A 72,089-nucleotide genomic window follows, 5' to 3' on the forward strand; every position below is an offset into this window, starting at 1 on the left:
AGAGGGAGAGAGAATGAAAAAAAACCCCCCAGAATGTCTGAAAAGAAGACAAGCGAGAACAGGCAAATGAATAAGTCATATGAAAGGTGTGATACTGGAACACCAGGGTTAGAAGAAGGACACAGAATAATAATGAGTACAAATAGAGAGCCAAATAGTTACTTGATTTAACTTCAGAACCTATCTACATTGTGTAAAAAGTAAATATTTTTTTAACTGATGACCACAAGTTCATCACACCCAACCCTGCAGGACTCGCTGGTTCGCTAAGCAAGCGGTCATGAAGGAAATATTCTGCTAACCTAGCGTGCTAGACCTAGCATTTGTCTCTCTGCTTAGCTAACCTTTAATAACCTTTTCAGAGCGAAGGCGAAGGCACAGGAGCAGACTTAACTATCCAGCTAGTTTAGCAGCGTATCTTACAAAATGTAGCTATATATACGGGTACATGGTGGCTTAGCGGTTAGCATGCTCGCCTCACACCTCCAGGGTCGGGGGTTTGATTCCCACCTGTTCTCCTGTTCTCCCCGTGCTGCGGGGGTTTCCTCCGGGTACTCCGGTTTCCTCCCCCAGTCCAAAGACATGCATGGTAGGCTGATTGGCGTGTCTAAAGTGTCCGTAGTGTATGAATGGGTGTGTGATTGTGCCCTGCGATGGATTGTCCCTGATGGATTGTACCTTGTACCCCGCCTTGTCCCTGATGCTCCCTGAGATAGGCTCCAGGTTCCCCGTGACCCTGAAAAGGATAAAGCGGTATAGAAGATGGATGGATGGATATATATAATTTGCCCTCACTAATCTCTGTAGTGTGAGTTTGACACTCCTGCTTTATTTTGCTGATGGACAAGTGATGCTCTCGCTTGGCCAAGATAAAGTTACGCGAGCACCTGCAGAGCGAGAGCCAGAGAGAGAGAGACAGTTACTCATCCTGGGCCAAGCACCTGGACCAAAGTCACTCATTTCAGGGGGAAATGACTCCAGGCTTGGTTTGAAACCAGGTTTTTGGGCTACTTATCGTCAGATTCGCAGCTGGAAAGCACTTCAAAACCCTATTTGTGCTGATGATGGATTTCTGTAATTTCAGCTGCAGGTTTATACGAGGTGATGTTTTGATAGCGAGCACTGACGGCACACAAACCCTCAGAAAGACAGAGAGAGAGAGAGAGAGAGAGAGAGAGAGAGTGGAAAATCCACCCTCAGGCTCGCTCTTAATGAGTAATCCAGGAACTAGATTAGACGAGATCTGATCAAATACAGAGCTGTGTCAAGAGGAGAGCTGAGAGGAACAGCAGGAGAATAGAGACAGTGTTTGTCTGTCTGTTTATCCGTCCGTGAATCCTGCTATGTATTCGTTCTTTCTTCCATCCATCAGGTGAAGTTTGGAGAAACGTTCTGCAGCAGATGATTTACATTCACTCCGGTGTTACGTGTGTGTAGAAATGAACAAAAGATACAAGTTGTCTCTTTAATGGATGGATGGATGGATGGATGAATAAGTAGATGGATGGATGGATGGATGGATGGGTGGATAGATGGAAAATGGATGGATGGTAGTTGGGTGGAGGGATGGATGGATGGATGGATGACTGGTTGGATAGGTAAATAAGCAGATAAATAGATTGTTAGAGGTTTGGATGGATGGATGGATGGATGGTTAGAAGAAAGAACAGATGCATGGTGTTTGGTTGGATGGACTGATGGATAAATAGATAGATGCATGGATGGAAGTTTGGTTGGATGGTTTGTGTTCTCCATCCATGCATTCATTCATTCATTCATTCATTCATTTGTTCATTCATCCAACTATCTTCCATCTAACTGTTAATACTCTATGAGTCCAACCATTCAACCATTAATATTTTCATTCATCTGTCCTTCCATCCATTCATTTATCCCTCCATCCGATCAACCATACATCCATTCATACATCTAACCATCCATCTGGCTATCATCCATCCATTCTTCCATCAACTAATTGGTTCTTTCTTCCAGCCATTTCTATATTTATCCATCTATCCATCCATCTGTCCATCCATCTATCCATCCATCCATCCATCTGTCCATCCATCCATCTGTCCATCCATCCATCTGTCCATCCATCCATCCATCCATCCATCTGTCCATCCCTGCAAGCATCTATCCGTCTATGTATTGTATGGACAGCATGACTGGAAAATGGAGACAGTGTTTAAATGGTTTGTATCAATTCCACCAATCTATCCATCTCTTTATCCATCCATTCCTCCATCTATCCATCCACCTATCCACTCATCCATCCATCCTTCCATCAAATGCAGTGTGGATAAATTTTCTAGGCTATAAATCATGTTCATTCACTTTTGTGTTGTTTGGATGAATATACACAAACGTGTAACAGAATGTGCAAAGGTTAGTACAGTGTGTGTGTGTGTGTGTGTGTGTGTGTGTGTATTCCTTCCAGGGGCAAAAATTTCCTCTGTGTGTGTGTGTGTGTGTGTTTGTGTGCGTGTGTAACCATTGCCCAGGGGCAGAAATTTCCTCTGTGTGTGTGTGCAGTGTGTGTGTGTGTGTGTGTGTGTGTGTGTGTGTGTGTGTGTGTGTGTATCCATTGCCTAGGGGCAGAAATTTCCTCTGTGTGTGCGTGTGGTTGTGTGTGTGGTTGTGTGTGTGCGTGTGGTTGTGTGTGTGGTTGTGTGTGTGCGTGTGGTTGTGTGTGTGTGTGCGTGTGTGTGGCATTAACGCAACACTTAACACCCTGAAGCCAGTGTATATCTGTGTCCTTCTGTTTATCTCTCTCACTTTATCTTCTGTCTCTGTGCTTCTGTTTCACACACACACACACACACACACACACACACACACACACACACACACACACACACATGCTTGCAGCACTAGAGTACAAAGGCTATGAAGGACACACAGGAAGAATAATTTGTCTTCAGCCAGAAAAGAATTAACTCCACTGGATGTCAATCATTCATAACCCCAAACTAGACACAAACACACACACACACACACACACACACACACACATATTAATCGAGTCTGTCGTATCATAAGGTCAACTGTCGTCAATGTGTAAGGTGTGCTTTCTCAGTCTTGTGTGTGTGTATGTGTGTGTGTGTGTGTGTGTGTGTGTGTGTGTGTGTGTGTGTATGTGTGTGTGTTTGTGTGTGTGCGTTTGTGTGTGTGTATCCACTCACCTTTCTCTCTAGTTCATTACAAAATTCACGGATCACAGGTTTGGACTAAAAGTCTGCACTTGTCTGGAATTGTTCAGATGAATAATAATGATCCTTTACCACATGCTGACCTGAGATCAGCTTCAATATCATTAGCTATTAAGCTCTATACTCCACTATGAACACCAACGCTGATGTGAGATCAGTTATTAAGCTCTATACACCACTACGAACACCAACGCTGATGTGAGATCAGTTATTAAGCTCTATACACCACTACGAACACCAACGCTGATGTGAGATCAGTTATTAAGCTCTATACACCACTACGAACACCAACGCTGATGTGAGATCAGTTATTAAGCTCTATACACCACTACGAACACCAACGCTGATGTGAGATCAGTTATTAAGCTCTATACACCACTACGAACACCAACGCTGATGTGAGATCAGTTATTAAGCTCTATACACCACTACGAACACCAACGCTGATGTAAGATCAGTTATTAAGCTCTATACACCACTACGAACACCACAGAAGACCAACGCTGATGTGAGATCAGTTATTAAGCTCTATACACCACTACGAACACCTCAGAAGACCAACGCTGATGTGAGATCAGTTATTAACACTGTCGTTTATGACCAAAAAATGTCCTGTAAACTCCTCTGAAGATGTTAAACGTGAAGTCAGCTTTACCTCTGACTCTTACAGGGCACTGACACTGGAGACTCCTTCCATGAATGTTAAATAAGCTCCACCCATAGCCTCGATCACAAACAGTTTTTCAATCCGTTTAAAACGTGGTGCGTCCGCTATACTGTCACGAGCTGTTGCTATAGAAACGGTAAGGCATTAGCACTTTAAACAGCGCCGCGGTGTAGAGAAGATATGCGGTAGCGTAGGTGACGCCGCACAGCTCACAGCTTCTCTCTCTGACAGGCACTAGAACGGCACTAGAAATGAGTCTCCATCGCTGCGCTGTGAGACGTTTAACACGTTTTGGATGTTTCACGCGTCTGTACTCGGTTCCGAAGGGCGTCCTTTTCTCCGACAATTTGAAATCCATCACGCTGAAATAGGAACGATTGTTATGCGATGAAGTCTTATTATTGCTTTGGGTGCTGATTTTGTGTGTGTGTGTGTGTGTGTGTGTGTGAAGTGATGATGATGATAATGATGATGATGATGAGACTGTGTGATGGTAATTGTGCCTGGTGGGTGTTCAGTTTGGTACAGAGAGTCTGGAGACACATTTCACAGTGTGCTTGTGATGCATTTGCTCCCATGAACATGAAAACACACACACACACACACACACACACAGGAAGAAGTTGTAATCCTGTGTGTTGCAGACAATGACTGTATATATGAGTGGGCAACATGGCACCATTGACTCCCTCTGTGTGATATGAAAGACGTTTCCAGTTGAATTTAAGGTCGCCATCTTGACTGAGTTTGCGTAGCCAGAGCATGTGCAGTAGATGCGGTTGGTCGGACAGTGGTACCACCTCTGGAAACTAGTATTGTACTGTAAGTATTGTAAGTATACACCATTCAGCCATAACATTAAAGCCACTGACAGGTTACATGCATAACATTGATTATCTCGCTACGGTGGCACCTGTCAAGGAGCAGGATATATTTATTAGGCAGCAAGTGAACAGTCAGTTCTCAAAGTTGACGTGTTGGAAGCGGGAAAAATGGGCAAGCGTAAGAGACTTTAACAAGGGCCAAATTGTGATGGTTAGACGACTGGGTCAGAGCATCTCCAAAACGGCAGGTCTGGTGAGGTGTTCCCGGTATGCAGTGGTTAATACCTACGAAAAGTGGCCCGGCGACAGGGTCAAGGGCTCGCAAGGCCCACAGAAGAGCTACTGTAGCACAAATTGCTGAAAAGGTTCATGCTGGCTCTGATAGAAAGGTGTCTTGCTTGCTGTGTATGGAGCTGCGTAGCTGCAGACCGGTCAGAGCGCTCATGCTGACCCCCTGTACACCACCGAAAGCTCCTATAATGTGCACGTGAGCATCAGAACTAGACCATGGAGCGATGGAAGAAGGTGGCCTGGTCTGATGAATCACGTTTTCTTTTACATCACGTGGAGGCCGAGTGTGTGTGTGCGTCGATTATCTGGAGAAGAGATGGCATCAGGATGCACTATGGGAAGAAGGCGAGCTGGCGGAGGTAGCGTGATGCTCTGGGGAAGGTTCTGCTGGGAAACCTCGGGTCCTGGCGTTCATGTGGATGTTACTTTGACACGTACCACCTACCTAAACACTGCTGCAGACCGAGTACACGCCTTCATGGTGACGGTATTCCCTAACGTCAGCGTCCTCTTTCAGCAGGATAATGCGTCCTGAGACACTGCAAAAATTATTCAGGAACGGTTCGAGGAACATGACAAAGAGTTCAAGGTGTTGACTCGGCATCCAAGTTCCCCAGATCTCAATCCGATCGAGCATTTTTGCATCTTTGCATTCTAGGCCGAACGAGTCCGATCCACGGAGGCCTCACCTCACAACCCGCAGGACTTTTAGGTGCTGTTAACGTCTTGGTGCCAGATACAACAGCACACCTTCAGAGGTCTTTTGGCGGCACAAGTGGAGGAGGACCTGCACGATATCAGGCAGGCGGTTTTAATGTTATGGCTGATCAGTGTGTGTGTAGCTGATGTAATGTACCAAATGAGAATCGATGGTAAACCGCAGTCAACATTTAAACTCAACACCACCTCTGTTGGTGTTCAGGTTGTGGAAATAAGACACACCCCTGATACCTACTTCCCTGATTCCTGTTTCAGCGTACTATTTCAAACGAAACAATACGCAGAGTTACCTCGTCGCCCTCAAGCTAATTCACGACCCTGTATGCCGTGCGAGTGTCTGCAGTGAACGATGATGTGGGTGTGTTTGGTTCTTTCTAGATGACTGAGCGTATAATTAGTGCGTCGTCTGAGCTGAGAGCTTTCGTATGCGCGTGAATTTCCAGCACGGAGTTTTCTCCTCCTCCTCCTCCTCCTCCTCCTCCTCTGATGATGATGATAATTGCTCTCGCTTTCCGCCTCTCTGTCTCACTCTCACACTAATGAGGATGCAAGTGTGTTGTTAGGAGTGAATTAACCTGGCAGTGAAATGAATTACACTGACGCTGAATCCTCCAGAGGGGCAACACACACACACACATACACACACACACACACACACACACACACACACACACACACACACACACACACATATTCGTCATCCTTGTGAGGACCTGACACTGACACAATTATTAATGCCACTAATTAATGTTATTCTATATTTAACTCTAACCTCACTAACTAAAAGGAAACATTTAGGCTCTTTTAGTTATTTACCTTCTTTTTTAAAAAAAAAAAATGAAATAAAAGCTGCAGTTTTTGTAAAACAACGACGACGACGACAACAACAACAACAACAACAAACTAGCTTGTGAGGACTTGCCAAATGTCCCCATAAGGCTAAACTGTGAGATATTCCTAGCCTTGTGGGCACATTTGGTCCCTGTTAAGATATAAAAACACACCCCCCCCCACCCACCACACACAAACGCTTTCATATTGAAGGTCACTGTTCAGTCTGACACATTTCTGAAACATGCAAGGTTTTTCATCTTGTACATTTTCTTCTCTCAAATGCTTTCTTTCTTTTTCTTTCTTTCTTTCTTTTTTTACATCCAGCTACATCCAACTCATGATTTAAATCTCTATGCATGTCCAGACACAAATATTTCCTAAAGCTGAGAAAACGTGTCTCTCTTAGACCCGCAGTCCTCAAAGCTGTGTGTGTGTGTGATTTTTTTGTTTATTTGATGTCTAATAACGGTGCTGTAAATCACGAGCCGAACACTTATTATAGATGTATTTACTGAGGTGTTGGAATTATTAACCTGTCCGTCCGAACGCTTGAACTGAATGAGTTTAACCGGACCTGAGTCGCTCAGAAACAAGCAGAGCTTTAAATAGAACATTACCCAGGATTCATCGCACACCGCTTGATATCGTGTAGGTCCTCCTCCGCTTGTGCCGCCAAAACAACTCTGACCCGCCAAGGCACGGACTCCACAAGACCTCTGAAGGTGTGCTGTGGTGTCTGGCACCGACTGTAGGTGTTTTTGGCGGTGGACAGGGGGTCAGTATGGACACTCTGGCCCGTCTGCAGCTACGCAGCCCAATACCAGAACCTTTTCGGCAGTTTGTGCTACAGTACAATGCTCTGTGAGATCGGACCAGACGGGCTAGCCTTCGCACCCGGTCCGTCCTTGGACCACTTTTCTTATGTACTAACCACTGCATACCGGGAACACCCCGACCTTCTGTTTTGGAGATGCACAACCGTCACAATTTAGCCCTTGTTAAAGTCGCTTACGCTTGCCCATTTTTCCTGCGTCCAACACGTCAACTTCGAGAACTGACTGAACTTCACTTGCTGCCTGATGCAGTATATCCCACCTCTCGACAGGTGCCGCTGTAACGAGATAAATCAGTGTTATTCACGTCACCTGTCGGTGGCTTTAATGTTATGGCTGAACGTGCAGTTCTTCTATGTAAGAAATAAACAATAATAACAGTCCATAATAACAAGATGCTCATTGGGATGTTCTCCTTTGTCGTAGGGATGTGTTTCTGTACTACTGAGCTCCATACGTTGAACAGGTTGAGGATTTTATTTATTCATTTATTTATGTTTACCCCTGTAATTGCCTGTAATGTTTCCAGTCAGTTCAGTTCTGGGTTTGTCCAGCAGGGGGAGCCTGTAGCTGGTGCAGTGTTCCCTCACTGCATCACATGTCGCGTTGCGTTGCGTTGCGTGTTCTGCATGAGAGAGGTCCATGAGGGTGTTAGCGATTAGCATTCATTAGACTTCTCAATGAACTTGTATAATTAGAATGATTAGACTGCTCAATTAGGGTTTTTTTTTGTTTTGTTTTTTAAAGATGTCACTGACACAAAGGGTTTCTGCTTCATCAGTCACCATAGCAATTATCTTTCCTCACACATGTGGATTCATTCATCTATTCATGCTATTTCTCTCTCTAAGTGGAACAGGCAGTGGATTGATGATCGTGATTTTACGTGTGTGTGTGTGTGTGTGTGTGTGTGTGGGATAAATGCCAGCAGTTTGCTGCATAAAGAAAGACACCATCTACTGTATAGTGATTGTGTGCATGTGTATGCGTGTGTGTGTGTGTTCTAAACCAACCCACTACCGGTCCCCACACTCGTTCGCGGCCTCTCTCTCTCTCTCTCTCTCTGCACTCTTCCAGTGATGCTCCTTGCAGTTCCAGTTCCAGCTGTAAATCCCTCCACAGGAACAGGTACGAAAATTCCCGCCTGCTCGCTCACGTCATGCCTGCCAGGCTCCTCCGAGCGTCCTGAAGCGGTTATCACGGCTGCCAGAAAAACAAAGAAGGAAAGAAATGACACTGATAGAGATTAATGTCTTCCTGCCCGCCAGGTTCCACTCCCGTGTGTGTTCAGATGCACTCCATTTACTCGGGGCCTGTTGCGCTGACAGAAAAACAACAAGATGTCTATGGCTAGGGAATGAGTTTCAGACATGACGTGGTGATGGTTTTTGCAATATCGACCTTTTATTCCCTTTATTAGGAAGAGAAAGAAAAACAACCAGAGCGCAAGAGGAGGGGAAAATGAGTCACACTTAATCTGTCAACCCTCACTTACCACTTTTATCTGGCCAACATAGCACTTTCAAACGACGCTGATGCTTTCATCTGAATCTGGCTTCCAGAACACACACACACACACACACACACACACACACACACACAGGAGTGACTGGAGTGTCAGGACTAGAACTCAACGCCGGAGTTATCTGCTAGCTGGCAGAAGAACTGGAGCTCTTCTCCAAATGCTGCTACGCACACACGCAGAAGGTTTAACTCCTCGAAGTTTCCGGAAATCTCCAAGACAGAGAAGTTTATGCTTTTAAATTTTTTTTTTAACTTTAAAAGATTCTTTTTGTCTTATTAGCTTCAAGAGAGGAGGAAAAAAAACAGAGGCTGGTGAGCGCACGGCTGTTTATAGCCGCTAAGTGAGAACGTTATAAACCGATGCTACGCGGACGCTAATCCGGATCGATCCCGTCCACGCCTGGACGCCGTTCTCGTCCGGCGACAAAACGCGCTCCCGTGCGGACCGTTTCGAAAAGGTTGTAGCGCGGACCGAGAAGACATTCTGAAAACTCCGACGTATTTTTCTGTCACGTGACCCACTCGAATTCAAAACAAACAAGATGGCGGATGATACTGGAGTTGTTGCGCCTGCTGTCCGGTTCTGATCCGGTACGACCTTTCCGACGGAAACGGCGCGGGCCGAAGCTTCGTACGTTGTCCGCACTACGACATCGTCCGCCATCTCGTGTGTTCGGACTCGAACGGGTCACGTGACTAAAAACACGTCGTCAGATCGACCCGCTTCGAAAAGCCAGGACCCAAACGGCGTCTCGGCGTGGACGGAAGGCCAAAGACGCGTTTTTTTAAATCGATCGGGATGAACGCGGACGTAGCCTCAGCAGGAGTGACACGTTATCATTCACTTATTCATCCCAAGACACGTTATTCAGTAACCACCATGAAGCCACGATAAAAGACCGAGATCGAGAACGATCACGGTGAGTCCGCGGCCCAAAAAAAACGTGTATACGCGGTTAAAAACTGAAAACACGGTCAAAACATTCCGCTCGAAGCGTCTAATCAATGGTTTAATAAACAATAGATTACGCTCCTACGTTTCCTAGCGAGCGTCTCAGGCGTCTCAGATTTCCTTCTGAACCCGATTACAAATGTCTTTTTTTTAAATGGACGACACAAACGTCACGCGTTTGTTCTGTCCATACTTTAAACATTAAACGTTGGTTAAAAACAAGTTGGTTCCTGTCATCATGTCCTTTATGGCGTGTATAAACAGTCGTACCCTCACCAGCCTCTCTTCATCTCTCAGCTTGTCACGTTACTACAAAAAAAAAAACCCCACCAAACTTCTCTGACCTGAAAATATCTGAACAATCCCGCCATCACGTTTGGATTCATGAATTCAATTCAGCAGCTGCAGATTATTCTGAAGGCATGACGTGACAGCCAGAGGCAGGAGGTGTAACAGGGTCCAGATGTTTCCACAAGAAAGCACCGGTAAAGCCGTGTAACACGTTTCTGGGAATCCCCGAGGTGTCTCCGTCGTGCGTTCCGCCGAGCCATGTCGGGGACGCGGTGAAAGTCCGTGGAACGATGAACGCTGAGAAATGAAAACAGGTTCGGTTTCATCGCCGTGCGCCTTCGGGAAAAACCACTGAGAGATTAATAGACAGAACAAAAACATGAGGAACACCCCCGACATGACGGAGACCCGGTTACCGGACACTTGGAGCAATAAATCAGACGTTAAGTCACTTGGATGCAGACAAGCGGCCGAAAGAAAATCTAAATGTTACAGAGAAACTTTCCATATAAGTGGAAAATGTGCATTAATTGCTACTTCAGGAAGGAAATCCGTGCCTTTTCCCTGCAGTAACTCAAGTTTATGATTCAGTAATTATAATAAATGATTCAGTAATTATAATAAATGATTCAGTAGGTGCAGTGAATGTAAGAGGACGTGTATGTAGGGGGTATTAACATAGCGTTAACATAGCAGTCCCTTCTTTAATAACGGCTTTAATGCTCAAAAGTTTGGGATTTTTAATTTTTTTTACATAACCAAACTCTGACTTTTCCAGAACCGTGTCCCTCGGACTTGTTTCAAATGCTCAAACTCCCCCCCCAGTGACAGGCGTATTTATACAACCTCAATTCCTCCCCAAAAAAGTTGGCATGCTGTGTACAAAGACAATAAGTGTACATAAAAGCAGAACGCAGTGATCTGCGAATCTCACGGAGCCGTCCCAACTTTTTTGAGACGCCCCCAACTTCGAAACGGACTCTTTTAACTTAAAACACTACATTTTCTCAGTTAAGACAGCCGATATGTTTTCCATGTTGTATTGTGAATAACGTTCGGGTTTTTGAGATTTGCGAATTCTGTTTGTATTTACACTTTACACAGCGTCCCAACTTGTTTCGGAATCAGGGGGTGTATTATAGTTTATAATAACGCTCGAGTCCAATCAGCTGATTACGGCACTTCGGATGGCGACGGTACACACCAGGACTAATTGAGCGATTTCACAGCAGCAGCGGGTGTGAATACTAATGGAACACTAAATGTCGTATATACGGGGTGTCGCAAAATACTCCGGACATACCGTACTATAGGGGACTGTGTTTCCCATCTCAGTTTTCACACACACACACACACACACTCACACACACACACACACTCACACAGCTTAGCACCGTCAGTTCATTTCATGACCAATTTGTACTACAGCAACACAAACAGCACCGGCGTGTCCCAGAATAACTCTTCTATCAGAACACCGAGTGCTATTTTCCTTCACACAAGAAGAACACACCGACCCAAAACCCAAAAGCCCAACAGCAGACGCTACAGTAGTAGCGTGACGCGGTCCGTTCTTTCTTTCGCTTGTTTTGTACGTATGATAATGGCTGATTTTCCGTGGGTTGACAGTGTACACAGTTTCACTGTTTCCCTTAACTACTTACGTAGACGCAGTTCTCATAACGTTACTCACAATAAATACATAAATAAATAAATAAATAAATCCTGCCTTCGAGCCCAGGCGATCCGGCCGCAGCGCTATTTCGGTCCTCGCCGTTCCCAAACAAATAAACGTCCCGCGGAACAACTAACCGGAGGCCGCTTGTTAAACTCGATATTCCCACAACATACAGTATAACTCAAATTACAGCGTTTACGACCGCGGAGTAAGCGTCTGATTATTATGATGTGATGCTGCTATGTTGTGGCCACAAGTTACCGGAGTCACGGCCGCTAATCGTGTAACTCGAGGCCTTGAATGAACGCGTCGTGGTATTTAATAAGCAGGCTCTGGTCAGGTATTTGTTCGGTAAATATCCGTCGTTATATCCGTGTGACGCCAGCGATGTACTAGTCTTTAGTTCTCTTTCTAAAGCCGACGGAAACGGCGTAACTACCCGGGGTAGGTCTGATCTCGTGTATCGATTGTGGTCGCACGGTTGTTCGTCGCGTCAGTCGCGGCTTGAAAAACAGCGTACGCTGTGGAACGTCGTGTTTGTGTTAGAGAGCGTGACTGTGTGGCGTGCTGTCGCAGGACAATAATCCACCGTGGGCTGGCGATGAGGCGCAGTCAGTGTTACCGCCTCGGAGCTGATTCTTTTTGGTACGACAGCACGTCCCGAAGGGTTTTATTCCTCTTACGCCACAGCAGTGTGCTATTTATTTATTTACACGTCAAACTATATGTAGTTTACGACATGTAATAATAGAACGACCACAAAACAACTTACTTCCTGTTCTCACGTACGTTATAGCGGATATTTACCGAGCCGTTTGCCTGTGATTAAGGTTATTTTTGGATTATCGGCTGTTTCTGGTTTCAGGCGTTTGCTTGGCCTGGTCCGTGCTGGTCGTCATCACTGTATCTCGTCACGCCTGTGTTTTGACTTTGCTCGTGCGTGACGTTTTGGATACCTCTGCCGTTATCTTTGTTAAAGCTTTGAACTGCATTTGCACCCGTGCGTACGCGGCATTCTGCGACAGCTTGACGCAAAACATGGATGCAGCGGATGTTTTAGGTTTCCAGGAAGCCCTCCTAGAGAGGAGAGGAACCGCCTGCTGGGGGAGCAACAAGGGGAAAGGAAGTTGGGTGAGAGCCACGTGGGAGTGGCTTGATGCTCGCTCAAGAAAGTTTTTGAGGAGGGGGATCCTGACCCAACTAAAACCATCTCCAACCCTCCCTGCCCCACTTTGGACATCTCCCTGGGTCTTTGCTCTGCTGAGGATGTCAGCTCCGCAGAAGATGCCATTACGGTTCACAGACTCGCCTTGGGCATCACTCTATATCCCTGGGCTGCCTTGGACGTCACTCCGCCACCCGGCTCCACTTCGGACTTCGCTCCACCTCCTTGCTCCGTTGAGGACATCGCTCCGCCTCCTTGCTCCGTTGAGGACATCGCTCCGCCTCCTTGCTCCGCTTCGGACATCGCTCCGCCTCCTTGCTCCGCTTCGGACTTCGCTCCGCCTCCTTGCTCCGCTTCGGACTTCGCTCCGTCTCCTTGCTCCTCTTCGGACTTCGCTCCGTCTCCTTGCTCCACTTCGGACTTCGCTCCGCCTCCTTGCTCCTCTTCGGACTTCGCTCCGCCTCCTTGCTCCTCTTCGGACTTCGCTCCGCCTCCTTGCTCCACTTCGGACTTCGCTCCGCCTCCTTGCTCCACTTCGGACTTCGTTCCGCCTCCTTGCTCCACTTCGGACTTCACTCCACCTCCTTGCTCCGTTGAGGACATCGCTCCACCTCCTTGCTCCTCTTCGGACTTCGCTCCGCCTCCTTGCTCCTCTTCGGACTTCGTTCCGCCTCCTTGCTCCACTTCGGACTTCGTTCCACCTCCTTGCTCCACTTCGGACTTCGCTCCGCCTCCTTGCTCCTCTTCGGACTTCGTTCCGCCTCCTTGCTCCACTTCAGACTTCGTTCCACCTCCTTGCTCCTCTTCGGACTTCGCTCCACCTCCTTGCTCCACTTCGGACTTCGCTCCGCCTCCTTGCTCCACTTCGGACTTCGTTCCACCTCCTTGCTCCACTTCGGACTTCGTTCCACCTCCTTGCTCCTCTTCGGACTTCGCTCCACCTCCTTGCTCCATTGAGGACTTCGCTCCACCTCCCTACTCCACTAAGGACGTCTCCCCTCCACCTGTGCGGAGCAGATCGCTCTAACTTGTTGACTGGTGCGGGATGTCACATCTCCTGCCAGCTCCACAGCGGGTTGCACTCCTAAGCACCCTGATCAGCTTGGGGACGTTGTGTCTGTCAGTCCAGGACTCCCTCTTGAACGTGTTTTGCACGTCTGGAGCTGCACGTTAAACAAGGTTTCTGTCATAGTTTTGCCGAAATCGGCCCCATCGGCCCCGGCGCATCACATGACCATGTCACATGTCCCACTTATCACTCGTACTTGTTCTGTGTTACTCCTAATGCACACCCCTATACAAGTTCCAGTTTTTTCAGCACCTCATTTCAAGCTTTCGCCGTTGTCATGTTCACATGTCGTCGCGTGAGCCACAGCGTGTTTTTGCCTCGTGTTATTTTTATTATTACATTCACGCTTCTCATTTTCACCGTTTCGGTTGTTTGTTTTGCATTTTATTCAATAAAAAACACTCGCAGATCATTTTTAATATAAAAAAAAAATCAAATAAAACACGACCAACCCAAACAACAAAAAAAAAGTAGATATTGGGGTCTATTTGATAAATAATACTCTAACACTCCTACATCCACATCCACCCCACACACACACACTCACTCACACACACCCCTTTTTTTCATGGTCTTTAATGCAGTGCAATTTCGAAAATGACTAGGACACTAAAAACGTCAGGTGGTAATTGTGGACTATTTTCAGCGTAAAATGGTGATGTTAATGGCACTTAGGAAACGGGAACATGTCTATGATGACCCTGCTAGGAAAAAAATGAAGTAAAATATATTAAAAAAAAACAAAACAGGACATTGACAGTGGCGCGTCTATTCGGATTGACAAGAAGTAACCAGCATAAACCAGTTTACTCCAACAGGTTCGAGATGTTTCCCCAGTGCGGAGAGGAAACATGTCAAACAATATATGGCAGTCAGTTAAAGTGCTCACACACAGTGTTTATGTATCAAAGGGCTAATAATAACTCTTGGATGTCAGCCTTTAGTGTATAATCACATGACAGTGGTGTGAGCAGTGTGTGTGTGTGTGTGTGTGTGTGTGTGTGTGTGTGTGTGTGTGTAATCTCAAACACCATATGAGGAATGAATCAGCAGCACTGGTGTCTTTTTATGTGCCACAGGAAACCAAGCTGCTCCGCGAGCTTTGGGGCAGGACTGCAATATCCTGAACACGACCTGGACTGTTTCCACATGTCTTCTGTGTATTTCTCTAGCCCGAGGTGAAACTCCGAGCTTCCTCGGTACTCTTGGCTACCAAACACACACACACACACACACACACACACACACGGAGTCAATCCAGGTCCAGCCAGGCATCCTGTGTGCAATTTCTCCATTTGTTTTTGCTTCCACCTTGTTTGCTGATCAAGAAGCTTTTCTTCTTCATCTCCTTTTCATGTCGATGTGTTTATAATCGTGTGCAGTTGCGTTGAAGGACGTAGTTCTCGTGCTTTCGACGTTTTCGGTGCACCATACACCAGGTGCCTGATTGGTAGCTGCTGTGTGATAGGGGTGAGTTAGCTAGTGGGTGGAAACTGGCCAAGATTAAATGATGGAGAAAATGGTGGAAATGGAAACACATTTATGTACGTGTGTATACATTTAAAAGTATGTGCACCCCTGACCATCACACCCACATGCGGTTCTTCCTCAAACTGTTCCCACAAAGTTCGAACCATACGATTGTATAGAATGTCTCTGTACGCTGTAGCGTTATCATTTCCCTTCACTGGATCTAAGAGACTCGAACACTGCTCCACGAACCGAGCTCCGTGAAGACGTGGTGTGTTCAGGTTAGAAGAAGGTAGAAGAACTCGAGTGTCCTGCACAGAGCCCTGACCTCATCCCTACTGAACACCTTTTAGGATGAACTGGAGCCTCCTCACATCCCGACATCAGCACCTGACCTCAACCTCACTGAACGCTCTTGTAGAATGATCAGGAAGCCCAAAATCTAGTGGAAAGCCTTCCCAGAAGAGCGGAGTTTATTAGAACAGCAAAAGGGGGAACGGGGCATTCACACAAGAACATATGTGACGTGAAGGTCAGGGGTGCACAAACTTTTGGCCAGATTGCATACTTATACTCACTCCGAGATTTTAGAATGATGGATTATGCACACTTCACTTCAGACAGTAATGAGTTTATAATTACACATCCGGGTACTTTTCCTCTCTCTTAACGACTCCACTTCGCACACTACGCAAGGGTAGAATTGTGCGATTTGGGACGCGACCTTCTCATTATCTTTAATAATCCCACAGCGGTCTGTAAAAGAACAGGAAAAAAACAGAAAGATAAAAAGCACGTGCTCGATGCGGGCTCGGTTAATACGGGCGGCCACGAGCGCGTAATTTATAAACGTCACATACACCTCTCCCTCTCTCTCGCGCGCGCGCGCGCTCCCTCTCTCTCTCTCTCGCTCTCTCTCTCTCTCTCTCTCTCTCTCTCTGCGCGCGCTGAAGCGCTTCGGTACAGAGTTTAGTGCACACCCTTTTGCACACACACACACACACACACATACGCGCGCGCGCGCGCACCCGTAAACTTGAAAACACTTTCACGCGCGCACACACGGACCGCACTAATGGCACAGACAGCGCGCGCTCAGTCCGGACTCCAGAGACCGGGACAGTCTTAAATGATAAGAAGAGGAGGAGGAAGAGGAAAGCACCCGCAGTAATCCCGTGCAGAGAGTGTGATCCAGAGGCGAGTTGTTCCTCAATCCTAGTCTGGATTATGTGCTCGGTTTGACAGTTTTGTCGCGCGCTCGGATGAATCGCTGCACCGGAATCCGCCGCGGACGCGGCACGCGGGGACTGGGGATACAGCGCGAGACCGTGGGGGTAAACTGATCATCATGTAGGTATTTCTCTCTCTGTCTCTCAGAGTTGCATTAACACTTACAGAGTTAATTAACACCACATATTACCACATGGACGTGTTTCTACAGCGCTGAATTATCACCTAGAGTAGAATTAACACCTACACTTCACTCACACCTAGAGTAGAATTAACACCTACACCAATAACACTTAGAGTAGAATTAACACCTACACCACTAACACCTAGAGTAGAATTAACACCTACACTTCACTAACACGTAGAGTAGAATTAACACCTACACCACTAACACCTAGAGTAGAATTAACACCTACACCAATAACACTTAGAGTAGAATTAACACCTACACCACTAACACCTAGAGTAGAATTAACACCTACACCACTAACACCTAGAGTAGAATTAACACCTACACCACTAACACCTAGAGTAGAATTAACACCTACACCACTAACACTTAGAGTAGAATTAACACCTACACTTCACTCACACCTAGAGTAGAATTAACACCTACACTTCACTCACACCTAGAGTAGAATTAACACCTACACCACTAACACCTAGAGTAGAATTAACACCTACACTTCACTCACACCTAGAGTAGAATTAACACCTACACCACTAACACTTAGAGTAGAATTAACACCTACACCACTAACACCTAGAGTAGAATTAACACCTACACTTCACTCACACCTAGAGTAGAATTAACACCTACACCACTAACACCTAGTGTAGAATTAACACCTACACCACTAACACCTAGAGTAGAATTAACACCTACACTTCACTAACACCTAGAGTAGAATTAACACCTACACCACTAACACTTAGAGTAGAATTAACACCTACACCAATAACACTTAGAGTAGAATTAACACCTACACCACTAACACCTAGAGTAGAATTAACACCTACACTTCACTAACACGTAGAGTAGAATTAACACCTACACCACTAACACCTAGAGTAGAATTAACACCTACACCAATAACACTTAGAGTAGAATTAACACCTACACCACTAACACTTAGAGTAGAATTAACACCTACACCAATAACACTTAGAGTAGAATTAACACCTACACCACTAACACTTAGAGTAGAATTAACACCTACACTTCACTCACACCTAGAGTAGAATTAACACCTACACCACTAACACCTAGAGTAGAATTAACACCTACACCACTAACACTTAGAGTAGAATTAACACCTACACCACTAACACCTAGAGTAGAATTAACACCTACACCACTAACACTTAGAGTAGAATTAACACCTACACCACTAACACTTAGAGTAGAATTAACACCTACACTTCACTAACACCTAGAGTAGAATTAACACCTACACCACTAACACTTAGAGTAGAATTAACACCTACACCACTAACACTTAGAGTAGAATTAACACCTACACTTCACTCACACCTAGAGTAGAATTAACACCTACACTTCACTAACACCTAGAGTAGAATTAACACCTACACCACTAACACCTAGTGTAGAATTAACACCTACACCACTAACACCTAGAGTAGAATTAACACCTACACTTCACTAACACCTAGAGTAGAATTAACACCTACACCACTAACACTTAGAGTAGAATTAACACCTACACCAATAACACTTAGAGTAGAATTAACACCTACACCACTAACACCTAGAGTAGAATTAACACCTACACTTCACTAACACGTAGAGTAGAATTAACACCTACACCACTAACACCTAGAGTAGAATTAACACCTACACCAATAACACTTAGAGTAGAATTAACACCTACACCACTAACACTTAGAGTAGAATTAACACCTACACCAATAACACTTAGAGTAGAATTAACACCTACACCACTAACACTTAGAGTAGAATTAACACCTACACTTCACTCACACCTAGAGTAGAATTAACACCTACACCACTAACACCTAGAGTAGAATTAACACCTACACTTCACTCACACCTAGAGTAGAATTAACACCTACACCACTAACACTTAGAGTAGAATTAACACCTACACCACTAACACTTAGAGTAGAATTAACACCTACACCACTAACACCTAGAGTAGAATTAACACCTACACCACTAACACTTAGAGTAGAATTAACACCTACACCACTAACACTTAGAGTAGAATTAACACCTACACTTCACTAACACCTAGAGTAGAATTAACACCTACACCACTAACACTTAGAGTAGAATTAACACCTACACCACTAACACTTAGAGTAGAATTAACACCTACACTTCACTCACACCTAGTGTAGAATTAACACCTACACCACTAACACTTAGAGTAGAATTAACACCTACACCACTAACACTTAGAGTAGAATTAACACCTACACTTCACTAACACCTAGAGTAGAATTAACACCTACACCACTAACACCTAGTGTAGAATTAACACCTACAGCGTAGAGATAAAAAAAAACTCTTAACCTGTTGCATTAACAAGTACAGTAGAATTAACATCTACAACGTGCAAGTGTCTTTTACAGTTTTATCAGTTCATTGACACCAACAACATAGAAATACAGTGGTGCTTGAAAATTTGTGAACCCTTAAGAATTTTATATATTGTTTAATTGGGTTCTCCTTATCTCTTTTTAGTTTTAGGCCATCTTTCTGCAGATATTTTTTTAGAATTCATATATATATATATATATATATGGAATTCTAAAGGGTTCACAAACTTTCAAGCACCACTGTAATTTAAAACCTGTAGTGTTGAACTGCAGCACACAGGCTTTCCTTGTGTTCCAGTTGGACTCAGCACAATATGTGTCAAGTCATCGTTTTAAGTGTTACATTAACGTGCGTTTTCAGCACTCGTGTTTTTTTTCCTCGCTGTGGCTTGTAAATAACACTCCCCGCTATCACTCGTTTATTTTTGTGCGTCATGTACGACCAGATACGTCGTGTACTGCGGTTTGTCTTGTCCCCCTTTCTCCGAGACCCGCAGTCCCTCTGAGTAAATCTCAGGCTTTCCTGACACGCTGGAGTAGGGGTTTTAGCGTTGAATTCACTCAAGATACGAACGCATACAGTACACGAGCAACGTCTGCCTGCTAGCGTGGTCCAACCGGCTCTGCGGTTGAAATATGTAAGCTATGAATTTCTGGAATGATCCGACGCTGATATCTGCTGCAGCTCTCGGCTATACCCTTTGAGGCTAATTAGGCGCAGTGAAGGATTCTTAGGAACGACTAGAAGTGGTTTGAAAACGGACCCCCGATCTGCTAGAAACCAGCTTGAGCTGGATGATCCAGTCTGATGATCAATCATGGCTATCAGCCTGAGGTCGGGTTACGATAAACATGATACACTCAGACCAAAGACTCATCAGCCACGAGGTGTTGACATGCTGTTTGGTTTTGGGTTTATAAACAAAGTATTAACCTGCTTCCGTTCGCCAACAATTACAACAACAACAACAACAAAAAAAAAAACAAAAGAACCTCTGGGTCTTCATTCACATGTATTTGATATGGATGGTGTCGTTTTGGACTAAGAAGAAGAAGAAGAAGGAAAAATAAAGGAGCCAGAAAGGTTGTTACCGGGGTTACGTCTCGTCATGCAGCTCCGTGTTTTGTGTGAGGTTATGACAAACCGCACAAGCTCACACACCATTAAAAAGGTTGTCGGTCTGGTTTTTGTCATTCGATGCTAATGTAATCAGTCAGTGTTACGGAGCATTAAGCACAGAGCGGTTCCTTGGTGATGCGCTGAATCACGGTTTAAATCTGTTTCGAACAAACAAACAGACCGGAACTATAGGGCTATAATAAAAAAAATAATAAAAAAAAACACAAAATGAAACGAAAGAAAGAAAAAAAACCCACACACACATCTAGGATCTAGTTTTCTTCTTAGTTCTACAGAGAACCTTTAACGGTTCCCTCAGTGGGACAAACTGTATGGGTGAGAGATGGCATGACCATTTGGGTATCGTATAGGTTCTGTTCTGCGATCGCTGTGCGAGACACCTCCGCTGAATCACAACGCTGACTAACGCCGCATTGAAAGCAAGTGAAATCTGTGCAGTGGGTGTTTTGGACCTCACACTCTCACTCACTCACTCTCTCTCTCTCTCTCTCTCTCTCTCGTTCTTCCCTGCTTCAGTCTCATTCTCTCGCTCTTTCTGTCTTTTCGCAGAACTAAGGCAGCCAACCTCTAACAGCGTCCACCAGAGGCCCTGAGAGCACCGGCACGCCTCGCTTCTCCGCTCACGTTCTTCCTTTATTGCGCACTCTGTCCGTCTCCTGCTCTACATGGAGTCAGGGGAGTTATGGAGCCAGGTGGAAGATCCCCTCGTGGGGAGCTTTAACACTTCAGACTTTAGAACCGGAAGTCCTTTAGCGTCAATGGTGTCAAGGATGACGAACAATCAGTCGTACGGGATGTCGAACCAGACCGAGCCGTTTTTCAGCAGCAGCATGGTGATGACGGCGGTCATATCGGTGATCGTGTTCATCGTCGGACTCATAGGCAACACGCTGGCCATCTACGTGGTGCTGCGGTATGTCAAGATGAAGACCGTGACCAACATCTACATCCTGAACCTGGCGGTGGCGGACGAGCTCTACATCCTGAGCCAGCCGTTCATGAGTACGCAGAACGTCCTTTCGTACTGGCCGTTCGGATCCTTCCTGTGCCGCGTGGTCATGACGACCGATTCGCTCAACCAGTTCACGAGCATCTTCTGCCTTACGGTGATGAGCATCGACCGTTACCTGGCCGTCGTTCACCCTCTCCGTTCCAGCAGGTGGCGCCGGCCCCGCGTGGCCAAAGCGGTAAGCGCTGCGGTGTGGACCACGTCGTTCATAGTGGTGCTGCCAGTGGTGATCTTTTCCGACGTTCAGGACAAGTTCAATTCCTGCAACATGAGCTGGCCAGAGCCGCACACCATTTGGCCAGTGGCGTTCATCCTCTACACGTCTGTGCTCGGCTTCTTCGCGCCGTTGCTTGTGATATGCGTGTGCTACGTGCTCATCGTGGTGCGGGTGAAGGCTTCGGGAGCGCGGACCGGATTGGGGAGGCGGCGCCGCTCTGAGCGCAAGGTGACGCGCATGGTGGTGGTCATCGTAGTGGCGTTCGTGCTCTGCTGGCTGCCCTTCTATACCGTCAACATCGTCAACCTCATATTCCACCTGCCCGAGAACAGCGTGATGGTGGGCGTCTACTTCTTCTCAGTCAGCCTCACGTACGCCAACAGCTGCGCCAACCCAGTTCTCTACGGTTTCCTGTCTGATAACTTCAGGCAGAGTTTCCGGAAGGTGCTGTGCCTGCGCAGGGCCAACGGCGTGGAGGACGGGGAGCCGAGCGCGCCACGCACTGACAAGACGAGCGCATTCGATGGCTTCCTTCCAGTGAGGAACGACCACATTAATGGGCATGCGCAGACCAGCCAGGTACTCACACACACAGACACACACACACTCTCAGTCTCACACAGTGTCCTCAGGTCAAAAAGGGTGGAGCTTAAGGCAAATTTGTTCAACCAGTCACCGACTTGATCATTTGCCTGTCACAATTTTCTTTTCTTTTCACCTTTTTGGCTCAACATACCACCGAGAATGAAATACTGCTATTATTTACACAATATCATAGTTTAGCAACAGTAGATAAGCTAGCTAGCTAGCTATGCCGCTAACCTTATCCAGCTAAATAGCTAGCTAATATTACCAGCACCTCTCCAGGAGTAGCTGTCTAACATCCAGAAACCATCCAAATTTGCTAGCTAAACTACTGCACTGTGTAATTAATCTCAGTGGCCATGTTCATTAGCAAGCCGTCTAACATTAGATAAATTGTTTGCTGTGAAAAAAACAACAACCAGCAGCTAAGTTTTTCAAAGAAAGCTAGGTGAAGAGTCACTGAGCTTGTCCAGTTCACTATCAAGCTAGCTAACAGCAGGTAATCGATCACCATGCGATGGGTAATATTCTTTTCTTTGATAGCTACCTGACATTAGGCTAAGCATTTTTTACAAAACAGGTTGCCAAGTTTGATAGCGACCTAGCTAATGGTATGGAGTGTCAAGTAAACCAGTAGCCAGGTTTGCTAGCAAGTTAGCCAATGTTATAAAAAACTGGGTTTAGTTTAATCATTGGAAACTTTCGATTCGGTTCAATTCAGTTTTATTTGTTTAGCGATTTTAACAACGGACATTGTCCCAAAGCAGCTTTACAGAAATGTAGAAATTCCGGATATAGATTTTAAATGTTTGAACTTATCACTAACGAGCAGCCGGAGGCGACGGTGGTGAGGAAAAACTCCCTGAGACGATATGAGGAAGAAACCTTGAGAGGAACCAGAGTCAAAAGGGAACCCGTCCTCATCTGGGTGACACCGGATAGTGCGATTATAAATAAATACACCCCTTCTATAAATGTGCTAATACTACATGGTCAAATAGTGCAGTTGTGTAAACAGGAAATTCATGACAGTTTCTACAGGAAGTCTGTTTTGTTGAACTTCTCTACTGTTCACTGATGGAGACGAGTGCAGAACTGATTGTGGCATCATAGCATAACTGTTTATATGAATTGAGGTCCAAGGCCATCTTTATGGTTTTTAAGTGGTACCATCCTCAGTAATCCCAGTCACCTCCAGGCTGCACCGTGTGGGGTCATCCTCAGCAGCAGCATGTGACTTCCGACTGATGAGAACTCCAAGCAGAAGTGGGGCATCAAGATGGATCAGGCAGGTCCGGAGTGCAGAAGGGGTCAGGATCACTGGTATCTCAGGAGTATCATGTGTAGCTCGACAGAAAGAAAGAGAGAGAGCGAGAGAGAGAGAGGGAAAGGGAAGGAGAGCTTATTAGGTATGGTTATTGTCCTGTAACGGTTAAGGACAATGTACTTTGCGTGAGTGAAAGCAGGGACTCTGGCAAGACTAGCTATGACAGCATAACTGAAAGGGAGAGCTAGAAGGTAACACAGACATGAGGGCTCCCTGGGACATAAGGTGGCCAGCCACTCCACAGTCAACAAACCTGACGTGGGGTGAGGTGACGAAAGCATGAACTAATATTTCTGCATCATGTAGTGACATTATATTTCTTATCTTAGAAATATTTCTGAGATGAACGAAGACTATCCTAGTAATATTATCTACATGAGCATCAAATGATAGACTGGAGTCAATAATCACTCCGAGGTCTTTTACTGCTGCACATGATGAAACAGAAAGTCCATCCAGAGTTACTGTGAGATCAGAAAGCTTACTTCTAGCTACACGTGGTTCTAATACAAGTACTTCTGTCTTATCAGAATTAAGTAAGAGAAAGTTAATAAGCATCCAACTTCTAATGTCCTTTACACATTCCTCAACTTTATTGACCTGCTGTCTGTCCTCTGGCTTCGCTGAAACATACAGCTGTGTATCATCAGCATAACAGTGGAAGCTAATTCCATGTTTACGAATAATTTGACCCAGAGGTAGCATATATAAAGTAAAAAGCAGTGGGCCTAAAACAGAACCCTGTGGAACACCAAATTTAACCTCGGTATGCGTGGAGAAGTCTCCATTTACATCTACGAACTGATAACGATCGGTCAGATAAGACCTGAGCCAGGAGAGGACTGTTCCCTTAATGCCAACAACATTTTCTAATCTATCAAGGAGAATAGTATGATCTATAGTATCAAAAGCTGCATTAAGGTCAAGTAACACAAGCAGCGAGACACAACCCTGATCAGAGGTCAGTAGTAGGTCATTTACTACTTTAACCAGCGCTGTCTCTGTGCTATGATGAGGTCTAAATCCTGACTGATACATTTCATGAATGTTGCTCCTATGTAAGTACGAGCGTAGCTGCTTTGTACAACCTTTTCTAAGATCTTGGAGATAAAGGGGAGATCTGATATTGGTCTATAGCTGGACAATTGGGAGGGATTGAGGTCAGGTTTTTAAATCAGGGTTTGATAACTGCTAATTTAAATGATTTAGGTACATACCCAGTGCTAAGGGAAGAGTTGATTATATTTAGAAGGGGTTACTTCTGGAATAATCTATAGGTAAGGGATGCAGTATACAAATTGATGATTTTGATGAAGAAATTAATGAAATTAGTTCGGTCTCTAAAACATTCTAATCATTGGTCTGATACTGCTATATTATAATGGTAATGAGTCTTTATTAGTCACGTATACATTACAGCAGAGTGAAATTCTTTTCTTCACATACCCCAGCATGTTAGGAGGTTGGGGTCAGAGTGCAGGGTCAGCCATGATACATTGCCCCAGGAGCAGAGAGGGTTAAGGGCCTTGCTCAAGGGCCCAACAGTGGCAGTATAGTCTGAATTTCATGTCTAATATTTTCAATTTTGCCAGTGAAAAAATGCATGACATCCTCACAGCTATGTAATGATCGTGTGCATGTTTCTGTGGTGTTTTTTTTTTCCTAGTAAACTTCACTACAGTATTAAATGAACCCCTGACCTTCCAATCAGTAGCCCAGAGCCTGGCAGTGCTGGGGCGTGAACCCCTGACCTGCCGATCAATAACCCAGAGCCTTAAACCGCCAAGCCACCCCTTTCCATTTAGTTGTATGTTCAAGTTCTTTGGGGTCAGAAGGTAATCCAATCATAGCTGATATCTCTGGGAGGTTATTGGCAAAACTCTGCACAGTAGCTGACGTAAATGTACGTTTGACACGGTAGCGTGGCAAGCCGCAATGATCTGAGATCGCTTCAGACTGCGAAAGTGTGTCTATGTTTCCTATATTTATTCCGTATGTTAGTATCAGGTCAAGAGTGTGACCGCCGCTATGAGTGGGTCTTATTACATCCTGATTGACCCCTGCTGAGTCTAGAATGGACACGACCGCTGTTCTCAGAGGGTCTTCCGGGTTCTCAAAATGAATATTAAAGTCACCAACAAGTAAAGCTTTATCTAGAGAAACAACCAGGTTCGAGATGAAATCTACAAATTCACCAAGGAATTCAGAATACGGCTCCGGGGGTCTGTAAATAATAATAAATAGCGGAATCGACTTATTTTTTGTGGTTACATATGTTATACTATTCTAAAGAACTTCAGAAGAGTTGAATTTATGACTAGGTTTTTGTGTGACTCCTCCTCCTCTGCCAGTCAGACGTGGCTGATGTATATAACTGTATCCAGGAGGACTGGCTTCGTTTAGTGCTGTGTATTCGTTTAGTTTAATCCATATTTCTGTTGAACACATTATATTAAACTCCTGATCAATGATGGTTTCATTAACAATAAGTGCTTTAGACGTAAGAGATCTAATATTTAACAGTCCTAGCTTGGAAAAAAAAAACAGTTGCTACGTTTGCTATCAAGCAGGCTAATGCTAGGTAAATTAGAACGCTAGCTAACGTTAAGTTAGCCATCGTGGTGATGTCACATGATCAAGTTTGTGACCAATCAAATGTAAATGAAGCTCTTCCTGCGTGGATGAAGAGGCACCTGGTGCTAGCCAAATTCAGAATATGTGTAGAGTGAGTGTATGCGGACATACACTGTGTGTGTGTGTGTGTGTGTGTGTGTGTGTGTGTGTGTGTGTCCTTTAAATGGATGACATGTCCTTATTTAAAGCTGTTGCCTTATCTGGATTGAACACTAACTTGTTTGACGTCAAGGGAAATCGAGCGTGTGTGTGTGTGTGCATAACATCACTGTGTGTGTGTGTGTGTGTGTGTGTGTGTGTGTATGTGTCTGTATGGTGTGCAGATCATGTATCTAAGCTGTGCATGTGTGTAACGCATATATGAAGTATATAAGTTTATATGTGTTTATTCGCACGTGTGGTTGTGTGCGGAGCAGCCAGGACCCCGACACATGCACAACGTCTGCTCGTAGGCTGTGCGGGTGGGTGTGTGTACATATTGATGTGTGTTTGTGGACAAAATAGGAGCCAGGTTTGTGTGCATAACACAATTCGGGAGCGTTTAAACACCTCAATGTCAAAAAACGGTCAACCGAACCAATTAATACCTGCCCGGCGGTGGTCATTGTTCATTTTCCATTGAGAGAGGAGTAAAAAAGGGGCCAATACTTTGGACATATGGGCTACACGGTTAAAGAATGTGTGTGTGTGTGTGTGTGTGTGTGTGTGTGTGTGTGTGTGTGTGTTGTTTTTCTGTGTATGCCTGAAGTTGTGTTTCTAAGCCATTGTGCTAGAATGCCATGTATAAAGTGTCACTTTAATCCTGAAAACGCCCCCTTAGTTCACATGATGGTAGTGGGATTGGAAGGAGGGGGGGTCGGGGGGGTTACCATTGTGTGTGTGTGTGTGTGTGTGTGTGTCCTCTCATGCCCTTATTTAGACCTTATCTGATGCAGTCCTGCATGATAAATCTCATTCTAACTCTGACGGTTTTGTGTGACTTGTAGGACAAGTGAGGGTGAATTTCCTGACGGCTGACCCGGCTGTGGAAAGGGACACACACAATTCATCACCTTCACTTCATTGTAAACTCAAAAAACTCAAAAGAAGAACATTCACTCGGACACCCGTGGTCAAATTTACATTAAAAACCATTATGGCCTGCCGTGCCCTCCATTAATATTGGCGCCAGTGGTAACTGTGAGCAACGAAGGCTGTCTTTATTGTTTAACCTTTTTTGAACAGGAAATTGTTCAACCATGACTTTCACAGGGGTATAAATATGCGGTAATACACAGGCCAAATTCCCTTAGTCATATATAACGATGGGTAAGAGCGAGGAATATAGCTGTGATGTGCAGCAAAAGGTTGTTGAGCTTCACACAATGGGGCGTGGCTATAAGAAAATAGCACAAGCATTGAAAATGCCCATTTCCACCATCAGGGCAATAATTAAGAAGTTCCAGTCGACTGGAAATGTTATGAATCGACCTGGAATTGGACGTGTGTCTATATCGTCTCAACGCACTGTGAAGAGGACGGTTCGAGTGGACAAAACATCTCCAAGGATCATAGCTGGAGAACTGCAGAAGTTAGTTGGGTCTTGGGGTCAGAAAGTCTCCGAAACTACAATCTGAAGTCACCTACATCACCACAAGCTGTTTGGAAGAGTTTCAAGAAAAAAAGCCTCTACTCTCATCCAAAAACAAACTCGAGCATCTTCAGCGTGCCAGACACTACTGGAACTTCAAATGGGATCGGGTTCGATGGTCAGATGAAACCAAAATAGAGCTTTTTGGTAATAAACACCAGAGGTGGTTTTGGAGCACACAGAGAGGTAGCCGTATGGAAAAGTACCTCATGGCCACGGTTAAATATGGAGGTGGATCTTTAATGTTTTGGGCTGTTTTTCTGCCAGAGGACCTGGACATTTTGTTAGGATACATGGCATCATGGACTCCATCAAATATCAACAGATATTAAATGAAAACCTGACTGTCTCTGCCAGAAAGCTTCAAATGGGCCGTGGTTGGATCTTCCAGCAGGACAATGATCCAAAACACACATCAAAATCAACACAAAAATGGTTTACTGACCACAACATCAAGCTCCTGTCATGACCATCCCAGTCCCCTGACCTGAACCCCATAGAACACCTGTGGGGTGAACTGAAGAGGAGAGTCCACCAGCGTGGACCTTGAAATGTGAAGGATCTGGAGAGATTCTGTCTGGAGGAACGCTCTCAGATCCCTCGCCATGTATTCTCCAACCTCATCAGGCGTTATAGGAGAAGACTCAGAGCTGTTATATTAGCAAAGGGAGGTAGCACAAAGTGTTGACTTAAAGGGTGCCAATAATTGTTGCACACCTACATTTAACAAAGATTTATATATATATATATATATATATATATATATATATATATATATATATATAAACCTGTATTGTGTTTGCAATGGTTTGATCTCCATGAGAACGGAGTATTTTCTGTGAACTTTTTGGAACAAAAGATCAAAAGTTTAAATGATCAAAGACAAATTTTCACAGCTTTCTCTGCTCAAATTGACCAAGGGTGCCAATATTAGTGGAGGGCGCTGTATATAAAACCTCACATTGGAACTTTTGAACTTCATGGTTTACCGTTAACAGTGTAAACTTTAATGTTAAGCCTGTAAACGTGTATCTTCTCACGTGTTCATTTGTAATCCGGTGGTTCGAATTATACAGACCACTTAAGCATTAAACTGTTTACACCTGAACCCTGGTCGTGTAAATTACATGCAAGCCTTTGTATTGTAAACCTCTGCTACGGACATTTGAATGTTGACACTGTAAACGGTACATTTGGGCCCTTAAACTGTAATCCTAGCTTCTAAAGTTTTAAACCACCAACCTCGTATTGAAATGTTTACGCCGTTCGCTGTTGGCTGTAAACCCGGGGGCGGTTCTGTGAGCACGGCAGGGCAGTTTTGTCGTTAACTCGCCCAGTTTAGGGAGACAGACGGATCGTGAGGTTAATACTTAGCGGCAGGTGTTGCATCGCTAAAGGCCGTAGACTAAAAGTCCACGAGGGCACTGTAGCACGAGGCGCAGAGACCGCAGGCTGAAAGGAACAGACGAATGAACACACTGATTTCACATTTTGGACCGGACTCTTAACACCCTTCCACTCTGTCTGTCACCTGTCTGGTTTCTTCCTCATGTCTTCTCACGGAGCTTTTGGTAAACACTGCACTTATATAGCGCTTTTTATTTTTTTATTTTTTTAACCTTAGCGGTTCCGAAGCGCTTCACACTGGACATATCGTCCTCCCCATTGAGTTGTTCTTCATTGATTGAATTACATTTTGTGCACGTCAACAAAAATAAAACTCGGTCCTCCAGCGTCTGTTGGTCCAGGTCTGAAAAAACGACTAATAATAAATCATCAGCTAGTTGTTTTTTTTTTTTTTTACTGTTGGGTAAACGTCACTGGGTGCTATGAAGCACACGGGGGTTATAGATGAGCGCTCACCGACTCGCCTGGAGATACGGCGCTCTATATAACCTGCATTCCGACCCTGTTCTTAACGTACCCTCGTCCACGTGTCCTTGTCTCTCCTTGAGTGTTCCGTGACTTTTTATTACTTCAAAACAACTCGATTTGTCACTGTAGGTCTAAGAAACATAAACGTAACCTACCCAGAAGGCATTATGATTTACAATTAACTTTTCAAAAGCGGAGCAAAAAAAAAAAAAAGAAATATAGGTTGTTTTTTGGGTTGTTGTTTTTTTTTTTTTTTACGTAGCCAGCTACGCCATGGAAACGACATTTCTTTGCTAGGTATTTAGCATGTCAGTCTGACGTTGTAGAAAGGAACCTGACCTTGAAATGGACCACGGGAGTAATTTCGTGAAAGTCGTGTCCCGAAAGAGATCCGACTGTTCAGGCCATATACGGCCGACGCTTACGTGATTAACCCGACCGTACTTGTCTCTCAGTTTTCAATCGTCTGGGGGTTGAAAGTTTAATTCCAACTTTAATCAGTCTCACCTGCTTCAACACGTGAGTGCTTTCTTTTTTTTTTCTTTTTTTTTCCCAGATGACACGTTACACCTGTTGGATGAGGGTCTTTTTTGTGTGTTCGAGAGTTTCGTGTTGCACCGAACTCAGCATGATGGGAGATTAGGAGGAGGAGGGTGTTGGGTTTCCTGGATTTTTCCAGTGCTGGGTTAAATCAATTTCTTAATAATCTTAGGTTACGCCCGCTGACAAGTTCAAGAAAGGAGTTTTCACAAGTTACCTCACGCTAGGAAATTCTAAACTACTCGATTTAAATGGAAAATCCGTCCGGCGTGTCTGTTCCTGCACGTGTAAACCCAACACCTCGCCGTGCTGGGCTCAAAGACGAATTTAAAGTCGTCGCTAACGCTGCGGACTTTGAAAAAAACCCCAGAACCGACGGAAATTTGACTTCGAACGAAGTGGACTTTCGTAACCTTGGATGAAAAACAAATGAAGGTTGGAGAAGGTTTTCGATTGGGCCGTGGATTCTTCAGTAGCTGTGAGGAAAGCCAGATGCTAGCCAGCTGCAGAATCATGGCCCAGTATTTACCGATAAGAATTTGGTGTTCATGAGCTAAGCCATGCTAGTGTAGTGGGCGTGTCCCAGGTGCGGTTTGTGTAGAGAGCTGCAGCTTTATGCCACGAAGCTAGTAAGCTAGCTAAAGTTATGCTATCTGCCACAGTAACCCATCAAGCAAGGATCCAATTCTGTCTCCAACAGAACAACAAGATGGTGCAAATAAAAACGACGACCCTGCTTTTCTTTTGTAACAACCGCTGTCCTAAATTAGACCGAAAACCGTCGTGGTTACTAAGCAAATAAATAATATATCATTTCACTGCACTGGATATTCAAGTCAGTTCAAGTTATTTGACACAGTTGACCTCGTTCGCTCTTCTCTACTCCTTCTCGTGTACATTTATTGATCTGCTACCATGGTAACAGGCATGTATAAATAGTAGGCTCACTTTTCTCACATATATCACATGTATCTGTTCTAAAGGTGAAAACGAGAAGCTCGGCAGTCGCGAGGGTCGCTGTCTAGAGGACCAGGCAGAAGCAGGCTACTTAAATTTCATCATGGAGATCAAATCTATTTCGCAAAAGCTACTCGGCTCGAATGCCAGCGTAGTTGGAACGGCATTTATGTCAGATTGTTCAGGTTGTCTTGTTGACTTTAATGCTAATAACGCAGGCAGATGTGAAACCTTCCGTGTGCAACAGCTGTCACGTTCATATTCAAGGAGAAATGGCCTAGAAATGGATTCGCTAACAACAAGGGGAATACTGAGCTACGGCGTGACCTTTCGTTCGGTAATGGACTGTAAAAGCTCGCTAAACAGTGAATAACACTACTGTTAATGGTGGGCAGTTAATAGGGGCAGGGGCAGGAGCAGGGGTGGCGGTGTGTTAACCTGGCCCCTTTATGACGCCACAACAGCACTAAGGGTCCCCTGTGTAACCTGTATATGAGGGACTTGAAGGGTGATACATCAGTGATACATGCACGGCTCCTTTGGGGCTCCCCAAAGTTTTAGCGTCCCTCGTCTCTCAAAGTTTTAGCGTCCCTTTTCATGTGATCATGAAACCGAAAACCAGGCGTGTCGAGAAAATCGGAGTGAGCTGAGACACGGGGAAAGTAAAAATCCCAGCCTGTGTGCCAGAACTCTGTATCTGAAAAAAAAAAACCCCAACAAATAAAATAATAAATCCCAATCATTTAGCACATCTCTCCTCAAAAACATATCCCTCAGTTCAGGACAGGGAGTCGCAACACCCGCCAAATCCACTCTCACGCCTTTCCCTCTCCTCTCACGTCTTATCCTCTCCAATCACGCCTTTCCCTCTCCTCTCACGTCTTATCCTCTCCAATCACGCCTTTCCCTCTCCTCTCACGTCTTATCCTCTCCAATCACGCCTTTCCCTCTCCTCTCACGTCTTATCCTCTCCAATCACGCCTTTCCCTCTCCTCTCACGTCTTATCCTCTCCAATCACGCCTTTCCCTCTCCTCTCACGTCTTATCCTCTCCAATCACGCCTTTCCCTCTCCTCTCACGTCTTATCCTCTCCTCTCACGCCTTTCCCTCTCCTCTCACGTCTTATCCTCTCCAATCACGCCTTTCCCTCTCCTCTCACGTCTTATCCTCTCCAATCACGCCTTTCCCTCTCCTCTCACGTCTTATCCTCTCCTCTCACGTATTATCCTCTCCTCTCACGCCTTTCCTCTCCTCTCACGTCTTATCCTCTCCTCTCACGCTTTTCCCTCTCCTCTCACGTCTTATCCTCTCCAATCACGCCTTTCCCTCTCCTCTCACGTCTTATCCTCTCCTCTCACGCCTTTCCTCTCCTCTCACGTCTTATCCTCTCCTCTCACGCCTTTCCTCTCCTCTCACGTCTTATCCTCTCCTCTCACGCTTTTCCCTCTCCTCTCACGTCTTATCCTCTCCAATCACGCCTTTCCCTCTCCTCTCACGTCTTATCCTCTCCTCTCACGCCTTTCCTCTCCTCTCACGTCTTATCCTCTCCTCTCACGCCTTTCCTCTCCTCTCACGTCTTATCCTCTCCTCTCACGCTTTTCCCTCTCCTCTCACGTCTTATCCTCTCCAATCACGCCTTTCCCTCTCCTCTCACGTCTTATCCTCTCCTCTCACGTATTATCCTCTCCTCTCACGCCTTTCCTCTCCTCTCACGTCTTATCCTCTCCTCTCACGCCTTTCCTCTCCTCTCACGTCTTATCCTCTCCAATCACGCCTTTCCCTCTCCTCTCACGTCTTATCCTCTCCTCTCACGTATTATCCTCTCCTCTCACGCCTTTCCTCTCCTCTCACGTCTTATCCTCTCCAATCACGCCTTTCCCTCTCCTCTCACGTCTTATCCTCTCCTCTCACGTATTATCCTCTCCTCTCACGCCTTTCCTCTCCTCTCACGTCTTATCCTCTCCTCTCACGCTTTTCTCTCTCCTCTCACGTCTTATCCTCTCCTCTCACGCCTTTCCCTCTCCTCTCACGTCTTATCCTCTCCTCTCACGTCTTATCCTCTCCTCTCACGCCTTTCTCTCTCCTCTCACGTCTTTTCCTCTCCTCTCACGTCTTATCCTCTCCACTCACGCCTTTCTCTCTCCTCTCACGTCTTATCCTCTCCTCTCACGTCTTATCCTCTCCACTCACGCCTTTCCTCTCCTCTCACGTCTTATCCTCTCCTCTCACGTCTTATCCTCTCCACTCACGCCTTTCCTCTCCTCTCACGTCTTATCCTCTCCTCTCACGCCTTTCTCTCTCCTCTCACGCCTTTCTCTCTCCTTTCACGTCTTATCCTCTCCTCTCCAGCTAACGTTTATGATGCTGGAATAGAAACATTCTGAGTCTCACAGGCACTAGACAGCTATGGGACCCTGCCAAAGGAAGAATGCGAACATACCAAGATTCGTTTTTGTGGGGTTGTTTTTGTCTTTTGTGTGTGTGTGTGTGTGTGAAAGAGTGAGAGCATTCCCAGTGGATCTCCTTCTGGAATGCGGAGGGTTACGCAGCACATCGGGACTTCATCAGGCTGATTCTGTGTGATTTTACACACTGCTCCAGCACCGTAATTCATGTTCACACTGGCTCTGTGGAGGAATGGTTCCTCGGTGTGTGTGTGTGTGTGCGCGCGTGTGTGTGTGTGTGACCACATGTGGTATTTGACAGTACTTGTTGTTCCACACACATTTTTACGAGCAGTAATAGTTGCAGTTTCCTAAGCTCCTCGGAGACTGGGCACACATGTTCTGTATCTTTCCAGGCGTGTGCACACATCTGGATTCTTCATGTATGAGCACCAGCGTGGGTGGATGTTCGTGTGTGTGTGTTCATGAGATTATGAAAACGCCGGAGCACTTCCTAATTCGTTCTGTAAATTGTTATGGCTGTGATCTTTAAAAAAAGAACGATATGGGCTGTTTATGGCTTCTACATTTGTAGGTGTTTAGATAGAACCCTTCAGGGTACAAATCAAGAGCGCGTTAAGGTGCTAGAACCGAGCGTACGTCACACAGAGGCAGCATCTGGCTTCCAGGATAAATATGACATAATCGCCGAGTGAACCCCACGGACGAACGTGTCGCGTCCGAGCCTGTGATTGGACGCTAGAAACGATTCTTTCGAACCGTCGAGGCAGTTTCACCTCACCAGCATGCTGAACTCCCTCCCCATCCTCAACCCTCGAGTTATCTAACGCCCTCTCGAACCTCCTGTGTCTTATTCTTTTCTGTTTGTAAACAAGGAACGAATTAAGCATTCCTTCCTCTTCCTCGTGATCTAACATTTGTTTATGAAGTTTCACATTCACCGTCGTTTATTTAAGGGCCAGTTTGCAGCACTAGTCGCTAATATCAAACCACAAATTGTATGAGAGGCGTATATCTACGTTACAGTGAAAAAAACAAAACAAAACAACGTCCGGCTTAGGCCACGCCCATGTCGGATTTAAATCTTAATACAGATACAGATCTGGATATTTGGAGCACAGATACTGCACCTTAACCGCTACTGTACAATGTAAATCCTTCGCAGGTTAGCTCTAAGGTTAGCACGGAATTCAAATATTTATAATATCCACACTATGTCATATAATAACGGAGGGAAAAGGGGGGTGATTTTTGTCCCCATTTAGAAAAAAACCCCAAAAAACTTAATAGTTGAACCCCCCCCCCCCTTTTTAAATCCAGCCCTGGAGCCACTCCAGCTCGCTCTCGCCGGCCTGACTCTAAGGACATGGATCGGGAGTTGAGAAATGATGAGTTTTCGCCCTTTTGCCAACTGTCGACTCCAGCTGACACGAACGTCTGCAGAATAAAGCCAGCGACTGTTTAAAGTCCGGGTAAAAGTCACGGAGTGTAACTCCAGCCTTAGACAAAATCCCGTTTCATAACGCCTGAGCTTCTAAAGCTCAGCAGATCCAGACTCCTCTCAGCTCGAGCCTGCCAAACCTGCATAGATGTTCAAGGGAACAGAACACTGAGCTGAACACGCGCCGTAGCTGCTTTATTGACACACATACACAAACACACACACAAACACTCCTGGAGTTGTGTTTTTGTTGTTTTCCATTGTCTTGTGTATTAGCAGTTGGAGCAGTGGCTCAGCAGGTTGTTTTGGTGTCTTACAGTTCTAGAGTTCGGGGTTTGGGGTTCTGGGGCTCCAGATCCTCCCCAAAAACATGCTGGTTGGCGATAAGTATTTGAAACTGATGCACGGTGTGTATTCATGTAGGGAAATCATTCAAAATGTTTCCTAAAACCTGGGTAGCATGCACATTTGGGCCACATGTGGGTGTTATCTGGTACATCAATAGATCTGAGCTAAATTTAGACCGTATGTGTGTTTTGCCTGACCTATCAAACTTGCTGGGAATTTCTTTTTATAGCACTGAGGTACATCGCCCAGATAAGAGCAAAAAGATTTGGGCCACACATGGCAGGGAGTTGGCTAACTTCTGGAAGAGGTGTGCTTGTGTTAATGGCGTTGGCCCGGCTGTACAGATGTAGGCTGTACCGTATTTCCGTCCGCCAGAGAACATAACTGCTTATATGATGTGCAGCTAGACCGCAAATACGTTTTGCTGACCGGGACGGAAATCGTCAAAATGTCCCTCCAAGGTCACCACCGTCGCACATTCCTGCCATTATGAGAACGTTCAGTCCCTATAGTGACATAAATACATGACCAAGGGGGCCAAGCGCTTAAGCACACGCAGCCCTGAGTAACTTTTTAACAGATTATTCAAAGTCAAAAGGTCAAAGTGGAGTAGAAAGAGACACAAGGTTTATTCGTCCGAATTAAACGCGGTAATATTGTCAGAACCGATTTTCACTAGATATGTGGAAATATGCAGTACTTTGTTTGAAATCCATCCAAGTAAATTTTAAAGTGAAGCAAGCACACACACACACACACACACACACACCCCATGCATTGATAAATTAGCTGATCTTACGGTTAGCCTTGCCGGTTAATTAAGTGCGAAGCTAACGAGGCATTTTGAGCTAGATCTGTGCATTTTTCTTACAGATGCTAGTCCACAGATGAACTTATCAGTTAGTCATGTTTAAGCCTTGTGCTAATTCATGTTCTAGCATGTCTGCTATTATACCAGATGGCGGATTGGTATGGATTTACACTAATAACGTCTGCTTGATACTAATTCGTCTCGGCGTACTGTATAAACACAGGGATCCCATATATCCCAATATCCTCAGTTAAGCAAAAATGATGCCTGTAAATTAGATTTCACTGTAAAAAAAAATCAATGTAAAGAAAAGTTCGGGTCAAAGGTCAAATAAACACAGAACTACACAGCTTCCTTAGAGATTGATCATTTTTAGAAATGCTTCTATACTTCAACTGAACATAGCTGGTCTTTAAGACTCTAGCCATTCATCAAATGCAGGGTGGGTCACCCATCATGCACGGTCCCATGGTGAATTTCAGATCCAGATGTTATTGCGGAAAGCACACAGCTGGAGATAAATGTAGAAGGGACCATGAGACCAGCCTGGTTATTCCTGTCTGCTGCTTTATTATCTCCCGTACCCGTGTGTACCGACAGACCGGAGACATCCTCGGCTCAGCCACGTGGGCAGAAATAAACACACTCGTAGAAAAAGCATTCCAGAAAGGTTGTTTAGATCGATGAGTCTTTGAGCTTTCTGAAAGGGTTCAACTTGGAGCCTGTTCTAAATGAGAGAATGTCTACTGGAGGGTTTTTAGCGAATAAAAAACCCCAAAATGGAACAAAATGAAGTAACCTTTAGCATTGGATGGATTGATAGATAGATAAATGGATGTTTGGATGGATAGATGGATGACTAGATGGATGTATATATGAATAGATGTTTGGATGGATAGATAGATGTTTGGAAGGATGGATGGATGTTTGGATGGATGTTTGGATGTATGTTTGGATAGATAGATGAATGTTTGGAAGGATGGATGGATGGATGGATGGATGTTTGGATGGATGTTTGGATGTATGTTTGGATAGATGTATGAATGGATGTTTGGATGAATAGATGGATGTTTGGAAGGATGGATGGATGGATGGATGGATGTTTGGATGAATGGATGTTTGGATAGATGGATGGATGGATGTGTGGATAGATGGATGCATGGATGGATGGATGTATGAATGGATGGATAGATGGATGGTTGGATGGATGGATGTTTGGATAGATGTTTGGATGTATGAATGGATGTGTGGATGGATGGATGTGTGGATAGATGGATGCATGGATGGATGGATGGATGTATGAATGGATGTGTGGATAGATGGATGGTTGGATGGACAGATGGATGGATGTTTGGAAGGAAGGATGGATGTTTGGATAGATGTATGTATGTATGTATGTATGTATGAATGGATGGATGGATGGATGGATGAGTGAATGGATGACTGCATGTTTTGTGTTTGAATTCCAGCCTGTACAGCATCACCCCTCCCTCTACCCTTCTCGTTTTTCATCATTTTAACCTTAATTTAGTTTTTAATTATTTATTAATCAGATACAGTATATTTTAATCTTCTTATGTTCTGTTTAAGCTTTTCTTCTATTAAATGTTATATCCTTATCTTTATTAAATGCTATATCCTTATCTTTATTAAATGCTATATCCTTATCTTTATTAAATGCTATATCCTTATCTTTATTAAATGCTATATCCTTATCTTTATTAAATGTTATATCCTTATCTTTATTAAATGTTATATCCTTATCTTTATTCTGTATGTAACTGCCATTTTGTGAAGCATTTTGAAGTGCTTTTTGTATGAAAGGTGTTATATAAATAAAGATTATTATTATTATTATTATTATTATTATTCCACCAGCAGGACAAAGCAGAGAAACCTTTATGGAAGATGGATGGATGGATGCATGGATGCATGAGTAGACGGATGGATGGATGGACGGATGCATGGATGGATGGATGGACGGATGATATGTGGGATATGGGTTATTGTTTTGGAGCTGATACTGAGAGACTGAGCTTTTTCTAAAAGTGAAACACTATTTTGTAGGCTTCTACATGGAACCTTTATGGGTTCCCCCTACAGAACTATTTAGGGTGCTAGACGGAAACTTTAATTTTCTAAAAGTGCATGCTGGGAGGAGGCATTGTGATGGTTGATGGCAGCCAGAAGAAACGATCCTTGATAGCACTTCCTAGGACAGATTGGTAGGGAGAATCGGTAGCTGAAGATGCTGCTATAACATTCTCGAATTTTGCTAGCATAAGTCGGTTTGATGTTTGAATGATTTCCCGTAATCCAATCTCGCCATAATAAGACGGCTGAGCTGAAAACGATTAAAAACACTAATGCTAGTAATATACCAGGAAACGGCACCTGATAAAACCAGATCTACTCTTCTTTTCCTCCTCCTGCTCTTCAATCAGACAGAGTTGTCCCTGAACTCAGAGTCTAGCTAGCTGGCGCGTAGCAACTGCTAGCCAATACAACGTGACCAAACAAGCTAGGAACTCGTACACAGGGTTCTAACCTGAAATCTCACCTAGCTACATTCCTTCTTGGTAAAACCTAGCTCCATGAATGTCTAGCATCTTTTAACGAATGTCGTTGTCCTGTCTGGGGCACGGTGATAAAGATCTAACGTGCTCATTTTGCAATTAAATTTGAAGCGTGAATTCTTTTTTTACTGCCGTGTTTGTCTACGCTTAATACGAGCTCCGTGTTCATCCTGTTCCTGTTCAAGCAGATGGCGACGTGTTGTTCGTGGTATTTAATTGCGTAGAAACCGAATGAACTGCGTAAACTCCCAGATGACCGTCGGGGCTTCGTGTCAATCACGTCCAGCACTCGGGCGTAGCTTTTTTTGACAGACGTATCGTAGGTATCGTTTATACCTAGTGCATTTGAGTGACACGTGTTATTTAATGAGTAGATTTCATACGCAGCGATTTTCTCCACCTCTATCGATCGACAAAGTCAAGCATCGCCGCGTTAGAGATCAGACGCCTTCGGATCCAAGAGTCAGTTTATAATACCCAGCGCCGAGGCACACTTCTTTATAAACTGGAGCTCCAAATCAGCCTACGGTACAAAAGAAGCTCATCTCGAACGCAGAACGAGTCCGGATAAATTGGATTCTCAGTGCAGCAGAAGTGGTGTTTCATTGCAGTTGTTGTTGTTGTTGTTGTTGTACAGAAGAGCTTAAAACACTGCACCGTCTGATCACTGCGACAAAGCCAGCAGAAAAATGTGGAATATTTCATTTCCTATGATACGATTACGATAAACCATGATACATGATCGTTTGACCTATTTCTAGACGCTCTTTACTCATTTCTTGAATAATAAAAAGCCTTGAACACGATTGAAAACGATTGTGTGGCAGATCATTTAAAAAAATTGTTTTTTTTTTAATTTTGAAGCCTTTCTTTCTTTTATCTTCTTTTATTCTTTCAATTATCTGCCAATTATCTTTCAAAGCATCCAGAACGGGTCGAATAATCTGATTTACGATCGAAATAGAATACTCGCATAACAAGAAACATTAGCTACGTTCGCCCAAACTCAAGATTACACGAAGAAATATTGTCACCTTATTACCACGGTAACATGAAACAATGGTTTCTGAGGGGTGTTTAATTTATTTGTTTATTTATTTATTTAGCTGATCCTCGATTTCCCATGAATTTACTTGACTCGTTTTTTTATTTATTTTTTTGTTACTAAAAGGCGATACAAGTCCTCATTTCGTCCCTGTAATGCCCCTGAGGTTGCGTGCAAACACTCCGCCAGACGCAGATCACGTCTCGGTTCCTTATTATTAGATCTTCCGAGAGCGAAACGCAGAGAAAGCGCAGCAATGGCCTTTAAATTGTAGAACTGTTGCTGTAATTGAGGGGCGTGTAGATTTTTATTATTATTTTTTTTTAAAGGCTCTGAAATAAAATGCATGAACAGACAACCAGGCAGGAACCCGTTTCTCTCCACAACAGGTCTCTATGAGATTCTGATCATTAAAGATGTTAAATTGAGCGCGAGGGAACGTCTTTGTAATTACTTTATATTCCCAGGACTGTACTGCCTGACGTTTGACAGAAACGTGTTTGCAGAGTCCCGGGTTTCAGCCGCAGGTTTCCTCGATCTATAGCGTAGCAGCGATCTCAATCCGACTGGAAACTGGACACATGGGATGGATTAATGAGTATTCAGTGGCACCAAAGTAGTGACTACTACACAACGCGAGTGATTAAAGTGGAATCCTAGCAAAAGCTTCTAAACAAATGCTGAATTCTGAATACTTTAAAGAACCCTTACAAAGTCAAACCCACGTTAGAAATTGCTCAGAGAGAATAGACTTCACTTTAAACTTTTTATTTGTTTCATTTTTTGTCATCGACTTTCCTTCAAACGAGCCATGACGTGGGTTTGGCTAAGCTAACGTCTCCAGCCCTGTAGCTAGTCTCTGATCCGACGAGCCGCTCCGAGCGAAACAGTTAGCATAAAAGCGTGTGATTAGATAAAGCGCAACACCGCAGGATCTGCTACAGAAGCCGCGCTGAGTCATGTTTAGAAAATTGTTTTTCTTTACAAGCTCTGCTATAATGTTCCCCCCAATAATCCCCCCAATAATCCAACACCCCCCACCCCAACCCCTCCACATACACGCTGCTGGAAGGCTTCTCTGAAAACCCCTGCTGCACGGTTTAACTCTGCTCTTCACTCTGCTTCGGTAAATCTCTGGCAGGAAGAGTGCGTCCTCATCGCGTCGTGGTGTCGATAAAGTATAAGATTCTTTATATCAAGTCTAATTCGGTGCAATCAGACAGAAGACATGCCTGCCAGGCGCCGTAGCAGTGCAGCATGAGGCTTAGCTGAGTACTAAATCCGTGATGTCTGTCTCAGCAGGAGGAAGCAGCGAGGAGATGTTACGCAACTCATGGACTTGTGTAGTTTACGTATAGGAAGGACTGGAAGTGCTGGGATTTCATGGGATTTCATGGGATTATATGGGATTTCATGGGATTTCATGGGATTATATGGGATTTCATGGGATTTCATGGTATTTTGTGGTATTTGGTGGTATTTGGTGATATTTCGTGGTATTTTGCGTGATATCAGCGATCACTGATGTAAAATTGCTGATGGTTGAGTGATTTAAAGATCATGAGCTGTTCCTAAATCCCATATGAAGTCATTTTGGCTCGATTTCCACGAGTCCGTGCTGAGGTTCAGATCACTGTTCTGCAACGTTTAACAATTTCTCTCTCGATTACAGAGAATTATTCGGGATTTTATCGCTGATGTGTGAAACGGCTGCTCACTGTGTCACACTATCATAGGTGAAAAGACTGGTTTCCGCTTTTCATAGGCTGTGTGTGTGTGTGTGTGTGTGTGTGTGTGTGTGTGTGTGTGTGTGATTGGATTTACAATAATAACAAGGCCAAGCTGTTCTCATTATCATTAATGGAGTTGTTCTTGCCATGCTACACTGCTGCAGGGCTGGAAAGCATGTGTGTGTGTGTGTGTTCTATGAGTGTTTATTCATCTGTGCACAACCAACATTATACTTACAGTATAAAGAACGTACACTATACAATAAACACACACAAATTAACCAGTGGCACTGTGGTGTGATTAAAGCAGACTTCCTGTTACCACCGCGGAGTTGATTATTTTTCTACAACAGCACGTCCCCGAGTCTGTGATTCCTTTTAAAGCACAACGATTACACGTGATTTTGTGGCTGTTACTATAGAAACAGTAACAGTATTAAAACCAGCACGTTAATATTCGTGTGATTTGCAACTGTCAGAACTGCTGTTTTAGAAAAACACCTTCTGACCAATCAGAATCCAGGATTCGGATTTAGGATTTATGGTTAAAGGTTAAGCATTGAGCTTGATAATGGTGTGTGTGTTTGGGGGGGGGGTCAATACTTTGTCCAAAACAGATAATTGTACATTAAGAGGTATGTGCAGCTGTAAAATGTCCAGTAAGGGTAAGTTTGTCATACACTTCGTGTCTCTGAGTGTGTTCTCTGTGTCTCTGCAGGACATGCAGTTGGAGCCGTTCTCGGGTCAAACGTCGCAACCGCAACCGGTGAAATCTAAAGTGATTGGCCAGTCCTCACTTTAAACCCCGCCCCTTTCTCTTTCTCTCTGTCTCAATGCTGTCATCATATACACTCTCCCCCCATCCCCTCCCTTCTCTCTTCCTCCATCCACTCATATGTCTGTTTGTCATCACGACCTGATAAAGGTGTGGCCTCAGACCCCGACTCCACCCACTCAGACTCCGCCCTCTCCCACAGAACAGCTCAGGCTACGCCCTTCCGGGTCCGTGACAGTGGCTGTGATCTCTGACGAGTAGACGATTCTGGGTACGTGGTCGTGACTGGAGCGTACAGCAGGATGGAGGAAGAGGCCGCGCTGTCGTTATGCGCCGTAGGAGACGAGAGCGAGACGAGAGCGAGACTGCACGCTGCGAGCTTTACAAACCTCACCGACGTTCGTCGAGGAAGTCAATCACTCCTCAGCGTGAGTCGGTGGAGCGCCGATCTGAAATGTTGGCTGCTGCTCGTGATTGAATAGAGATGCCAATTTCTGACAAACCCATAGCTTATCATCTCACACACACGCACACACACACACACACACACACACACACACACACACACATGCACACACACAGCATTGAAACAAGAAACCACAAACTTTCTTTCGATTCGTCGTGTTATGTCTAGGCCCAAAATCCCAAACCCTTCCCCTGCTATTGACTGCTGCCCGGCATCTCGCGCTCCGCTCCCCCCACAGGACTCTCAGACATATTGGAAAAGTTTCAACACATATTTTTTGCACGAATTGCAGCACGAAGCTCGATCTGGACCACGGGTTTGTGGCTACATGCCGAATTATTGATGGAATATTCCTCATCAACTCTGTATGCTTTAAACACAGCTTTTTTTTTGAGACTCACCCCCCACCTGACCAAATATTGCTCACCTCTTTCACCAGCGCTGTTGCTTTTAAGTGAAGGACAGATGAGTTGTTGTTTTTTTTTATATTTATGACTTACGTGTTCAGCAGTATGTCGTTTGTATAAGTATATGAGTGTACAGTGATTTGTGTAGCTGATGGGCCGCTGTATTACCCAGCCTGACTCCTGGCCGTCTGCTTTGACATACTGTTTCATACAATAGTGTGTGATTTGGGACGTGGCCATGGGAATGTTTGGCCCTGAGAGCCTTTGGAAGCCAAGACTGTGCGATCCATTATTTTACAAAAGTGAGAATTGAGGGATGTTGAATGACTGTGAGATACGTTCAAACAGCCAGTCATGTTAATGTGATACAATACAATCATCGTTTCCTGATACCTGTTTGATTTTAATTTAAAAAGTGTAAGCTTTAAGGGGTGGAAGGACCTCCTTCACTGGGAATGACACTTAGTGGCCACGCCTCCTTCACTGGGAATGACATTTAGAGGCCACACCTCCTTCACTGGGAATGACACTTAGTGGCCACGCCTCCTTCACTGGGAATGACACTTAGAGGCCACACCTCCTTCACTGGGAATGACACTTAGAGGCCACACCTCCTTCACTGGGAATGACACTTAGTGGCCACGCCTCCTTCACTGGGAATGACATTTAGAGGCCACGCCTCCTTCACTGAGAATGACATTTAGAAGCCATGCCTCCTTCATTGAGAATGACATTTAGAAGCCATGCCTCCTTCACTGGGAATGACATTTAGAGGCCACACCTCCTTCACTAGGAACAACCCTTAGAGGCCACGCCTCCTTCACTAGGAACAACCCTTATAGGCCACACCTCCTTCACTAGGAATAACCCTTATAAGCCACACCTCCTTCACTATGAATGACTCTTATAAGCCACACCTCCTTCACTATGAATGACTCTTATAGGCCACACCTCCTTCACTAGGAACAACCCTTAGAAGCCACGCCTCCTTCACTAGGAACAACCCTTATAGGCCACACCTCCTTCACTAGGAATAACCCTTATAAGCCACACCTCCTTCACTATGAATGACTCTTATAGGCCACACCTCCTTCATTAGGAATGACCCTTATAGGCCACACCTCATTCACTAGGAATGACTCTTATAGGCCACACCTCCTTCACTAGGAATGACCCTTATAGGCCACACCTCCTTCACTGGGAACAACACTCATAGGCCACACCTCCTTCACTAGGAACAACACTCATAGGCCACACCTCCTTCACTAGGACTGACCCTTAGAGGCCACACCTCCTTCACTGGGATCAACACTCATAGGCCACACCTCCTTCACTAGGACCGACCCTTAGAGGCCACACCTCCTTCACTGGGAACAACACTCATAGGCCACACCTCCTTCACTAGGACCGACCCTTAGAGGCCGTTATTTTATACTTATTGTAAATATTGACAGCCCAATGTGAATCCGTGAATCTTTTACACCCCATTTAATGTGATATTTACATTTGAAGTGGTTTTTTTTGTTAAGAGAGAAGAGAAAGAGCGATTCCTGTAAGGATTCACTGTAATATAGTTGAAATGTAATGAAGTGCCTTTCCGGTGTTAAAGGGAAGATGTACAGACACACGGTCGCTCGTCTCCCGTGGCTTCTTTCTTAATCTTTTGTTTATGTGTGTGGCTTTTTGTTTGTTTTGTTTGTTTGTTTCTTGTCATGTCTTGAATGACAGTACTCTGTATAAATAAATGTTTATAGATATTCATTCGGGTTTGTAATCAAACGTTGACCTGGTTGTCTTTTTCCATTATTTCATTACGTGACAATTTATATCAGTGTATAAAATCTGAGTATATAGACTTAAAGCCTGCAGTGATGTTCATTTATCTCTCTCTCTCTCTCACACACACACACACACACACACACACACACACACACACACACTACTGCTTCTCAACGCTTTGCCAGAATCTTCTCTAAAAGACTTTATATGCTGCCAGAGTGTTCGATTGAGCTGTGTATCTCACAGTCGCTGTGTAAATGTCCATATTTTCAAGCGAAATCGTTTTGCGATGGTTTGTGCGATGTCTTATCTCTCACAAGCACGAACGATGAAGAACAACTAGATAGATCATTACCACGCTGTCGTGAACAAACGCAGATATGAAACGCTGATCGAAGACGCGTGGGCTGTGATTATTTAGCGCGTCTGGGAAAACGACGTGCCCGTTTTTATTTTTATCCGTTAATAGTTACGTTTCATTGTACAGAACGTCCACGAAACAAGTTAGTTCCTGTTCTGACGTACGTTATAGCAGCTTGTGGAGTGTCAGAAAAAAAAAAAAAAGTTACTGCTTTACCTCATCTGCTTTACCTCATCTGGAGTATCTGCGAGTACGTCTGCGTGTGAATGAACTGTTGCTATGGAAACGACGTATTGGGTCGAGCTGCCGTTAGAGAAAACGACCCGACGCCTTCCGACCAATCAGAATTCAGTGGTGTAAACAGTACCATGGCGGTATTCATCATCACCCTCCCTGCTGTTCTTCTTCATTCAGGACGCATGTTGTTTTTCTTCTTTCTTTTTTTCTTTTGTGCCAAAAATGAAAAGCACCATCGCACACATGCATGAATTCTGTCCAGAAAACTGTCTCTGTGATTAGTATATCATGGTGATATTGAGCGCTGTGTTAAAAGCGTAATCGGTTATCGTGACAGTGGAGTGTAACAGTACAACACACAGGATTCCAGCTGTGCTCCGGTAAAAAAAGCCAGAGTCCTGCTGATTTTGGCTCCGTCTCAAACGCTCTGAATCACGTCTAGCTAGTGCTCTTCTCGTTAACGACGACCCAGCGGCTGCAGCTCAAAGACCTCGTTCCAGCGGCGGCCGTCTCCACGGAGCGTAGTTTCGATGGCTTGAAGAGATCGTGTGATCAAACGGTACGCTGACGAGATTCTTCTTCCGACGCGATCGATCTGAGCGACGCTAGTTCGCATCTACAGCGCTCTTCCACTGCTCCGCAAAGCAGTTTCCATTACAGGAACCTTTAAAAGAACGGCTTAATGGTTTCCATCAGGACGCCGTTAGAGATGTTTTAAGCTGCTGTTAAACACCACCAAAAATGAATAGGGTCCCTTCTTCATTAGCCATCAGAATAAACCATCAGGAACCATTAGGAGCAACACAATCCATTAAACTGCTGTACTGTACCATTATAACCCATTAGGAACCACTAGAACCGTCTGATTCTAGAACAAAACAAAGCTGTGCCTTTAGATAAGATCTCGAATCACCTGGTCTGCTAACATCTAATGTTTATTGTTACATTTTAGAAATGTTTTCGTGTTTTTCATGCCAATTCTCACCCATTAGGAATCATAGAGCAGACTGTGTGACTAATAATAATAATAATAATAATAATAATAATAATAATGATAATAAAGAAATACTGATTATATTCTGCAGATGTTGCAGTTGTGGTGCTGTAGATAAAGATGTTTGCTTCTTAATCACAGCCGGACTGAGAGAAGGTTTTATATCTGCTCACGCTTTATATATATATATATATATATATATATATATATATATATATATATATATATATATATATATATATATATATATAGTATTATTGTATTATAACAGTGTCATGCATAAATATACACCCCCCCTTGAACTTTAATACATTTTGTTCCGGCCGGGAGCTGAAATGACCTTCGTTCGGATTATGAATAAATAAATAAATGAATAAATATAATAAAATACAAATGATGGCAAAAATCACTAGTTTGCGAAAATTATTTACAAAAAAAAAATTTAATAATTTTTAAGTGTTGATTGCGTAAGTATTCGCCCCCCTACCGCCCCCTACCGCCCCCCCCCCCCCCCCCCCACCAACCTCCTGTCGCTGTGAAACTCTTCCATTAGCTGTGGTGTATCCAGCCTCTATTAGAAGTCCCATAATTAAGAGTGTGTAATTAAAGTGTCACATGACCCCAGTAGTAGAACCCTGAGATTTCTCTTTTAGAGAACATACCTCCCAAACACACAGCATTATGAAGCTCAAGGAGCGATGAAGACCAAGGGATGAAGGCTTATGCTTGATCATTTTTAACAACAAACACACAGGCGAAACCACACGGAATTAAATTCCTGCCGAAAAGTATCGAATATTACTTTTCAAGAAGCTCCCTGATGAAAATTTAACACGGTCTTCAAATAAACCGCGTTCTTCGTTACTAGTTTTCTAAGCTTCCTCTTCGCTAAATGCGGTTTATGCACGCGCTGCCGGAGATTTCGTTTACGTTCGCCATTTTGGCGCAAATCTGATGTGTGGGCGGGGCTTAAGAGCGCCCACTTTACTCTCATTGGCTGTAGTGAGATTTGGATGGACAGCTCGTTGAACAGGAAGTAGAGACGAATGAGTATGAGACTGCACAAACCTCACAATATTAATTACGAACTAATACACGGACTCACAGTACGAACACTATAACTGTACAGAGAACCGCATCCAGAATGTTCTCCAAAACTCACGCCACTGACGTCTCTACTTCCTGCTCAGCGAGCTGTCCATCCATATCTCTTTTCACTCTTTCTGTACGCTGCTCACACTAAACTTCGAATGCATTTTGGACGCGCGGTGTATCTCGGTCCTGATTCCAGATCTGTAACTCACTCTCGCTCTGTCCTCCTTATTCCTCCTTTATTTTTCTAAATTATTCGGATTTATCTTCCGTTCTCTGAAACCCCCCTCACACCCTCCCTCAGTGACTTATTTCATTCCCTGTCTCCTCCGCCAGCACCGTGATGCACTCACACAACACAGACATACATATCACAAATAAGATCATCAGTGTGTCCTGTCTCTCTCTCTCTCTCTCTGTCTCTCTCTCTCTCTCTGTGTGTGTGTCTGTCTCACTCACTCTCTCTGACTGTCTCTCTCTCTCTCTCTCTGTCTGTTTGTCTCTCTGTTTGTCTCTCTCTCTCTCTCTCTCTCTCTCTCTGTCTCTCCGTTTGTGACCCTGAAACAGGTGAGATGCCCAGGCTGGCTGTACTCCAGGACCCCTGAGTGTGCGGTCTTTCCCGTGCCCTGGGTAACCATTGGTGGACACACACACACACACACACACCTTGTTTATGTGGTTATTTAAAGGTCAAAGACAAGAGGTAGTTAATAGGGAAAAAAAACAATCTTCTTGATACAAGATTGGCCTTTTAATGGCAAAAAAAACAATCTGTCACTTCCTGTCCTACACACAGATGCATCCCCCCCCCCCCCCCACACACACACACAAAATGGAGATGCTACAGGCAATGAGAAAGACAGAAAAAAATGAGCCTGTGTATTTTGTTGGCTTGTGTGAGACGTTTAAAGCTTCACATAGAACGATAGGAAATGGACGTCATACTTTAGCCCTGCCCCCCAACACTGCCCGCACCCCCGATCCCCCCCGCCAACTTTCTCACAAAGTTTGCTCGTCTACTTCACTGTATAATGTTTTTTTCAGGATGTAAATACCACGACTCAGTGTTTCTCACTCTCACATCTTCACCAACTTCCTGTCTCCATTTCCCCTCGGTCCAGCCTCTGGTTTCTTTATTAAGGACTGTCCTAACACTTCATTTAGCATTTAGTACATGAACCGTGGAAAACCTGTGGGATTGAAGTGACAGAATTTTGTGACTGGGAGCAGACTTTACCCAGAAGGCATTGCGGTTTGATTTCCTTTTCAATCCAGTAAAATCTAGCAGTTGCCCAGTGAACACTGTTTGACCAGAGACGTCTATTCTCCTATTACACCGACTCATAAAAAGTAGCTCTGATTGGTGTGTGTGTGTGTGTGTGTGTGTGTGTGTGTGTGTGTGTCATAACCATTCACACGACGAATTATTACGACGTTATAAATGTCAAGGTTAGGGTTCGTTCTGTTCCAATAAACCACTTCCTGTTGTGTGAGACTCGACAGGAAGAACAAACATGACGTCTTCTAAAATTAAATTAAAAATTGCAGCCAATAAATGTTTCACACTGTGACCAGATTATTTATGTCTATTTATAGCGCAGCGCTGTTGAGTTGTGGATTCTGATTGGTCAGAAGGTGTTGGTTCAGTCGCTGTAACAGCAGTTCTGGCAGTAGTGCAGGTTTATATTAATGTTTCTATAGCAACAACTCTATACAAATATTCACAATCTTCACTGCTAGTGCTAGCTAGCAAAACAATGTTCCCTAAGCATGTTCCTAATCTGCACAGCCATCACTAGCTAGCTAGCTAACATATGCTAGGAGGACAGTATTCCCGACAGAAAATTGTAGGTCATGTTTCATAAATGTTACTAATTTCATCACCAGTGCTAACATGCTAACATGCGCTAACCTGAGAGAAATTTCAGCTCATATTTCATTTGAACTCATCATAATTTTACTGCCAATGCTAGCTAGCAAACTAATATACAGTACAGTAAGCAGACAGGATTTCTATCAGGACTTTTTAAGTCATATTTAATCAATGTTCATGATATTCATCAGCAAAACTACCCAACAGGCTAATATGCGCTAACCTGACAGGATTTCTGACAGGATTTTGAAGTAATATTAATATTATTATATTAATATAATATTAATATATTATTAACTAACTGCAGCTTTAAATCACCATGTGTTCATTATGTGCCATATAAATCTGGGGAATATAAGACCCTGGGAACACTGATACGCTCCCCATCAACAGCTAGTCAACTGGCTAACGTGCTGATAGCATAGCATGTTGATAACGTGACTTGGATTTCTGACAGGATTTTTGGTTGTACTTGATACATTTTCGCAAAGTTCATCATCTAAAGCTAGCTAGCTAACTAATATACACTAAATAGACATGATTTCTGACAGGATTTTTAGGTTGTATTTGACACATTTATGTAAAGTTCATCTCTAAAGCTAGCTAGCTAAGAAATATACACTAAACAGGATTTCTGACAGGAGTGTTAGTTTGTACTTGATACATTTATGTAAAGTTAATCACTAGCTAACTATTATACACTAAATAGACAGGATTTCTGACAGGATTTTTAGGTTGTACTTGATACATTTACGTAAAGTTCATCACCAGATTTATTTAGCTACCTAATATACATTAAACGGACAGGATTTCTGACAGGATTTTAAAGTCATGTTGAATAAATGTTCACAGTCATCAGCAGCTACTCAACTAGCTTCTCAACGAATGTTAGCTCGCTAAGTAATATATGCTAGGCAGACACTATTCACCATTTTTAAATCATATTTAGTCAATTTAAATCTAGCCAACTGGAGTAACCTGAGAGAAATTTTAGGTCATTAGATCTTATTTATGATTTCAGAAAACATCTATAGTGGAGGGGGTTTTTGGGGCTATTTTTGTGTACGTGCGTCTCTGTCAGAATGTTTGCCCCTCTCTGTGAGGTGAGATGTTCAGGACAGTCGTACTCCAGGACCCCTGACTGTGTGTCCTTTCCTCCATCCTGGGTGGCCATCAGTTTTTCCTCAACACACCTCCACACACACACACACACACACACACACACACACAGAGAGATGACACACGATTCTCTGCGATCAGTGTGATGAGAGGAAACTCCATTTAATCCCATCACAATACGTCCTGAACACATTACAACACAATGAGACATCCTACGCATCCTAATGACAAGAAACACACACACACACACACACACACACACAGACTGAGCATTTCTTATTACTTAAAGGTCAATGACAAGGTTTATTTAATAACATGCCTTTTAATAGCACAACATCCTCCGGCTTCCTGTCTTTCACACACATCCACACACACTTTCACAGAGAGCTTGTCTCTTGTTGCCTTCCTCAGAAGTTCTCCTCAGAAGTTCACGTATACGAGACGATGGCGAGTTTTAGCTCGGGGGCAGCATGTATTTAAACCTAGGACATCAAGGACACGCCCACCTTCTACAGAATGTCAACAAAAATCATTTTAAAAACTTTGCCTAACATCTGTGCTGCTTCACTGAAGATGAAGTCCGATCGCTGGCTCTATAAGAAGTGTCTGAGGGCTTGATTCGTCCAATCTCTATTTCACAAAGCCTCCTTAATTGTTTTATCAGCAATCAATTCACCCACCAGAGCTTCTTTAACATCTTATCTAACGTAAACAATGGTCTTGCATGGTCACTGTACAGGCACACGGCCACCTTCGTGTCGTCCGTGTACCGCCCGATGAATTGCTTGCTTGAGAGACGCCGTGATTCACTCAGTCGATGTAGAATAACGAGCAGGTTGCATAACAAGCAGGCAGGCCCTGAACATCCAGCTCGTCTGAATGTAAATATGGAGATAACCTTCAGGGGAGCGATTAATCCCGATCTGCATATTGCGCTAACGAGGTAGTTGGGCGAGAACCCATCAGAGAACACAATTAGGGAACGGGTGTTAGTCTTTATACAGTTCGACTGTTTTGGATTTAAGCCTCCCTTCTCAAGGATGTCATTAAGTTTATTGATTGAAACGTGGTGGGGATTTAAATTCATTCTATAATTGCTGCTGGCTCACAGCAAAGACACGTTGTGGGACTTTGTTACAATATTTGACAACATTACCAACGGTGACCTTGAAAGAAATGGGATCTTTTTCACCGTCATACTGAGACATGAATCTTACATTTGGCCACCTCGGTTTCACCCATTAATAATGATTTTTATTAAAGAGATCTATTCCTGTAGTCTTTTAAGGTGGCAATGCTTGCTAGCTAGCTAACACGGTTGTTCTGTTCTGCTAACAGGCAAGGGCTAACCAAACAGACACTGATATTGTGCTAAATTCTCAGATCCTGTTTCTCAGATCTGGTCCCAAAACTGCAGCAGTGATATAGGTGATGGGCAAAACTGGGCAATATACCAGTTCATCCACTACTGACCCCCTTAGTACCCTTTCCTCTGTATGTTTGTTTTTCATTCTTTTCCTGACTCCTCTGTCCCTCCATCTCTCCAACCCTCCGCCCATTGTTTACCTGTGTGCGTATGAGACTCTTTCTGTCTTGCCAACCATCCGTCCATCCATCCAGCCATCCTTCTGAACCCAAGTCCCTAGAGCTTAACCCTGTAACCCTGAGAACTTTCTCCTGGAACCTGACCCGAACTACTCTCGCTTACCAGACCTCTGATTTCGGAAGAACCACAAATGGGTGTGACGGTCAGGTGTTCCTGCTTCATCCGGCTGAGTAGGTAACAATTCTCTAACATTAAATGTACGAATGCTAGGAGAAGTATACAGGTGTGTTCTTCCTTTAACACACACTCACGTCTACACACACACAGGCGGTGACGGATGCGGTTTCTATACGGCTTATGTTTATCCAGCGCTCTCAAAGCACCATTTGTTCTCCTATCAGCTGTTGGACAAATGTGTTGTCATTGCACAAGTACTCAAATACAAGTAAGTCATAAATCAGATGCACACACACACACACACTCACACACACACACACACACACACACACACACACACACACACACACACACACACAAGCTGAAATGCCTGTTGCTTCTGTTTCATCCCTTGAATAAAGGCCATCTGGTCTCCGGTGCTCTGCGCCAAATCCAAATCATTTAGACTGAGTTGTTTTTGAGGCCGGCACGCACGCATGCACACACACACACACACACACACACACACACACACACACACAGAGTGAGACACTATAAGGAACATGTGTCTTAACAATATTTCTGCCATGTCATTTAAATTTGAGTCAACACTGAGTCAGGAATAAAACACTCCGTGTTGTGCGGTTACAGGAAAATAATCAACGACAGGGCGGAGTTACTCTTACCGTCCTAAAGCGGAATATTTTGCCATAACAGCACCGTCCTGTAGTGTTTTATTCCTCCGTTCCACACAAATTTGCCCTTCGATGATACGTTTTTATCCGTTTATAGTTATATTCGATGCTGTGGAACGTCCACGAAACAAGCGAGTTCCTCTTTTCACTTACGTTACAGCGGCTGTCACATAAACAGTCATCATCTCGCCGGCCTCTCTTTTTCCCCCTCTCGTCATGTTACCATGACGACGCAGCTTACCAAGAAACCGCAACGCGTAAACTCCTCTGTCCTGAATTCTTACCGTACTTAAAAGTACCCCTGACTCTTGCGAAAAAACGCCGACACTGGAGACTCCTTCCATAAATGTTAACGTACTGTCTCCTCGTAGGAAATGTCACCATACCGACGATTATACACGTTTGTTTATCCGTTTACGTGACGCGCCCAGCGTACGCGTCCCTGTGAACGAGCTGTCGCTATAGAAACGAAAACGTACTGGAACGAGTTAAACCTGCGATTTGCACGACTCCCACAGCCGCAGTTAAAGGAAACGAATCAAAACTTTCCGACCAATCGGAATCCAGAACTCAACAGACTTGAATAAGAGTTGACAATCACATGACACCGATTAGAGACAGACTGAACACAGAGTGCTCCTTTACAGAAAAATTCCCAAGAATGAAATTAAAGCGTTGAACTTTTAGTTCCTGTCACGCCATCGTGCAGCGCTTTGCAATTAGCCCACTTGGGCAACCATTTTAGTGACAACCTGACAGTTATTAAGACGCGCAGCATAATGCTGGTGTTGGAGAGACGAGGAAAGAAAGAACCCCCCCTCCACCCTCCCACCCCCCACCCCCACCCCCCAAAAATGGGACCTTTTGTACTGTAGATGAAATTTGTCCTACGCAAACGCTTTCTTTTCAGCTTTGAGATTAATCTGCTGGGACTCGAAGTGCTTCTCCTCAGCTGACTGCGGCTGAATTTCTACCAGTTACGTTAAAAAGCCTCATCTGGGGCTCTGAAGATGAAAATAATAAATAAATAAATAAATAAGATGGAGGAGGATAGAGACGGAGATATAGTCGTCTGACCGTACAGACGTTGACTTCTGGCATTGCAAATGTCAGCTTGCTCATTTCGCACAAGCGAAGGCGGAGAAACAAGCGAAGGAGGCGATGATGACCCGGGTTAAAACAATGAAGTTGCGATGAAGTGAAAGAAAGAAAGAAAAGAGTGATTCAGGGCCGACATTTGGTCTGTACAAAGTTTGCTTTCCTTGGGAACATCCGTGAGGCCAAGCTCGTGCTGTCGTCGATGTTTTCATGATCTAACTCACATTCGTTCTTTCATGAGTCTTTATTGGTCACAGCACAGTGAAATTTGTTTCTTTGCATACCCCAGCATGTCAGGAAGTTGGGGTCAGCCATGATATGGCGCACCTGGAGCAGAGAGGGTTAAGGGCCTTGCTCAAGGGCCCAACAGTGTTGGCATGGCAGCACAGGGGCTTGTACCTTCTGATCAGTAACCAAGAGCCAGGCAGTGCTGGGACTTAAACCCCTGACCTTCCAATCAATAACCCAGAGCCTTACCCGCCAAGCCCGCCTTTGCTTTGAGAAACATCCAGGAGATACTACAATACTGTGGTGTCATATTTAAAGTGTCACATTCGTTTTCGATATCTGTTGTCATGTCCAAGCGTCTACAGGCTTTCTTTTCCCCCCGTCGTGTTCACTGTGTAGTCATGTTTACATGCTTACTGAGCACCGAGCCTGGTTTCCTGCTTTATGTGTCATTCCTTCTTGACAGCACGTTCACTTTCCCTGAAGAAAATCGACTCTTAGTAACTGCCCACTCTTAGAAAATGTAGAGCCCTTGAGGCAGATGCACTGAGCTAACATTTCGAAAGGTCCAGTTACATAAAATTCCTCGCTTATAAAAGTCCGAACTAACCGAATGGCCACGTCTAATGGTAGTTAATGGCTGTAATTAACTGTAATTAATAAGACAGGTCGAAGGAGTTATATTTCGTTTTGTAATGGCGCATCACGGTACCTTTTTGAGTAGTGCCACTGACTCGTAACAAGCATCATCGTCACCTTTTCAAAAAAAAAAATGTATTAAACACACCATATGGGCAGTTCACTAACCATACCAGTGAGGGTAAATAATGATAATGAGTCTTTACTGGTCACGTATACATTACAGCACAGTGAAATTCTTTTCTTAACATACCCCTGCATGTCAGGAGGTTGGGGTCAGAGTGCAGGGTCAGCCGTGATACAGTGCCCCTGGAGCAGAGAGGGTTAAGGGCCCAACAGTGGCAGCTTGGCAGTGCTGGGGTTTGAACCCCCGACCTTCCGATCAGCAACCCAGAGCCTGGCAGTGCTGGGGCTTGAACCCCCGACCTTCTGATCAGCAACCCAGAGCCTGGCAGTGCTGGGGCTTGAACCCCAACCTTCCGATCAGCAACCCAGAGCCTGGCAGTGCTGGGGCTTGAACCCCCAACCTTCCGATCAGCAACCCAAAGCCTTTACCGCCAAGCCTCAACAACTAACTCTTGTTCTAATCTAGAGCCAAAAGTATGAAACAGAGAAGACAGGAAGGAGGAAGAAACCTCGGGAGAATCCAGCACTCGGCACTCAGCAGGCGGAGTCCTATTATCCTCCTGTGCATCGCTGGGGAACTATTTTAATATGTGGCAAAATAGTTCATTATAGATAGTCGAGCATACAATTATACTCAGGGGTTATACTAGGCAGGAGCTCTGGGATGTTTGGTTTACATGTATAACAAAGGTCAAGAGGAGTTACAGTACTATAATTTGACAAAGGGACAACTAGAGGAGTTGTTCCAGGCCCGGGCCAAATAAGGGATGCAGTGAAATCACAGTCACAGGCGTATTTTGATCCAAAACCGGTTCACTACTCTAGGTTTTGTCCTGGGGTTTATCAGTTTGTGGGATCCTTTTAACTTGTCAGTGGTTTAGACAGCTATTAGGTACACTAACACCCCTAAACAACTGCTTGTAATTCTCCATGATCATTTCAGACTCGCCCCCCCACCCCACCCCACGCTGTATGTTTATAGCAATGCTAACATGTTTACAAGCCATTTCCAAATACATTAATTAATGATGCCTCAGCCTTTAAGTATCCTCTTTTTCTATTTACAGAGCCTCCAGAAAGTATTTGCCCCCTCTTTTTCCTGCACTGCGACGTCAAATTTAAGTGAATCTGTCACGTCGGGTCCGTCCGTGAACTCGGTTTCCCGGAACACGCCACAGCCTACAGACGACGCGTCCCTGAATCCATCGCCGCTAACATGTTCTCAATCCCTGGACTTTTGATTACCGTCACCTGTTCCCGATCACACACACACACACACACACACACACACACACATACCATAAAAAGGACTCTCACTTACAAAAACATTGCAAAGTAGCACCCAGTTGTGCATACTCTGAACTCAGCAAGCCTTTTTTTCAAGTTATTGCTTTCTGTGGTTTCCTGGTTTTGCTACGTTTGTGCTGAATGCTAATCACCTGACCTCTTCCTGTTTTCTGACCTAGAACTTGCCTAATGTTTCAGATGTGTCTGCTGATTGTTTAATAAACCGCTCTGACTGCATTTGAATCTGTCTCAGCCTCTCAACTCTCTCAACTTCACTGGATAAAATGGAGAGCTGGATTGGCGTCATGCTCTCACGGCTCGTGGACAGCTGTTGGGACTGTCTGGCTGACATCGACACTAGATTTAACCTCCTCTCTCAAGCTCTCACCTCCACCGCGTCACTCCGCACCCCAGTCCTCAACAAGCTCTCCAGTTCCTCCGGCTGAAAACCAACCCTGTGTCGGGCCGTATTTGGTTTGAGCCAAACATTATGCTTTGTCTTTAGCCCAAATGGCTCAACTTTAATCTCATCCAAGCACGAAATCTTTTCCCAAAAGCTCCTAGAGTTTCTAGCAGATTTTCAACACGAGCTGATGATATTGTTAACGTCTACACGTTAATGTTCTCCTATTCTCGCCAGGGAGCTCTATCACCCCTTCAGTGTAAGAGCTACCTCGCCGACACTTTCCTTATACGCGTCCTGAATTTGTCCTGATCGTGGCGGTGTCTGGTTTATGCCATATCATACCCCCCCATCCTTTTCAGATGTTTTAATCACCTTCCCCATCTTTTTATTTCCTCCTAGCAACTTCATCTCAAGTGTTCCCGGTCAGTTCCTTGGTTTGCATGGCAGCAGGACTGATCTGATCTGTTGTTTTAGCTGTGAGACCTCCCAGAGTCAGATTGCAAACAGGTGGATTTAAAACGAACACAGGTGTACGTTTTAGAACCTGGAGTTCATTGTAAAGGCTAGGCTGATGTCAGATTGCTAAAAGAAGCAGGAGAGGGGTGAATAATCAGTTGTGCCGTTTGCTGCAGATTCCTGCGATTTACTGAAAAATTGGAAATTCGAAGAGTTTGCAATTAAATGCGACCGCTTCTGGGTCACTTATTAAACAGTTTTTAAATACCCCCGTCGGTTCTGACGTTTTTGGGCGGTTAAGAACGCCACCAGTTGCCAGTATCAATGACAGCGCTGCTATTGTAGCAAAACTGCCAGTTATTCCCTGGTGTATTCTCTGGAAATTCTCAGAAACGATGCCTCTGAATTCTCTCCTCTTGGCGTTGACTTTGAGTCAGAGGTCAGATCGGAAAAATATGCCTTCTGGGATTGTTTTGGTTTCTTGCAGACGCAGAGTGCATAGTTAATGTTCAGAACATGAGCTGAGGTGGAGGGTGGTTGGGCATGTTGACTCATTTCACTGCCTATGATTTCATTTGCTGAGCCATATTTCCCCTTTGACCTTGTAGAGAGGATTGCATTATGTCCAATGGTGGGAACATGTGTAACGTCAGAGAACTAGAGGGAATTTTTTCACAACAGCTCTTGAAAGTTCATGCCCAGATGGTGTGTGTGTGTGTGTGTGTGTGTGTGTGTGTGTGTGTGTGTGTTTGACCTCATAAACCCACATGTAGGAACGTTTATTGAAAGAGTACACTTGGTCTCTCACCATATCCCTGTAGAGTTGAAAAGGGCATGGGGAGGGTGAGACAGAGAGACAGGACAGAGTGAGACAGATAATCCAACTTTGTCATGCTACAGTGAATGATAATTAATGTAAGCTTGCCAAACACTTCATTTTATATATACAAAAGCCAAATGTCATCATATAGATAGATAGATAGATAGATAGATGGATAGATGGATGGATGGATGTACTTTATTGATCCCCAAAATAAAAATGTTTGTAAAACCAGCAGCCAGTTGCACCAGTAAGCTCATAACCTCATAACCCATCTTCCTCCACTCCAGATTACTAAACCCATCTTCCTCCACTCCAGATTACTAAACCCATCTTCCTCCACTCCAGATTACTAAACCCATTTTCCTCCACTCCAGATTACTAAACCCATCTTCCTCCACTCCAGATTACTAAACCCATCTTCCTCCACTCCAGATTACTAAACCCATCTTCCTCCACTCCAGATTACTAAACCCATCTTCCTCCAGTCCAGATTACTAAACCCATCTTCCTCCACTCCAGATTACTAAACCCATCTTCCTCCACTCCAGATTACTAAACCCATTTTCCTCCACTCCAGATTACTAAACCCATTTTCCTCCACTCCAGATTACTAAACCCATCTTCCTCCACTCCAGATTACTAAACCCATCTTCCTCCACTCCAGATTACTAAACCCATTTTCCTCCACTCCAGATTACTAAACCCATCTTCCTCCACTCCAGATTACTAAACCCATCTTCCTTCACTCCAGATTACTAAACCAATCTTCCTCCAGTTTAGCTGAACTAAACCCTTCTTTCGCCACAGTATTTTTGTACTTAAACACATAAGCAGAGTTGTAGTCTCTAGTTTGGGCCGACCATAAGAGTAACATTCCTGCATAAGAAGCTCCACTCAGACCCCGAGGCATTAGATAATTGTTAGACAAACACAAAGCCATTTTTGAGGACCGGACGCTCTGGAATCATTCAGTCTGATCAGAAACATACTGTTTGCACAGGAGCATGAATAACAAATACATTTCTTAGACACACACACAACTAATAATAATAAACTTTCTTTTTTATATAGCGCCTTTAAAGCAGCTTCACAAGAAAATACCAAGAAGAAGAAAAAAATACACAGATAAAAAACACAAAAAACAGACTTGAATACAAAATGTGTAGAAGTAGAAATTCAGATCAATAGCATCCTATTAGTTACAATCAGTTTCTTTCTGAAGACACATGAGGATGTTATTATTCCCTTTTTCTCCCTCACACATAAGCTCAGCTTCATGGCTGTGGACCAATCACATCCAAGACGATGATATACTGATGAACTCCTAATCCACATCCATAGAAAATAATATCCTGTGACTTCCCCTATCTGTGTAGGATCCCCATCAATCATAAAGAGCACTCACGTAAACAATATTTGTTTGTCTTCTAGGAGGCTACATACGAATCATAGCTAGCATAGCATTAGGCTACATCTTACGAGGTACTCAGGCATTATGAATTCAATATCATTAGCTAAATGTAGCTAATTACGAACTGAAGTAATCCAACGTTATGCCTCCAAATATCAAATATCATTAACGTAAAAAAAAAAAAAAATGACCGAAGTTTGTTTACCTGTTTGTTTGTTGTGGCCAGGGAATAGTTTGCTTCTGTATTAGCTAGCTACACTTGCTAGTTCATGTATCATGTTACACTTGTTGACTGTTGGCCAATGATGAAATTCATGAACCTGCAGATTTCCCAGAGATGCTATATTTCTAAATTTATAGCCAACCCTTCTTATAACGTTCTCTGTTAGTGGGAACAATGTCCTTTTTATCCATATGCAAAAAGTAAACTGGGATTCTTAACATTCTTGAGAATATACAATGAGCGGTGGGTTGGACTTCATTGGATTTTATAGAAACGGAATTGTTAAAAAGAAAATACATGGATTAACCCTGCCCCCTAACCCTACAAACTAAGACATGAGCATTGTTATGTATCTGTAAATCCGATATACTACAATATAACGAATAAAGACGTGGATTATAGAGTCCTCGCCGAAACTATTGGAACGTCAAGGCCAATTTGTTTGTAGACTGAAGATGTTTGGGCTTGAGATCAAAAGATGAATATGAGAAGAGAATTTAGGATTTCAGCTTTTATTTCCAGGTATTTATATGTAGATGTGTTCAACGACATAGAACATCAAAACGATTTTGTACCAAAACGATACAAAATCTGTATCAAAAATATCGGAACACGTGACTGACAGGTGTTTCTTGTTACCTGTGTGTCCTGTTAGTTTGATGGTCTAAACAATAAATAGCTCTGAACACCTAATCTTGGTTTTAGCCTTCAGTTTGACCTGTGAAGGCTGCATTTTGTTGTTAAAAAAGGATAAACCAACATGAAGATCAGAGAGCTGTCTATGGGGGAAACGCAAGCCATTTTAAAGCCGAGAAAACAGAATGAGAAAATCTATCAGAGCCAGAAATGGCTGGTCTGATACAAAAGCTTCTATGTATTATGTTGTTTAACACATCTAGATGTAAATACCCGGAAATAAAAGCTGAATTCCTACAGCAAACACTCTAGTCATATCTAACTTTCGATCTCAAGCCCAAATGTCTTTGGTGTAGAGCATAAACAAATGACTCAGCCTTGCCGTTCCAGTAGTTTTGGAGGAGACTGTACAATAAGTTCTGATAAGAAATGTGACAAATGGCTGAAAAAACAAAAACTGACAATATAATATTACACTTGATTGAGCCATTCCAATTTTATTTTTTAACGAGTTCTTAATTCAAATAAACACTTCAGATCTTCTCTCTGTCCTCTCCTTGGCTTGCCTCATGCAACTCTTCAGTCCAAAATATTTTATTAAGGATGTGAGGTGCAAGAGTTAAATCTGAGTAATGACATCATCACCCCCAGATTTCTACGAACTCCCCAAATATTTCCACACTTCTGGCAGAATTCACTCGTGCGGTTTTGCAATCTGACAGCAAGAATCGGCGCCGACAAGAACTTCTACGTCCAGCTGGATGAACAGCGGATCGAAGGAAAATTCATGGATTCCGTATGTTTTTCTCTGAGACTGAGTCTTTTCTTACAGCTCGGTGTTTTCACCCCCACCCACCCCCACCCACCCAGCGAACGCAAAGACGTGAAGAACGTGCCTTGTACCCACATGGAAATAAAAACATGCTGTAAAATGTTGACAGCCTGTTCCTGATCTCACAACCTGACCTCCGTTCTCTAGTGTGTCTGGCATGTTTCATCAGTAAACACGACCAAGAACCGCCTACTTTCACTTTGACTGACATGTCAGGTGACCGACCACCACCCTGTTCCCGTAATCCTGTTCCTTTACTCATTAACACAATTCTTTGCTGAAGAAGGGATTCTGTGAACTGCTTTCAATCCGGTGACTATGTCATATTTGGGGGGGGAAAAACTCACAGAGTTCAAAAGGAAGTGTGGAAGTGTGGAGAACCAATCAAATTGCAGCCTTCAAGATCCTGAAGCTCGTGGCCAGAAAAGTGCACAAAAGTTATCAGGTGCATTGTATCCAGTACCCTCAGAGTGTACTGTACTGCACTTTAGCACTTTAGTATCTGGAGTATGCATGGTTGCAGCTTTACCTAAAAAGCTCATTATACAGTATGGTACAATGACACTCTATGTCCAAAAGTATGTGCACCCCTGACCATCACACCCATATGTGGTTCTTCCCCACATTCAACAGTTGCCACAAAGTTAGAACCACACAATTGTATAGAATGCCTTTGTATGCTGTAACATGCTGTAGCAATTTGTGTTAATGATCGTCAGGTGATGATTACAGTGGTGTGTTACGTTTGGAGTTGAAGAGTGTCCTGCACAGAGCCCTGACCTCAACCCCACCGAACATCTCTGGAATGAACTGGAACACCCCAGACCAACTCACTCAACATCAGTGCGTCATTGATCTCACTAACGCTCTTGTAGCTGAATGAACGCAAATCCCCACCCACAGCCACGCCCGGAAATCTAGTGGAAAACCTTCCCAGAAGAGTGGAGCACATTATAACAGCAAAACGGGGAGTAAATCTGGAACGGGACGTTCAACAAGCGCATATGGGTGTGATGGTCAGGGGTGCACATACTTTTGGACATATGTGCATCAAGTGTAGCAGCAGTTTGGCGTTAAATGACGAAATAAAGAAGGACAGTAGTCTATTTCTTCAACAACCCTCCGTCCCAATGTGCCCTATTACCCAGTGTCACCGTGTCCCTCTGCACTGATCATCTGTCATTTTCTCAGGTAATTGAGGTTCAGACCTTTAATACATCCACCGGAGCCTCTTCCTGCTGCTCTGAAGTTTCCTTCTGAACGACTCCTTTTCATTTCACCCACACAGGGATTTGTTTTTTACATTCTTTCATCATTGGAATATTATTTATTCATTTGATCCAAGCCTTAGCACTTTAGCGCTCCAAAGTCAGTTGCTAGCTATCAAGCTAGCCAGAGACTTTGCACACCATGAGCAATAAATCCATCTATTTGAATTAGCCAGACCATTCCAGTCCTGTTAAAGTGTTCGAACACACCGAGGACTTCCTTTCTGTTGGGTGTACAACGCTTCGCTGCTACCTGTACTTGTTTACGGGGTGAGTGTGCGTGTCAGAGTTCGCTCGTTAGAGCTAGCGTGGTATTGCCCGTCATACATAAAAGTTGTTGACTCATGTCTCCACTCAATAAACAGATGATGGATGAGGCTTAGTGGTTCCTTTATTCTTTGCAGATTAGCTGCAGACAAATAAAATAAAATGCTACAGCGGTGACTGTGACACAACAGAAAGAACGAAAGCCTCTCATCAGAGGACTAACAATTTACACCAATCGTCCTGTTCAAAAGTTTACACCCCCTCCCCCAGCTCTTAATGTATCGTGTTGCCTTCTTGAGCGTCAGTGAATGTTTGCACCTTTTGTAATAGCTGTGTATCTACACAACTGTATGTAATAACCCGTTTACCCGTTTTATTTTTTGCTGTATCATCAACGACATCAGAGAATTTGATATATCCGTACCGAAAGAAAATGAAGAACCGAACATGTTAACATGCAACATTTAGCAGCACTGTAGGCATCGCATTCATGTTGGTGGGTACCAAAACTTTTTGTCAATGACACAACCCAGAAAATTCTGAAAGTCGGGCTCATGGAAAAAAAAAAAACTGTGGTGGTGGTGTCGAAGTGCCGATACGACTTGAAGCCAGCAACAGATCAGTCTACATAAAATGATTGACTTGGCATGCCCTCCTAAGCCCCGCCCACAGCGCCAGCACCCACGGTGCAATGACTACTCTATATCAAGCGTCTTGTTGCAAAAGAATGTTCTCTTTCCTTCTGTCTTTCACTCCATCTGTGACAACCTACCATGATATGACGTTCCCCCGTAACACGTCTGATTCATATCTCCATCTGTTCTCGTGACCCTGTGTTAGATTGGATCTGACATTCTTTTTATTCAGCGCGTGGTCATGTCTCCCGTGTCTGTCTGTCTGCCTGTCTGTCTGTCTGCCTGTCTGTCTGTCTACACACCAAGGCTCATTTACAAGCTAATCTAAACATGTCAGGTGAGGGAGAACAGTTCAGTTCGGCCTCCGTCTCACAAAAAGAGAGAAAAACATCAACAGGAGACACGACAAATCTGCTGGGAAGAAACATAAAATGACCTTAAGAAATATGAAAAGTGTGTGTATATGTGTGTGTGTGTGTGTGTATGTATATATGTGTATGTGTGTGTATATGTGTATGTGTATATATGTATATGTGTGTATGTGTGTGCGTGTGTGTGTACATGTGTATGTATGTGTGTATATGTGTGTGTGTGCATGTGTATGTGTGTATATGTGCGTGTGTGTATATGTCTGTGTATGTGTGTATGTGTGCATGTGTGCGTGTATATGTGTGTGTGTGTGTGTATGTATGTGTATATGTGTATGTGTGTGTATGTGTGCATGTGGGTGTGTGTATGTGTGTGTATATGTATGTCTGTGTGTTTGAGTGTATATGTGTGTGTGTGCCGAGGGACAGTGTGTAACCGGCATGTCCAGGTTATTTTTTATTGGATTTTTTAGTGCAGTGAGTCAGTGTATTGATTGTTGAAGGGATAAGCAGATCTTCGTCTGGCACTTATAGTTTACCTCACACACACACACACACACACACACACACACACACACACGCACACATGCACACACAGAGAGAGAGAGGACGTGCTGAAATGGTGCGAGCTCTGAGTTGAGGGCCTTGTGTGTGTGTGTGTGTGTGTGTGTGTGTGTGTGTGTGTGTGTGTGTGTGTGTGTGAGTATGTGTTTGGGTGTTTGTGTGTGTGTCAGGTCATCTGAGAGAGGAAGATAATAGAATAGATGTGAAAGAGAAAGACAGGAGTGTTTCATCAGTCACGTGTAGAGATCAGATATGGAGAGCAGTGTTGCTGTGTAGCTCTTTCTTTTCGTCTCGACTTGTCTGTCTTTCAATACCGGTCATTAATCCAGGTGAACATGTTCTCACTTCGGACATTTCACAAAGATGACAGATCTCCAGCTTGGTGTGTGTGACAGTGTGTGTGTGTGTGTGTGTGTGTGACAGTGTGTGTGTGTGTGTGTGTGTGTGTATGTGCATGAAAAGAATGTTGATGAGTGCTGAATGACGCCAGCAGTGATCAGATAAGGCAGGCATGTGGAGTATCGGGTTGTGGAGGTGTTTCTCATCTTCCGTCCTGCTCTGCACCTGCTCGTGTGTACGCTGCATTTAACACCTGTGTTTATGTCTAAACAACCCAAAAAAAATATCAAATGGAACAATATTACAACTCAAACTCGTCCTGAACGCATTTAAAAAAAAAAACAATAAATAAATAAATAAAATGTTAAAAATCGAAATGAGAGACACAGAGATGGTCTCACCTTGGCGTAGAGATAGAATAAATAATTATAGCGAGTCATAAATCATCAGGCCTTCATGTAGGAATGCAGAGTTACACACAGCGGTGTTTTATAGAGACACGAAGTTTAAACATATTACAAAAGCACATCCATTACTTTCTTTAGAAGAAGAAGAAAGAAAGAAAGAATAAGCGAATATGAGATTAGAGCGACTCTAAAGATCCCGGATCCAAACAGTTAAAAAAAGCAGAAAAGGTTTAAAACGAATCATTTCTGTCTTTTAAAGTAAGAGCGAGATTGTTTTTTTTCTCGATAAAATAAAAAGTCCCATTTCTCAGTTGGCGTAACAGTTATTGTTTGCTTCTTCTGCTTTCGGCTGCCCGTGTTAGGGGTCACCACAGCGGATCAGACGTCTCCGTTATGGAAATCCGGTTCATGATTCGCATATTTTGGTTTGGCACAGGCTTTACACCAGATTCCCTTCCTAATGCAACCCTTAATTATATCCAGGCTTGGGACTGGCACTGAGAGTGCACCAATGTCTGCGACGCCAGTGGCTGGGTTTGTTGCCCAGCGTGATTCTAAGATTTCCGGGCACAGCTATCTCTTACTGATATTTTCTAATTCTAGTGGATTTTATATTTCTGAAAGATTTACTAGAAATGACAGACACACAGGCCACACCTCCTTTACAAAAGATTGACAGACACACTGGCCACACCTCCTTCACTGAGACTGACCAACATAGAGGCTACGCCTTCTTCACTAAGACTGACAGACACCCAGGCCACGCCTCCTTCTCTGCGACTGACAGACCTGATCTGTGACCACATGTGAATGCAGCAGAGAGACAGCTATTCAGAGAAGCAACACATCTGTACACATCTGTCCACTCACACGCTGAGCAGTGAGTACTGAGAGAGAGAGAGAGATTAAGAACAACACTAAAGAGATGTAAAAAGGTGTTAATTGCCATTCAAGAGGATTTGCAGCAGTGCAGATCATTTTACTTTTGTTCATCCACTCTTTCTCTCTCTCGGTCTCTCTCTCTCCCTCTCTCTTTTCACAGATCTTTCGTGCCTGCAGTCTCTCGGTTCTCCACACTGCAGTGTCTGTTCTAATGTCATGATAACTTCATGATTTGCGAGAGAGAGAGAGAGAGTTATTTAATGCAGGAAAGAACATCTGACTAATTTTGGGAAAGAGATGATGATATGATATGAGATGAGTAGAGGTGAGGTGAGGTGAGGTGATGTGATATGAGATGATGTGAGATGAGATGAGATGAGATGAGTAGAGGTGAGGTGAGGTGATATGAGTAGAGGTGAGATGAGATGAGTAGAGGTGAGGTGAGGTGATATGAGATGATGTGAGATGAGATGAGATGAGTAGAGGTGGTGAGGTGATATGAGATGATGTGAGATGAGATGAGTAGAGGTGAGGTGATATGAGTAGAGGTGAGGTGAGGTGATATGAGTAGAGGTGAGGTGATATGAGATGATGTGAGATGAGATGAGTAGAGGTGAGGTGATATGAGTAGAGGTGAGGTGAGGTGATATGAGTAGAGGTGAGGTGATATGAGATGATGTGAGATGAGGTGAGATGAGATGAGATGAGTAGAGGTGAGGTGATATGAGATGAGATGAGTAGAGGTGAGGTGATATGAGATGATGTGAGATGAGATGAGATGAGTAGAGGTGAGGTGATATGAGTAGAGGTGAGATGAGATGAGTATAGGCGAGGTGATATGAGATGATATGAGATGAGATGAGATGAGTAGAGGTGAGGTGATATGAGTAGAGGTGAGGTGAGGTGATATGAGTAGAGGTCAGGTGATATGAGATGATGTGAGATGAGGTGAGGTGAGATGAGATGAGTAGAGGTGAGGTGAGGTGATATGAGTAGAGGTCAGGTGATATGAGATGATGTGAGATGAGGTGAGGTGAGGTGATATGAGTAGAGGTGAGGTGAGGTGATATGAGTAGAGGTCAGGTGATATGAGATGATGTGAGATGAGGTGAGGTGAGATGAGATGAGTAGAGGTGAGGTGATATGAGATGATGTGAGATGAGGTGAGGTGAGATGAGATGAGTAGAGCTGAGGTGATATGAGATGATATGAGATGAGATGAGTAGAGGTGAGGTGATATGAGATGATCTGAGATGAGATGAGATGAGTAGAGGTGAGGTGATATGAGTAGAGGTGAGATGAGTATAGGCGAGGTGATATGAGATGATATGAGATGAGATGAGATGAGTAGAGGCGAGGTGATATGAGATGATATGAGATGAGATGAGATGAGTAGAGGTGAGGTGATATGAGTAGAGGTGAGGTGATATGAGATGATGTGAGATGAGGTGAGGTGAGATGAGATGATGTGAGATGAGGTGAGGTGAGATGAGATGAGTAGAGGTGAGGTGATATGAGATGAGATGAGGTGAGATGAGATGAGATGAGTAGAGGTGAGGTGATATGAGATGATGTGAGATGAGGTGAGGTGAGATGAGGTGAGGTGAGATGAGATGAGTAGAGGTGAGGTGATATGAGATGATGTGAGATGAGTAGAGGTGATATGAGATGAGTAGAGGTGAGGTGATATGAGATGATGTGAGATGAGGTGAGGTGAGATGAGATGAGTAGAGGTGAGGTGATATGAGATGATGTGAGATGAGATGAGATGAGTAGAGGTGATATGAGATGAGATGAGTAGAGGTGAGGTGATATGAGATGATGTGAGATGAGGTGAGGTGAGATGAGATGAGTAGAGGTGAGGTGATATGAGATGATGTGAGATGAGATGAGATGAGTAGAGGTGATATGAGGTGAGATGAGTAGAGGTGAGGTGATATGAGATGAGATGTTCTGATTTCAATGACATGCTATGCATTTTCTGAATTCCTTTGCATACTCATGCGTTGTGATGATTTAACGGTGAGTTTTGTTCAATTTTATCATGCACAGAAGAACAAAAAAACAAGATTTCTTGGCGCTCGTCCGCTCGTTATTGAGTCTGCTGCAGTTTATTTACAAACGACACAATTATCATTTAGAGTCTAATTTAGAAACTGAGTCTAAATGTCATTCTCTTACAGCTGTGGTGGTGTTTTTCATTTTTAATCATTTTGCATCTGCTAATGATTCATAAAGAGGTGTGTGTGTGTGCGTGTGTGTGTGTGTGCGTGCGTGCGTGTGTGCGTGTGTTGAACGGTCAGAATCTTATTAAAACCTTTTGATTAACAGCAGACAGCAGCAGTCTGTCTCATTTGCAAAAGAAGTCTGGTTTTGATTCCTCTGTCCTCGTCTTCTTCATTCACGTCCTCAAAGGGAGCGGCTCAAATGTGAGGAAAGGAAACGATTCAGTTTTAATAGTCATCCAGTAATTTTAAAAAAAAAAACCCTTTTCCATAGTTAAAGCAATAAGTAGAATTTTGTATGCCTCAAATTACCTTCAAATATAGCCAAAAGTGCCTCATGTGGACCCCTGACCATCACACCCTGTATGTTTGACCTTGCTGTGACCTTGAGCCTGTTTGGATCCAAAATCGAATCAGTTCACCTGGTGTTTATGATGATAATGCCATATAAATCCTACAAACATTTAACCACTCGTTCTTTAGATATCACTTGAATGAGAATCTTGGACGGACAGACGCACGGTCACAAAATACCTCCACCACCTTATGACCGAGGCATAACAGCTGATTCAGGACATTGCTACATTAGGCTGTTTTATTAGTACAGTTCAATTAGGAATAACTGACAGACACTGGAGGCTCCTTCCATACAATGTTAAATAAATGTCTCAGTTTACCCCCCCCCCCGAATTGTGTAAATTCAGTTATTATCGTGTCTTGTGGACGGCATCCTCCAGGTGGACGCTACACACTAGTGGTGGTTGATGAGATTCCCTCCCCCTTACTATATAAAGCACTTTGAGTTTCTAGAAAGAAAAGTGCTATATAAATGTAAGGAATTATTATTATTATTATTATTATTACAACATTGGGTATGTGAAATAGCATATTCAGGGCAGGACCGAATAAACAACAAAACACGATTTTTATGATCCCTATTATTTTAAAAAACAAACATTATTACCATTTTGCAGATTCCGCATGGTGTATGTAAATGTGTGATCTCAACTGTGTATATATATATATTATTTTACAGCATTTGGCAGACGCCCTTATCCAGAGCGACTTACAGTACATTCATCTCATAGATATAATGCTGGAAATGTAGTGTAGCGTCTGACATTCAGAGCAAAACAATAAATCATTAACGCAACAGTTCAACACTCACAGGCCGTTTGTTTCTATATGACACACGTCCAAGATCACCTACAGAATAAACCTGAGCAACATCAGACATCAGACGTAACAAATAACACTTAGAACATCACTGAGACAGACGTATGCCCACGTACTAAACCTTTACCTTCGTGAGTAGTGTAAAATCTCTGTCTGTCTTTGTACCTGTCTCTCTCTCTTTCTCTCTCTCTGTCTGTCTTTATACCTGTCTCTCTCTCTCTCTCTTTATACCTGTCTCTCTCTCTGTCTGTCTGTCTTTATACCTGTCTCTCTCTCTGTCTGTCTTTGTACCTGTCTCTCTCTCTCTCTCTGTCTTTATACCTGTCTCTCTCTCTTTCTGTCTGTCTGTCTTTATACCTGTCTCTCTCTCTTTCTCTCTCTGTCTTTATACCTGTCTCTCTCTCTCTCAGTCTGTCTTTGTACCTGTCTCTCTCTCTTTCTCTCGGTCTGTCTGTCTTTATACCTGTCTCTCTCTCTCTCTCTGTCTGTCTTTGTACCTGTCTCTCTCTATACCTGTCTCTCTCTCTCACTCTGTCTGTCTTTGTACCCGTCTCACTCTCTTTCTCTCTCTCTGTCTGTGTCTGTCTTTGTACCTGTCTCTCTCTCTCTCTCTGTGTCTGTCTTTGTACCTGTCTCTCTCTCTCTGTCTGTGTCTGTCTTTGTACCGGTCTCTCTCTCTCTCACTGTCTGTCTGTCTTTGTACCTGTCTCTCTCTCTCTCTCTGTCTGTGTCTCTTTGTACCTGTCTCTCTCTCTCTCACTGTCTGTCTGTCTTTGTACCTGTCTCTCTCTCTCTCTCTGTCTGTGTCTGTCTTTGTACCTGTCTCTCTCTCTCTCACTGTCTGTCTGTCTTTGTACCTGTCTCTCTCTATACCTGTCTCTCTCTCTCACTCTGTCTGTCTTTGTACCCGTCTCACTCTCTCACTCTGTCTGTCTTTGTACCCGTCTCACTCTCTTTCTCTCTCTCTGTCTGTGTCTGTCTTTGTACCTGTCTCTCTCTCTCTCTCTGTGTCTGTCTTTGTACCTGTCTCTCTCTCTCTGTCTGTGTCTGTCTTTGTACCTGTCTCTCTCTCTCTGTCTGTGTCTGTCTTTGTACCGGTCTCTCTCTCTCTCACTGTCTGTCTGTCTTTGTACCTGTCTCTCTCTCTCTCTCTCTGTCTGTGTCTCTTTGTACCTGTCTCTCTCTCTCTCACTGTCTGTCTGTCTTTGTACCTGTCTCTCTCTCTCTCTGTCTGTGTCTGTCTTTGTACCTGTCTCTCTCTCTCTCACTGTCTGTCTGTCTTTGTACCTGTCTCTCTCTCTCTGTCTGTGTCTGTCTTTATACCTGTCTCTCTGTCTGTCTTTGTACCTGTCTCTCTCTCTCTCTCTGTCTGTGTCTGTCCTAAGGTCTGCTAATACCTCTTCTACAGAGTAAGTGCTGTATAAACCCAGTGTATTATTCATACTTATTTCAATGCTTCTATATAAAGGAGAATCGATCTGATTATCGCACAAGGTTTTACTCTATTCACGAGGTTAAAGGTTGACTACGTGGACTTACTTCTGTCTCAGTGATGTTCTACATGTTATTTGTTATGTCTGGGGTCTGGATGTTGTTTATCACAGCTGTTGTGTTGTCGTCTCGGCCAGGGCGCGCTGGAAAAAGCCGTTTTTGAAAATAAACACTTACGTAATTAGCGTGATGCGTCATTAATCAGTATTACCGCGCTGCTCGCTGATCCTGTCGTCTCATTCTCAGCTCCAGAACCAGAGTCACTTACGATTTCCATCAACTCATGAATACACATTATTTATTTCATGTTATTATTGAAGCAATTGTTTAGGATTTGCTCTGACACAGTTATCGGGTTACTTAAGGAACTGAAGAAGATTAGAGAGAGAGAGAGAAAGAAAAGACAGAGAGGACAGGCGTGTGCTTTTGAGCTTTACTCCTTCAGGGACATGAACGGGGTCACTTTTTTTTTTTTTTAAATCATAACAATAAGAAAAACAAGACAGTGCTGTACAAAGTCTGTGAGGAATCACGTTACTTTTATTCTCTCCACCCACAACATCGAGGTGGCCTTCTTTCTCATTCTTTCCTCCAAAAATGTGTTCAGACACAAACTGATGCAGAAGGGACGAGATTCATGGATTCTCGAGGTGTGAAGGTTTTCGCAGAGTTCGTCACGACGACACGTGTAAATGAAGGTAACGGCATTCATGGGAGTGAAGTAGATTGTTGAAAGATATGGTCTCTGTAAAAGCTTTCCTAATGCAGGACTCTTCTGCAGTTCGACTCATCACTCATCAGCCGTGTCTGAGACTCAACTCACTCATATCCCTATTTACTCAGGGCCCTCTCTCACTCTCTTTGTACCTCTCTTTCTCTGTCAGTTCAATTCAGTGTGTGCTTTACTGGCATGACAAATGGTAGGCGGGGTTAGAGTGGATGGGTGTTTATGATGGTAGGCGGGGTTAGGGTGGATGGGTGTTTATGATGGTAGGCGGGGTTAGGGTGGATGGGTGTTTATGATGGTAGGCGGGGTTAGAGTGGATGGGTGTTTATGATGGTAGGCGGGGTTAGAGTGGATCAGTATTTATGATGGTAGGCGGGGTTAGAGTGGATGGGTGTTTATGATGGTAGGCGGGGTTAGGGTGGGTGGGTGTGTGTTTATAATGGTAGGTGGAGTTAGGGTGG

General features: G+C 43.9%; 1 protein-coding gene across 1 annotated transcript; it reads left to right on the forward strand.

The window, feature by feature from the left end:
* The first annotated feature begins 16,340 nt into the window (after positions 1-16,340).
* LOC128602040 (somatostatin receptor type 5) lies at positions 16,341-42,416 on the forward strand. The gene is made up of 3 exons (XM_053615568.1): positions 16,341-16,880; positions 21,001-22,289; positions 42,333-42,416. Exons 2-3 carry the CDS (start codon positions 21,150-21,152, stop codon positions 42,414-42,416), a joined length of 1,224 nt encoding a protein of 407 aa, XP_053471543.1. The 5' UTR covers positions 16,341-16,880; positions 21,001-21,149.
* Positions 42,417-72,089: the final 29,673 nt, after the last annotated feature.

This window comes from Ictalurus furcatus, chromosome 26 (genome assembly GCF_023375685.1).
Source record: "Ictalurus furcatus strain D&B chromosome 26, Billie_1.0, whole genome shotgun sequence".
Classification (NCBI taxonomy): domain Eukaryota; kingdom Metazoa; phylum Chordata; class Actinopteri; order Siluriformes; family Ictaluridae; genus Ictalurus; species Ictalurus furcatus.

What these genes read in the sequence shown, in the direction of transcription:
- LOC128602040 (XM_053615568.1), top strand. Translation starts at nt 21,150, where the DNA reads ATGGAGTCAGGGGAGTTATGGAGCCAGGTGGAAGATCCCCTCGTGGGG. An exon ending in GGCATGCGCAGACCAGCCAG is followed by an intron (nt 22,290 to 42,332) that starts GTACTCACACAC and finishes GTGTCTCTGCAG; the next exon opens with GACATGCAGTTGGAGCCGTT.